A 72089-nucleotide genomic window follows, 5' to 3' on the forward strand; every position below is an offset into this window, starting at 1 on the left:
GAGTGACACATCTACAATATTTAACATATCTACAACAACCGCCACCGATATTAACTCGTGAAAGAAATAATTTTATTCATTTTTGCAGCGGCAACATTATATCAAACTCGACTAAATTATTAAGTAAGTACAAGGTATTACTAAGTCAGTTTTACTACGTCATCTATGTATTTTTTATCACAAAAAGATCGAAAATAAGTGTAAGAATGACTACCTAAAAGGTGTCATAGAACCTCGTGATAGATTTACCTATCTTTCAGTAACAACATATTAATAAATAAAAAAACTACTGCTAACTGAATATTAATTATATTATATTTAAAAATTTAAATTAATATTTTCCGCACGCAATAATATGGTGGCCTATGTTTAGTATGTAAAATATTGAGTGGTAAGAAAAGGAATAGAAATATGAACAAACAGAGTCCGATAAGGTAAGGGAAGAACATCTTGAACATTAAACAAGGGAATGGAGGAAAGTTTGTGGATCGTACACAGCGCTGGGCACAAACGTCAACTGATTTACCAATCACGCGATCGACACGTCACTCTCCCGCCGCCCCCCCCCTTCCTACCCCACCCAGTGACATCTAAAAATCGCTTCTGCGCAGGCAAGGATATTTGTTCAAGATGTTTGCCGGTATCTATATACATATGATTAAAAAAACTATTTGTAAATGGGCTTATGCTGCGACAAAGACCGCCTCGATGCCGTTTTTCCGACTAATAATTAATTTATAAGTAATTTACGCGGATAAGGCCGCAGGGACCAGCTCGCGAGTGCATTCAGTTTTGTTACATACTACTTACATTTTTTAATCTCGCCTCACATGTTTGAAATGATATTCTTAGTTGTTATTTGTTTTATATTATCTTAATTATAGTTTAGCATACGTGATCCTTATCAGATACTAAAAAGACACTGACTAAATGCGAAATGAAATTATTACTGACGCATTTGTATCTTGGACAAAATTAGATGACATTTTAGCCTTGGCAATTTAGACTTTAAACTTATATTTATAAAGTTTCATTTACTATAAACACAGTATGTTGTAGACAGTTTATGTAGTGTAAATAATAAATGGAGTTTACAGAGTTAATGTAAGCAAGGTTGAAATTTTGTAAATAAAATCTTGACTAGATAGCGATTGTAGTATTCTTAGAATTGAAATAATACATTGAGAGTGCTCAAAGGATGAATGTTATTAAAAATGGACACAGAATTCTTGAGATTTAAATTTGAAGACAGCCATGATGGTGTTATTACTAAAACAAGTAAGTATTCCAAACTTCTAATATTACTCGTGTATATTACATTTAACTTCTACCGTTTTATAGGAATCGAAATATATTAAGTTTCATAATTTAAAGTAATAATGATGGATATAATATTCAAAATGGTATTAAGAATCATCCATCACTGAAAAAGAATTTAAATCCACTAATCAATTACTAACAAATATATAATGATCATTCTGGTAGAGTTTAAAATTGAATATTGAAGTTTACGGGTTCTATTTCGGATAGCCTATAAGGTAGTTTCACATATTCGAAATTGAAGCACCGCGTATTATTTGTATTCCTACTTTGTGAAAACGACGCGTTTTGCACTATATGTAAACGCGTGTGTTTTGTAACATAACTCACATGTGACATAATTTAATAATTTTGTCACGGTATAGTTTTATTTTGCTTATTTTTTACATAACAAAATGGACACTTAGATACATTTACACGAGTTTCGAGTAACGCGATATTTTTCGCTTATTCGATACAACATGTGCTAACATGTTTATAAATTTTACAGAATTCAAAATTGGCATACGACATATACAAATTATTTATATGTTCATGTGTTCGGTTGTTATGGGTGCGATGAGAGGAAGTACTGGAGTGGGTATATTAGCTATATCCGATATGGATCATAATAGTTCCTATATTGAGGTAATTACAAACTTAATTTTTCAGGGCTGGTAACGTTAAAAAGTTTGAAATAATTATCTAACGATATTATAGAACTTTATTTTCATAATATCATACAAGTTATCAGTCATCAGTCATATGTTTTACCCCAAAAACATTTTTCATCTACATTGTGTACATCTTTTATTTATCTTATAATGTTAATTCAAAATCCTTTTGTAACCCAAAATATATATTTAAAGTAGACCCTGTTGGGCGCCATGTTATGGGTTTTTAACATTAAATGAAACGAATTAGGACATATTAGGACATTTATAAAAGAACTTCAAACAAGTAAGCTAGAAAAATACAAAACTGAAATATATTAAACTATATCTTATAATTATCCTCACTAAATAAATGTGGGCGCCAGGAGGATGTTTTTTATCATAGAAAACCTATTATATGTGGTAACGTTAAATTTGTTAATTTATTATTCAATAATGAACATCTAATTTGAGGGCATTTCCCAAAGCTAAAATGGAAGAAAACATTTCATATAGCTTCACAACAAAATAAAAACAAATATTAAAATAGTAATTAGAAAAAACATACCCCTCAACACAGTTATATCCGAAATTATACATCACACAAAATACAATTTATGTCTTTAAAGCGTCGAATACACGGCAATCACCGCCCGTATCTATCGTTTTGTCCCTACCCTCATCCTATTATAATATTATGTGTGCAAATTACGATTTTTGTGCTACGTAACAATGATTACAAAGAAAAATCCACAATACAACTAATTAAGTTTTTGTAACATAAATTTAAGCAAATGAAAAGATTAAGCGTATTACAGATGCATAATTGGAGTCAACGAATCCAAGGAATAATATTATCGTCATACTTTTTCGGTTACGCTCTTTTTCTGATACCAGCTGAGGTTTATTTGGCCCAATTTGGAGAGAAATTAGTTTTGACGGCTGTCTTACTTATAAATGGATCTATGTCTGCTGCAATGCCTACGATTGTTAATAAGGTACTGATTTAAATTATTAATCATCAACCCTCTTTATCTATTTAATTAACTATGAAAAATGAAAAAAAAACAACCTCCTTCAGACAATACTGTACTTTCGGTCTGGAACGGGGCGGTTAGTATGTACGATTAAAGTATCTTAAAGATACACTTTCTTAGTATAACTACTGGAGTAGACTATAATTTGTTATCAAATTTTTGCCACCGACCATTCACCCCTAAGGTCTATTTTTAGAAATAAACGAACAATCTTCCTATTTTCGTTAATTTAATGAATGAAACAGGAACGATCGTCTAATGTTACTTTGGTTATGAATTTAACTTTGGCAGCTTTAATCTAATCGGCTTAATTAATTTCAAATCAATTTCGACACCGAGTTTCGAACTTTGAACAAAGTAATAAAATAATTCTGGAATGTGCCGGGTGATTCGTTTTTCTTCAACAAATCTGTTGTTTGTACTTGAGTTATGTTTTGAATTTGCAGTACTCGATTTAAAGTTTTCTTAGGCTTTTCAAAATTTTTTCATCATCTTGAAATAGTAACAATAATGTTGTACTGTGTGTACTTGTTTATATATTTTATTTGTATGGTTATTAATTACTAACGGCCTTTACGCATTTTGCATGTATTTTTTGTTATTCTATGATAATAATAAGAAGCACTATAATAATGTTTTTTCTTAATATTTTCGGTTAAGCAGTTTTTTACTTAATTCGTTATAAACGTTAAAAAACAATCCTTTCCAACAGGAAATAATAAACATATTATTTATATATATATATATATATATATATATATATATATATATATATATATATGTCAATATATATTTAATTGTGTAATTAAATGTATATATCAACTTTAGTACTAACTAAATGGTAATAATATAAAAATAAAGTAACGATTATTATCAGTATATCCTAAAAATAATTACCATAAAAATCGAAATAGACAGAAAATACCTTGCTCATAATTATTATTGGGAATAGATGAAACAATAGAAGGGATTTAGTTAAACCATTCTTTAGAACTCCTATTATTTTATTTAACAGACGCTTTTGGTTAAGTAACCAAGCGGCAACCTTACGATACCAACTATTTGTTTCCATCCAATATTATTGTTATACTAACTAAGTAGTACTATACTGTTACACAAACACTTTTCTTTTTTTCAAAATTATTTTTAAAACTTCTTTCACACACTTTAACTTGTTCATATATTTATCCGTGTTCCTTATCAAATTACAATATCGAATGAGATGTTAATGAAACTAGCTTTCCGGTGATCGCCTTGCATAAACTGGATATGGAGCCGTCGGTCATATTCCAGACACTTCAGAAGCCAGAATTTGTAGAAACCCCATTAGAAAGCATGAAGATTCCCGCTAAGACTCTGTCGTGTAATATAAAACAAGACCTGAAGCTCGGTGCTTATCGTCGAAATATAGGACATGCTTTAAATTAATCTTTACAATTAAAGAGAGTGTATTCATCAAAACGCCTTCTGTCGCGATACGCAGGTGAAAAGTACAGAAATATCCTCTTTAACGATGAAAAAATTTTCACGATTGAAGACCACTACAATAAGCAAAATGATAAAGTGTACGCTCACAGTTCTAAAGAAGCTGCTCAAATAGTCGGAAAGGTACGAAATGGTCATCATCCTGCGTTAGTGTTGGTTTGGTGGGGCGTGTCTTATCAAGGAGTCACAAAACTATATTTTTGTGAAAAAGGAGTGAAAACTTCAGCCAAAGTGTATCAAGATACAGTCTTGGATCGTGTGGAACCTCTCAACAATACACTTTTTAAAGATTTACTGTGGACTTTCCAGCAGGATTCTGCACCTGTTCACAGGGCACGAACTCAACGTTCCGGACCGGCCCAGACCTCAACTCTTTAAATTATGGCCAGTTTTAGAGCACATGGCTCCACGTTGTGTCTCTTTAAAACTCCTTGGTGCAAGCGGTGGTGTTCCCTTGGAAACAGTGCATAAATCCATTGATACAACAGATTATAGGCCTGTATAAAAGCCATTTCGAATAGAATATTTGTTTATTTTTTGCTGAGACTTTGATAAATATGTTTTTATAAATTTTAATAATATTACATTACTTCATTTAAAAAATGCATTTTCATTTGAAACAGAACTTATGGCTGGACCAGGTACAGCTGTAATCTTCTGTTATAAAGATCTGTAAATAACATAAAACTTATAACATAAATATTATCAATATAGATAAAATATATGTCCAAATTTATATTTCAGGGTGGATGGATTGCAACGTGCAACGCCCAATTTCTAATGGGAATGACTCAAGCTTGTATTACGCCAGTGAACCAGAAGTTAATCACAAATTGGTTACCACCACATGAGAGGTCCACTTTTAACTGTATAGTTCAAGGAGGTAATTGAATATTTATGTCTTAGCATCAAATTGATTGGAACTCTGAATAGTTCCCTAAATAAATGTCAAAGTAAAATACAAAAAGAGCGCTAAGTGTTACACTTAAAGGGTTTAAGTAGGTAGAATTAGTGCCCGAGTGCTATATCCTAATACTTAATCAAGAGATATATTAGGTAGTTACATATGAAATTGGCGTTTTGTATGGGAGGAACAAAAAAATCTCATGTTTTTAAATATAATATATTTAATTAATCAAAGTATGAACCATTGTTTTCTATGCACTTTTGCCATCTCATAGGTAGTTCATTGATCCCTTTACTAAAAAAACCAGTCGGACGGGAATCAATAAAATCTGTGAAGGCGATTTGGACTGCCCCATCAGAGTTAAATTTTTTCTCTTGCAAGAAGTTGGAAGGGAACATACTCCGTACTCCCCGGAGCAAGGTCCGGGGAGTACGGAGGATGTCTTAGACATTCCAATTGAAGCTTTTCTAATTTGGTAGCCGTCTGTTGTGCAGTGTGTGGTCTAGCATTGTCGTGAAGTAGGAGTGGCGTGGAGTGATTGACCAGCCTAGGCTGTTTAGCCGCTAGCTTTTCCATCATGGTTTGCAATTGCTGACAATAGACATCAGCCGTAATAGTCTGGCCAGATTTGAGAAAACTGCAATGACCAATACCGGCACTAGTCCACCAAAAGCTTACAAGTAAGGGGTTAATTTTCGCTTGGGGCAAGATTTGGCTGGCTGGCCAGGATCCAACCATTGCGCTGAGCGCTTCCGATTATCGTAAAGAATCCATTTTTCATCACAGGTAATGATTCGGTTTAAAATACCTTCATTATTGTGCCGGTTCGGTAATGTAACGCAGCAGTCAACGCGTGTTTGCCGGTTTGCTTCAGTCTTCAGTTCGTGAGGTACCCACCTTTCAAGCTTTTTAATCTTCCCAATTTGCTTCAAGTGAATTAAAACAGTTTTATCACTAACACCACAGCCTGTAGCTAACTCGGACGTGGTTTTCGATGGATCCGCTTCCACAATAGCCTTTAATACTTCATTATCAACTTGGGCCTCAGGCCGTCCACGGGGCTTGTCTACAGGTCGAAATTTCCAGAACGAAAACGTTGGAACCAAAAACGAACTGTGTTTTCTTTTGCAACATGACCGCCATACACATCATTCACCCTTCGAGTCATTTCTGCAGCACTAGTGCCACGGCGGAACTCGGACTCATAAATAATGCGATACTTTAAGTTTTCCATTTTGTAAAATGAGTGACGCAAACAGAAAAAAACAAATAAATGACGGTCATCGAAGCACCGGTTGCATGCATTGGTTAGGAATTTCAAATTCAAATTTGAGGATGAGGAGGAGGTATTTGAGGTCAAAGTGGCCAGTATGACAAAACGCCAATTTCATATGTAAGGACCTAATATTTATAATGCATGTACGGGTAATTTAATAAATAATGTTCTAAGTCCTGTGACCTTTAGTGGAATGCAGACGAATTTGGGTTCCAACCAAGTTGGGTTACTCTTGAACAGTGATGGTATACTCTACTGCTCAGTTTTAATGGTTAATATTTATTTTAAAATAATTGTGAAATTATTTAATCTACACAAAAATTGTATAAGGAGTACTATTTTTTGTGCTTTACCGCAACCACTAACGATGTGTCGCAGTAGTCGTGTCGGAAGCAAAGTTTTTCCAACATAATTATCAAAGAAAACTCTTCCGTAATAAATCTAAAGGTAATAAAATTGGAAGGCTATTGCCGGTCCAAATTAAGATTCCAGCATATTCATTCTCAACATTCTACAGATATGAATTCGTCACTATTTGCAGGTCTCATGTTAGGCATCATTATAGGCCTGCCAATATCGGGATTAATATCCGAGGCCAGACTGGGTTGGGAGCTGGTTTTCTATTCCCAAGCAATGATGACGTTCTCCATGGCTGTTATTTGGGGCCTTCTTACCGCCAGCAGACCAAATAAACATAAGGCTGTTGGTGATTGGGAAAGCGATTTTATTAAAGAAACTTCAAAATTTTATCGTAAGGTATATTTCTGTTCTAGTCGAGATTAAATTTAGTCTAATTCGTTGTAGCCCTAAGTTAGGCACGTGGTGTTTAAACGCACCCGTAATTTGGATGAGTACCTATAGCTCTCCGACCCATAAATATAATGGTTATAGAGCAGATATTGCATTTTTGCCGAATTGCCATTGAAGCAGTTTTCCAGGTTGGATCAGCGGTGTAGACCATTAAAATTTATATTTTTTTACCCCAACTGGAGACCTTAAGATCTGCATTCGAACATTTATGTTGAACGTCATGAAAATATTATTCATTGAAAAATAGTCAACTACGATAAATATTTATCAATCCTATTTTATGAACATTATTCGATTTGTAAGTTATTTTTAGTTTGTATATAATGTATAATGAGACACACATTATAAACTTACAGAAAACTCTAAAGAACCCTTGGCGGCGTGTATTGAGAACGCGACAATTTTGGGCCATCGCCGTCTCCCACGCTGTATCCAACGCCATCTTTATATTCTTTCTCGTCAACATTCCTGCTTATTTGAAGAGTTTTCAACTGCCCTTGTACGAGGTTAGTTTAAATCCCACGCTATGCTTATCTTATCAGAAAAATGGTAAACGGTGTGACTGTTAACTGTTGGATTTTTTTATATCCTGACTTACCTGGACATCACTCATAAGCGATAAGACCGCCCGTTGCTACGTAAATTTATTGTCGAATTATGTGTTTATTAATATAGTCTTACGGAATAATGAAAAATTATACATTATTATCCCCCGACAAAATCTTAAAGTTTTGTCAGTTGATGTCCAAATGGGTAAGAGTAGTAGAGTATGGATAGTTTATCTCTTGCGAGCGAATCAGCGAAAGTATAGATTATGTATGTTACGAAAAAGATATAAATTTAGTTACACGAGAGTACGTAGGCACGCGTGTTATGAATACTGTTTTGTGCGGATTCTACCTCTAAGCTTTGAAAATTGATGGCCGCTATAGCCGCTACGACATATGATTAATTTCAATTACAAACATGTGACCTCGCGTTTTGACCTCATTCCATTTTTTTTAAATTATATTACAGGCAACGTTTCAAGTAATGCTGGCTTTTGCATCGTTATGTCTGGTGTACATTTTAACGGCCCCTTCTTTGGACTGGGCTTATCGCATTGGGATCGTAGACCACTTTTTCGATATCAGATACCTTAGAAAACTTGTCAACGGATTAGGTGAGTTGCTATTTTCGTTCTAAATTTGATTTCGAGCTATTATGTATAATGTTTATCCTTTTTCGTGACCGTCTGCGTAATTGATTAAAGCAATTATGGAAATTTGTTATAAGAAGAGATAATATTCACTAAAATACTGCCTTATTACTGCAATAAATATAAGCCTATGTAACTCAGGAATAATGTAGCATTCTAAGCATGTTGTTTAAGAAGTTCTTAATAAAAACATGAACCATACAATATTTGTATAGATAATAAGTTACAAAATAATTATAATTTACTTTTGAACTGCTTCATTAAATTTGATAAAACGTGGGTAACACTGAAAATGTTTAGAACTGGCCAGTTAGAAACATTGCTAATGAAAACTTTTTTGAATTTCAATTTTAGAACTCTTTGGTAATCTAATGTAGTATATTGTATTCAATTGTCATTTGTTTTTGCGAATTAGCGGCAAATCTAAAACTCTTGTGACACTTTCGGTAAAAAAAAAAGAAAATTTTCGGTCAAGGATTTATTATGAGTTTGATTGTGAGCTTACTCCACAACAAAGCTATGATAGGCTACGATTAGCATTTCTTAATGAAGCCCCATCTCGTGCCACTATTTACATTTTAACGAGTTTAAGCGTGGACGTAGAAATCTCAATGATGAGCCGCGTGAGGTACATTCTTTAACAGCGACTTCTGAAGCAGATAAGAGAGTGACCTATCAGCAGATACGGGCAAGCCTAGGGGCATTGAACTTGACTCATAAGTCAAGTTCAAAAAATAGTACACGAACATTCAGAACGATGCGTCAGGAAACTTTGTACCAGATTCCCCATACTTTAAACGCCGACCAGAAATACCTTCGCATGCAATGGTGTCACAAATGTTAGATAAGTTCAACGGCGGTGACTCAAATGCTGTATTTGACATCGTCACAGGTGATGAAAGCTGGATATATTGCTACGAATCCGAAACCAAAAGTAAATCAGCTCAGTCGGTTTGCTTTCGAGGATCGGCCAACTAAGGTACTTTACCTTAAGTACCTTAATAAGGAAGAAGTCAAGGAAAAAAGATGATTGCCTCATTCTTTGGTCGGAAAGGTCATTTCACAACAGTTGTTATAAAAGATGGAAGGACAGTTACTGCAGACTGGTATATCAATCGCTGTTTGCCTGTTGTCTTGGAAAAAAATCGACAGCAGCGCCCTCGAAGCAGGATCCTCCTTCACAACGACAATGCTTCAGCGCACTCCGCAAAACGGACTGTTGAATTTGACTTTCAAGGCAGGTGTCGAGATATTGAGTTATCCGCCATACAGTCCTGACCTGGTGCCCTGCGATTTCATTTATTCCCAAGAACTACAGATAAAATTCTAGGTATTCGCTTTACGACCCCTGAAGACGCGGTGAAAGAGACCCTTAAAGGAAGAATGAACCCACTGCTTTTCTCAGTCGTTCCATCGAATGCGACGATGTGTAGAGAGGAACGGAGATTACTTCGAAAAACAAAAAAGTATTGGCAATTTTCTACATTAAGCTGTTTTTCATTTTCTAAACATTTCCAGTGTTACCTAGGTATGGTAGATAAGCTTGTCTAAATTATACACAGAGGAAGTCGTTAGCATCAACTACTTACTATAAAAGTACATCATTTTATTTCTACCAAGTAATTGTATGCATAAAATTATCCAGTTAATTAATTATACCTCAGAGTGAGTTGCGGCTATCCGCAGGAGTGTTGATTACACTGAGGGAAAATTTACACGTTTTCATAATAAAGTTTGCACTTTAATGCAAATGCTACAGGCCTGGGTCGCACTACGTTTACGATGAAATGTGTTTTTCATTTATCTCTAATATTCTATATATCTCGCTATAAAAACTTAATTATTTTACTTAGCCATAACCGAATGAATTTTGTGTTTCAACTTGTTAATTAGGTTTAAATTAAGTTTTTTTTTTAATTTGAGCGTTTTAATTCTAAAAAAATAGGAAAAATTATAGTCTGCCAAGGTATTAAATCTAACGGACTATATTTAATTGAATCTACTAAAACTATATTTCAAATACTTAGCTATAAAGAAATTAGTTTCATTATAATTATATAATTTTATTAGACCTTTGAATTTTCCAGGTATGATAGGTTTGGTCACGGGCTTAATACTATTATCAAATTTCATTCCGGGAAATCAATGGACTGTATTTCTTATGATGATTACCTTGAGCTCACTTAGTCTACAGTATTCTGGATTTCTTGTAAGTTAAATTAAATGATTAGCAACTCCGAAAATTAAATTAGTGGCGCTACAATCTTCTAGATTGGGACCTCAGGTTTCTGTATCTGCGTTTTTCATGACATTTGGTTTTTCTAAAGCCCGATTCACACATCAGTGAAGCCACAGTTCCGTCAACGTATCCTCTTAGTTCAGTATCAGTAATATAGAATTGCGTCAGTCATTCCATTCACACACATTACTCAGTTTACGGAGCTTCAGTGAAAACGTGTCCGTCGTCAAGTGACGTGATTATGGCTCTGTTTAATACTACGGATCTAGCAATGATAGCTGTTGCTTTAGACGAAGAGCAGCATCAAAAAAAAATGGGTGCATAAAGCATGGCAATTAAGAGAGACGGAAGGAAAATTCAAAAATAAAAGAAAATACCCAAAACCCTATTTTCACGAACCAATTCTATCAATCGCTCGTCCTCCATTTTGATTTCAATAACATGGCGGCAGTGATCCGACAAAAAATATCGTTGTCAACATTGACACAGAGCACTGCGTCGTCACTGACACTGACAATAGGGGATGCGTTCATAGATAATGTATAAAAGAATATTTCGCACTGTCTGATACTGTGTCGGATCTGTGGCTTCACTGATATGTCTGAATCGGGCTTAGTAGGCTAGTCACGCCGTCACTGTCTACTTCTTGGGTTTACTCTCAGGCATTAGAGTTGCGCGCTAAAACCTACTAGGCCATCACAATATTTATTTTTATAATTAAGAAATTTATAAGTAAGTAGACACATTGGACACTTCCTTATGTTAAAAATCCGTTTTAGAATATATTAGGTTTAAATTTAATTAATTCTTCTTCTTATATTGTCTTAGTAAGGACACATGCAAAAAAAATATATATATTTAAATTATGACTTAAGATATGAAAGTGAAGTTCCATGTATGAGGATATATTTTTTCAGGAAAACCATAAAGATATGAGCCAGAACTTTTCGGGAACATTACTAGTTATGACGAGCACTGTCGCAGGCGTTGTTGGTGCATTTGTGCCATTGATGACTGGGATGATTGTTGTCGATGTAGTAAGTATTTGAATTTAGAACCCGTTTCCGCGCCAATATTTAAATAGCGCGTAATGCTTCTTTTTTGTTTAATAATTTATTTATTTCTCCCATATAACATTTACAACAATAAATAAGATCACAGTTGAGAAGGTATTAGTAGACTGGTTGAGGTTTTAAATAACGTTAAATTTGTTATTGCTATAGTCTGTCTATTTTAAAAATATAATCGTTGATGTTCATAATTCGAAAATTACGATATATAACTTTTATTAACTTCTTTGTTCAGAAATCCTTAAATTATGAATTGTACTTATTATGGAGCTTACAGAAATATTTTACACTAGTCCGAATTATTTAAAATTATCTCAATACGGTAAAAGGTCTTTATAAGAAATAACACCAGTTCTTAAATGGAATATTTAAACGATTTGATAATATTTTTCAAAGACTTTGAAGAAGCACTTATCTGAGACTAAGCTATTTGTAGAAACATCGAGACTGAAATGTTTACAGTTTCGTATTGTGCCTTTGGGCGATGTAGGAGGATGTTCGCTGCTAATTTTCCTCTCCAATGCCTTGGAATTTAAATTAGTATAGCTGGTTGGTCAGTGGCAAAGTATAGAACGTTTTTAAATTTCTAAAGTTTTTTTGCTGTCGGATGGTTCTTATAAATTCTAACGGAAAAAAATAATAAAAAACGCTCCAAAGTCTAAGATATTCGAATTTATATCCGTTACAGGAGTATTTTTTAAAGTAAGGTCCCCTACATCGGCCTATCGGGCACGCAGTCAGTCAGATATATGACCGAGTAGCTAGGTAGCAGAAGAATGTCGAAGTCTCCCCTTTCTTAAAAAAGGACATTATCTACTTAGAGGGTTGGCGTCTCACGCCAGGCCCGGGGCAACTATCTGGAAACATAGTCATGATATTTATGGGCAAGTCGGAGCCCGCTGACCGGCGCCACCCGCGTTACCTCTCGTGCTATTATTATTCAGTGACATGTTTGACAATCTTGCCGCAGAAATTTTCCTAAGCAACATGTCGGATAGCCCATCCCGGGATACCCTCATGCCAGTCTCGAGCTCCAGATCGCACCTGGCCCTTTCAAATGTTGCACAGTCAACAAGGAGTTTATTTACATTAAGTGTCAGTACTTCTATAACACCTTTTGAACTATAAAATGTGAAAGGTTTTGTTTCCAAAGCACTTTGAAATTACTCCGTTATTTCATTACACGTAAAAGCCTTAACTTTTATTAATAATAATCTACCACAAAACTTGGGCGAGGTTGAAATTCCGGCGCTTTGAGTTAAAAAAGCTCTTCATTCCCTAATTAAAATGCTTACGATGAAGTTATAAATTATTTAGAAGTGCGTGAGTTTATAAACTTTTTAATTTTATCTTTCTAAATATAATAAGAGTGAAGGTTAAGTTTCACTTGTTATTTGTTATGAGTGGTATTATGTTTATTTAAAAAAATAAAAGTCTTTAACAAAATTTAAGCATTATAACCTCAGTTTTCGTATTAAAAGGGTCTCAGCTTCATCTCTCTACGACAGTCCGGTTTTCTAACGATGTTTGTACCTTCGCGTATGACTATGTGTTTAATGACATATAAGTAATAAATCCATTGGTACTCAGCAGATATTTAAAGGCAACCTCTCTGGTAATCGACAAATGAAAAGCCGCCGGCGCGGCAAATAATAATAATAGCCAAACATAGATTAGGATAAAAAACCCCCTTCACCGGAGTAGGCGAGGACCTTTACTGCGTTCTTCGCTCACTCCAGTGAATTTCCGTTCTGCCCTGCAAACAATTGACCACCCCGCGACGGCCCAAGCCGAGGTTCGAGTCTCACAGGAGACGTCCTTGCGCTAGCCGTGAGAAAAACGGCCACTCAGACCTACGCTCGCCAAAACAGCCCGAGCTGAGCTCTAAAGGCCCTGAAGGCCAACAGCGTTTTTACAACAAAAAATAAGAATCTTACACTTAACACATGCCTAAGTAGTAAATTCAATTTTTTACAAATATTTTTTTTCCATGTTCTGTCATTAGAACTATTAAAATCGTGATTTCAACTAAAAATATCTCCAATCGTTACTTTGGATGGAACTTACAAGGAAAACCTAATTGTGCCAGCTTAGTTCAAAATTAATTTACCTAATGGCACCTTATCTCCTGTTTGTAACGCGACGGTATTAACTTTCCTTTGTGTTTCAGACGGATCAAACATGTTGGAAAATAATGTACTTTATTTTGTCTGCTCTTGTCATTGTGTCTGGCGTCTTTTACACCGCCTTTGGCGAAAGCGACCGCCAGTTTTGGGATGACGGTCCGAGAATTAAATATGCATACACTAATGGTAATCTAGTGTTATTATTCTTAAATTCTCTAGCTGGTTCAAAAGCCTTAATGATTAGAAAACAAATCCATTAGAAGACGCACTTATCCGTTGTGCTCAATTCCAACGCTGCAATGTTTATAATCTTGATAAAACATATATATTTAATGTAACAGTAGATGAACCTACACTAAATACTTTCGTGTAGTTTCATCTAAAGTTTATGAAAAAATTGTGTGAAAAGTGTTATATTTTTAATATAGTAATAATAATAATCCAGCGGCGTATACAGGATCTGACATATGTCGTAGATTTAAGACCAAAGCTGTATGCCATGGATGCATGTGTTATTTGTGCACTTAAATAAATAATAAATCAATGGCGCTACAACCCTTAGGTCTGGGCCTCAGATTTCTATATCTATTTCATGGTCATTTGTTAATCTAATAGGCAAGTAGGTGATCAGCCTTCCGTGCCTGACGCGGGCCATCGACTTTCTAAGGCAAACCGGTTTCCTCATGATCTGTTCCTTCACCGTTCGGGCTAATGTTAAATGCGCACATAGAAAGACAGTCTATTGGTCCATGCCCAACCGGGGATCGAATCTACGAACTCTGGGATCAGAGTTGCACGCTTAAGCCACGAGGACAACACTGCTCTGCAAGTTTGGATGATAATAAAATTATATTTTTTCAGAGACTACTTTAGAGTTAGATGAATTTGAATCAACGATATGAATATGGGCAAGCGGATAGATGATAGATACCAATTATTTTTTACTTTTAAAAATAAAATAAAGCTAAGGAGATATTTTATTTTATTTCATATAATCATTTAACTAGGTTTTATATTTATAATATAAAGACTTTACACTTTTATACATTTCTAGTATTATATTTTGTAGTATTTGGTATATTTGTGTCACAGACTAGGACATATCAGGAATTTATGATAGATAGGTTCGAAAGTGTTGACGGGAGTGAAGTTCGTGAACAAATATGCGACGACAATTTACATCAAACTTGTACCAACACCTACTTCACTGCGATGACGTCACCCTGAAACTCGCTAACAAAGTTATTCCGACCGCTAAGGATATACTACCACCAGAAAAAGACTACTGAGGTGAGTCTGAATCAGCAGGACGTGAATAACCACACCAACAGCAGGTGCTTCGACGGACCTGGCCGATGTTCCCAATAGAAGGGAAGCGGATAATCGAAGATCCTCTCTTTAGGTTCGAGGAAGAGCAGCACTTTCTTTGCCCCACAAACTCATATTCCTACATAAACGATTAATGAAAGATTTATTTATTTATTTATTTCCTATTTTTACAGTAACTTAATACTAATGCAATATAAAATTAAACTAAAAACATAATTTAAACATAACATGTGAAAACTAAAAATCTAAACCACTTTATAACTAATTATAAATAATGCAATTCTTGTGAATTCAGCCAGTGTGCAAATAAAAACATCTGTCTCACAAGCAATAACATTTAGGGTGCGCAAGACACGCGTAAATGGTGCTTCTCTAAGTAAGTTCGTACGCGAAATACCATAGGCACTGCCAGCAATTGCGATCGCTTACCACGCCGAGAGTGATTATTTGGCACACGCAGCCTCAGTCTCTCCAACATTTCCGCATTATATATTTTGCCTCGAAGGACCTTAAAAAAATATAATGTGATAGTAAGGTCCCTCCTTACCTCTAACTTGTTGTATCCCACCATACCCAAGACAAACAAAGTTGGATACATAAATGGGTAACGTGGGTACACTCCATACAACCTCATGTAAATGTTGATTGATAAATTGATAAATCTAACGGGCCGCGAATTTTTTTCTAATTTTCGATGACAGTTGAAAATGAAATATACTCCATAGTAATCCCAACCCACACATAGTATCAAACACTAATAAGTAGAATGTAAACGGCGATCCAGACAAATTGGTAATTCAGCCCCGTATTTAGAATGTGAATTCTCCGCGATTATTCAGTCTAGGTCTGAAGATAAACCTTTGTAATGGTACCTCAATTTATCAATGTTTCATAACAGTGTCGGTTTATGGTATTTAAAATTTTTATATTAAATATAAGTTGAAATGAAGAAGCATGGTGACCTACTTGCCTATATATAAGCTTTGAAATATTTTATAAAACAATGAAATGCGGTTATGTTATCAATTAATGCTAACAGTAGGATTATTGGCGTTATTTTAAAGTAATCTTTAAAAATATCTGACCATATAAATCTAAATAGACAATACATTTTTAAAGGAAATTTTCGATGGTACTTTCCTCTATGACGCAGAATTGCTATACCTTCGTATACAGATAATAGAGTAACAATAACCGCGTCAGTCTCTTAAAAATGAAGACCTAAATTAATTTTAACAAAAGATGTAAAAACATGTTTAATTTATCCATATAATAAAGTAATAATTCATCTACTACTGTGCCTAAAAACCCCCCTTTTAAACCCAGGGTTGTGTCCTGTTGTGCACAGTTAATCATCCAAATCACTAACATCGAGACTGAACAGTAAGTATGACTACCGTATTTGTAAAGCGGATTTTTATTTCATTGAATGATTCCGGGCCAAAATTATCAACGGTTCTAGTACTGGACTTATTAATGCTTAAAACTAGATGATCAAATCCACGTAGGTAAAACGTTGTAAAAAATGACTTTTCAGTTAGGACCTAAAGCTAATATAATTCTAACACTTGGAAGCCTAAAATCTTTGTAATATATCTCTGGTAATCTTGTAGGTCAATATTTTGTTAGCTTATCCTTAAGTCTTGATAAACGTGCTCTGGACAACCCTCATAAATCTAGTGGGAACGAGGTATCAAAGAAAAATTGGTTGGCTTAGGTCAAAGAGGCAGGTAACTTAATATAACGTAATGTTTCTGAGGAAATATTCAAATAGAACTTAAAATTTCTTTTTTTAACGTAGTCCTCGCGTAAAACAAAGATCGTATTATGAAGATATTTATTTTTTTATACATACCTATAGATAGACTACAAAAACCTGTACTTTTCTCCAATAACCCATTATTTGGACGTATAATCTGGGCATATTCAAAATTCGAGCGTACTCCACCCTCAAAGGCCGGCAACGCACCCACTAAAAATGGGTGTCTATCGGCTGCGATATAAGTTAAATTGCTAAGTCCGTCAGGTTTGCATCATCAAACATCTGGAAATTTTAGCCCCATAATTCATTAAAAAATAAATTGGCACACTCTCACTTTAGTAGAAATAGAAATAAAGATTATTATTATTATATTATTATAGTACTCTTTCGTCTCATTTCCTCAATCTGTGTTAACGCTGAGGTGAAAAGTGATAGATGACTAATTATATTAATTAGACCAATTTATCTTTTATAATTTCCCATATTCTGTTAACTTGTAATAATCATATTGACGCTCAATTCAAACATTAAGCTAAGAGTTTTTCTACAGTTAATATTAGTTATTTTTATAAAATAAACAAAATTTATTTTTCGATATAACCGCTGAAAGCTATAGCAACACTGTTTCATTACGAAAACAATTGTGTTCATTACAAACAAGTGTAAAATTTTCGTGCAAAAATGAAAAGAGAACCAATGAACAAATTGTTCCGACACGGAATAAAAGGGTATGTTTTAATAAAAACAGGGTCTGTAATTGAGCGGATATTTGCAATACTGTCTGGAAATATTTATATTAAAACGTATATTTGCGAACGAATTGCTGATTTATATGTACCTAATTTATTTATGAAATAAATATGATATTAAATTGCCGCAGGTTGATAATTTTTAAGATAATTAGGTGATCAACCTTTTTGTATCATACATTGTTATGGTGAGTAAACTTATTAAACTTGACAAATGACAGTTATATTTAGCAGTCTCGGCTCACAAATTTACCCTAGTTTTGACGTAAGACATGCCGTATTCTCACGCTGTTTGCATAAAGAATTAAAAATCTATTATCGGTGATTATTTAAAAAAAAACTCGTAGCTCGTAGTTCTATTTGCTTTTAACCCTGCCACATTCATCTCTCTCTTATCCTGACGAACCCTTACGAATAGTTCGTAAAATTGAGGTTTTTGCATAAAAACTTCGGCAGCACTCAGTGGCCTATTGTAGTAACTAGAAATTGTACAGCAAATTAATGCGATTTTGTTATGGATAAATTTTATTATTATTTAGTTCTTAAAAACTGACTTTATCATATTGATGTAAGGAATTTATGAGTAGGTGCCAAGGCTATTGCTTTAGACAGTATAATAGGACTCGTTTAGTGTCTATAGAGAAGTCTATATAGAAACGTTAAAGTACAAATTAGAATAATTTTACATCCTTGTAACTGTACACATGGTGCAGTTACGAAGGCAAAACCGCAAGCAAAAGTTAGTTCGACCAGCTGCTGTGGTGTCCAGTTGCATTTAATTTTATTTCGTCTAAACTTAATTTTCAACTTAAACAAAGTTGAAAGTTGATCTACGCATATATTTACATATACGTTATATTTAATATAATATATAAGTAAATTATATTATAACTCAGTTAGATTTACTAAGCAATGTTGCTTGTCCACAATTAGGAGCGTTTAAACTTTTTTTTTGCATATCATAACTGCTTTCACAGCAGTTCCTTCGGGTTTTGTTTCGACGAGTTTCCAAACCTGCAATACATTAATAGATTTTGTAGACTAAGGAAGGTGTTGATTTTCTTCCGATTAAAAACGAGAATCCTAGAGAAGTTGTAATATATCTTTAACGGCTTTAATAACTTACCGCGTTTCAAATGTCGCTACAGTTTTTCAGTTTATCAGTCTATCTACAGTTTATCAGAATATCATTGGCATTCATGCCCATTCATTCATTCATTCATTCTGTGTTTCTAACATCGGTTTATAATAATATAAGAGGTACTTCAGTGCAATATAATAACCGTTTTAAGGACACTTATTTTATTATGTATGTATGATTTTAAACATAAAGCCAAATCGCGCACGCAGTTTCTATATATAATATATATATATACATATACATATGTCCGTAGTGCTGATTTCACCAGAGGTCAATTACAAATCTCTACATTCAAGTTGAGATTGCTATTGCTATTGGGAGTTCTGAAATACCGACGGTAACTAGAAATTCGGTGTCACTGATTTGGATATTTAATTTACTATGTTGAATGTATTAGGCAACTGACATGGAATTGTATTATAGGAAAGTTGTATAGTGGAACTATCAGGAAATTTGCCAATAAAGAGAAATTCATTGAACCCAAGAAATAATTCCAAGATATACTTCTAAGGAATCCTCATTGGGCCGTCAGTTATTGGGTCGAAGTTAGAATTGTACAAATGGTTTAATATACCAAGATATTGGCTTTGATGTTTTAATTATAACCAACCATCGACACTACGTCGAGATCAGGAATGAAGCTCAAATACATGGAAAGGTTCTATTAATTGCGCTTATAAACATTTTTACGATGGTTATTCGAATTTTAACACACATTTAAAATCTATCTACATTTTGTGTTTGAAGTTCCGAAACCCAATGCATATCTACTTTTATGTGTCAGTTTTAATGATAAAACTAACTATTGCTCCCAATTACTTAAATAGTCTGTAATATGTATTAATGTACTTACCCATTTAAGGTCTTCAAACAAAACCATTTAATTTAAAGCTCAAGCCATCGAAAGTTAGTAACAAGTGCCTATGTCTCAGAAGCCTCACAAACTAACAAAATTTAATCAAAACCGACTTTGTGAGAGCCCCTCGACATCTAACTTATTTCTAATGAAGCTCTGTATAAGTTGAGCTACGAAGCTGATAAATGCCCTTGTTCGGTGGACTACACATATGCTTGGTTATCATTTCCGTTATTTTTCATAACATAGGAGTAATAATTTCAAGTTCTTAGAATATATAATGACTACATAACTAGAGCAGTACATTGAATGAATCTCCGTTTCGAAACAATATTTTACATCTCAAATTTCTGTATTTGTTTTATGATATTTTTTTTCTAATAGTCTTCTGTGCTGGACACCGTCGACTTTTTCTAAGGTTTCCGTTGTCGTACGGTTAGAGACTACTTCTGAGGTTTGTTTGTAGTCGCTAAAGCCTAGTGGCTTTTTAACACTGCTCCTTTTCCAGATATGTAGCTTACATTATTATAAATTTTAGAATACTTAGTCCTAGTTTAATTCAGAATATCATATACAGCTTTTTTTAATGGAATAAATTTGTTCCGTTTCCCGAAAGGGCCTTACAGCCCAGCTCGTGCTATGTTAACTCGGCCGGAATGGGCGCTTATACAGATGAGAAGCGGAGCTGGTATTTAATTGTATTAAGTATACGTAACAGTGTAGGTAACAGGTATGGTGAGTATCACGTGTGAATTTGATATCTAACGATCCAAATAAAGTAAGCGAGCAGGTAGTTATAAAATAAAAATATGTTTATTTTTTTATTAGTGCATAAGTAAAAGATAAATTTTTTTTCAATAGCAATAACAATACAAATTTAACTTCTTACAACAAAGTTTTTACAATACCAAACCGCATTACGCAAGCGTAACGAGCCTCAGTGCTTGAGCAAGTACGTGGGTGGACGGTTACTAATTAACATCCTTCGACCTGGGTCTTCTTTTACTTTATGTTTTCTTCTTTTTTAAGTTATTCTAATGTAAATGAAGTCTTATTATTACTTTTGTTGTCATTATATCAACGGCAACGAATAAAATATTAAAAGCTCTTGACTTTATCTTGACGTAACAGCAATTACATAAAATAATTGTAATTCATTTATTCACATTTGTTGAATTTAATGTGTTTAAACACATTTGAATTTGGAAACTGTCATTTTTTTATGATTGTTCATTGAGCTTCTCATTTTGGCGCTAATACATTGTATAAATAATATACATGTTCCAAATTCAAAATTATTAAAACGCTAAAAAAGAAAAGATTTTATGTAACAGTATTTATGGCCAGACTAGATATTCACTTTTGCCATCTTATGGGAAGGGAATCAATAAAATCTTTGAAGGCGGTTTGACGGCCCCACCATTTATCCAAATTTCGAAAAGAAATGGTAATCTGTTGGAGCGAGGTCTAGGGAGTACGTTGGATGTCGTAGACATTCAAATTGAAGCTCCTCTAATTTGGTAGCAACTGTTGTGCAGTGGCTTTGAGCGATTAACCAGCCTTGGTTGATTAGTAGCTAGCTTTTCCATCATGGTTTGCAGTGGCTGAAAATAGACATTTGCCATAATCGTCTGACCAGATTTCATAAAGTTATAGTGAACGACCCCGGCACTAGTTCACCAAACGCTCACAAGTAACGTTTTCGGAGTCAAGTTTCGCTGGGGCACGATTTGGCTAGGTTGGCTGCGTACAGCCATTGCAATCAGCGCATTCACTTTCCATAGAAGGTAATCATTTGATTTAAAACCCCTTCATTATTGTACCGGTTGAGTACTGTAACAGTCGACGCGCTTTTGTCGATTCCTTCACTCAATTTGTGAGGTAGGTACCACCTTTCAAGTTTTTTCACTTTCCCAGTTTTATCACTGACACTGCAGCCTGCAGCTAACTCAGACGTAGTTAACGATACATCCACAATGGCCTTCAGTTCATTGTGAACAACTATGGTCTCCGTCCGATCTGCAGGTTGAAATTTCCAGAACAAAAATGTTGGAACCAAAAACGCACTGTGTTTTTCTTTTGTGACACCGCCACTATTGTTAGCTTCTAATATTTATTTAATTAAATTCTGAACATTTTTATGAAAAATATTCTTAAGAATCTTGCTACAAGTGGGCATGTGCATAGTTATTCATTTGACTCGTTCGGTTGTTTACGAATTGTTATGAATGCTCGAAGTGGGATGGTCGAGTCGGAGGCGGGAGTTGTGATTATAAAAGAGGTTGTGACACATGCGCTCGGGCTTTTTTTCTTTGTACCAGTTTGAAGTTATAGAGTTCACGTAAAATCAGTCAAGTAAATTATAGTGAATTAAGTCATCATTGAAGTGTTTAATTTCCTACCCTAAGAACTAGATCAATTACCACTAACAAGTCAGAAGAGCGGGATGTCATATCCTTGGTGTATAGGACCTAAAAGTCGGCACAGAAGGGTAATCACTTACTTGTCTACTAAGAAAAACTTAAGATACATATACAGTCCAGATAAAGTAAGACTTGAGCCTGGTTTAAGCCGAGGCAACAACGTGTGATAGTGCTGCATACTACACATTGTGGCATGCAGCACCTTGTGGCATGTTACAAATAGAAAGCATTTGCGGAATATGTGGCATATGGCAGCCTATTTTACTCCGAGGCAACATCGTGCCTGGATATTTGAACGAAAACAGATTGACTTTCATCATCGCTATATATATATCTCGGCTCATGTTGAATAGCCAGTTCTACTGTTGTTGGCTCTGATACCAGTATTGTAGGTTGATTACCATATGGAAACTGAATATTAGTATTAAAATCAATATCTGGTGTCAATAGTGTTCTTGGTATTGATGATATTCATGCCTCATGTGTTTTAAATATTACATTATTAATCATATGTTTGACATATATCTGAGATTTAGCTGAAAGCTTTCTGAGTTCATTGCCAACATGTTCTCCATATGTACTGCAATGAACCCTTTTTATAGAACTTTTCATAACGTTGTATCCTTCTTCAGCCCTTCTTCCATTTTCTGTTTGAGATACTGTTTTTAAAGACTTTTTTTGTTGACGAGGGAGTGCTCGGTGGCTGCATGTAGTGCTAGGTGGCATATCTGCTTCAATTTTTTTAGATAAATTTCCTCGTAGACTCGTAAATGGATGCTGTGTTGTCATGCCGCACGGTTCTTGAGCGACATTTTAAACTATATAGCATGCGGCCTTGTGGCATGCTGCAATGCCGCAATGCCGCAATGCCGCACAGTGTTGCCCAGGTGTAATATAGACTTTAGAGGTTGAAGTGCGACTGTTTTATTTAGTGGACATATTATGATTACTATTCTATTAACTATTTTCTCGTCTATTTTATTAATCAGTTATATTTATAGAGAAGTAGTTTTGTATGGCTAACTGCTGTATAAAACGGAATAATTATTGTTACAGAATCAAACTCATGCACACACAGGATGCGTTATGTTAAACATGCGACAAATGTTCGTGTAAGATAAACATGTGTATTCTATAAGGCTAATATTAGTTTTAACTAAGGCTAGAGAAATATGAATAAAAAAATATTTAATAGTTCTGTTATCACTAAACAAACATTTTAAACATTTTACGTAATTTTACTTTTAAACGGAGTAATATTTTCGGAGTTATATTGTACAGTCGAGTTTGGGAATAATAACTCAGTCAAAAAAAGAGTCATCTGGTTTTAATGGGCTTTACCATGAAGTTTTAGCTGAGATAAAAAGTAACTTAAAACTGAAATATGAAACACATGTTAGATGAATTAATGGACTAAGATAACACAAACTAATATTTGTTGTTTCCGAGGTCGCTATTACCTGTTATTCTGTATTGGATTATATCTCCTATAACTCTAGTAAAAACACAGTTTCGACAACTCTTTCCAAATCTCTGCTATAATGCTCTAAAACACAGCTCTTTTCTATTTAAGTAAAAATCACTTCTTCATTTAACACAACGTTAATAAGAAAATGAATTAAAATAAAATGCTTTATAATTTTGATTAATACTTCATTAACTGCCAATACTCAAATAAAGAGTGTAGAACGGTGGAGAAGAACTGTAAATAAGCGGTCTTTTAAATTGCAAAAGCTTTTAGGAAAAGTAAAGCAGTGCATCATGCTTCTCGTCGCCTCTTTAAGCAATTTTTGTAATAATAAACATGAACCTAATAAACATAAACTTTAGCTACCTCCCGCTACATTATCCTGAAATATCCTATTTACCTTATTTCTCCTATCTTAGCTTACCCTGTAATTATCCAAATCTATAAAATTTTCCGTATATGTATTTTATGATATATCGTTTATTAAAACCTTAACATTCAAATATACAATATTTAAAAAAATCTTAACCTACATAGTAATAAAAAAATAAAAAGAAAGTTAAAACAAATTTAAAAAGTTTGGTCCCTGTTGTAGTGTACTTTTAAACATTTACTCGCTATATTGCGATAATTCGTTTAGCGAGAAAAGCACCAGCTCTGGGGTCATTGGTACTATCTACCAGAAGCTAACAGCCTTTTAGTAACATATTATTAGTTTATGGTATCTTCACTTTTTTCTCCTTCTCTGTTATTGTTCTTTTAACAAGTTACCTGAAAGAGGCCATTTATATTTGTTAGTTCAGTATTTTTTTTAAAGTAAACTATAAATACATAAATCGAAATATTTTGCAAGTCGTTATAAACGAACTTAAAACTATAACCAAATACTTCTTAATGATTGTGTTGTAAAGAGTGTGTGTATAGAATGAATAAATTGATTTCCAAAATATTTTTAAAATGAATGCAATGTCTGTTTAAAGCCGAGACAGGCCGCTCAATATTATTATGATAACTAAACATTTCGGATCTAATACGGAGCTTAAACGAACAATGCCACATATTCAATGAATGATTTTATCCTAAGATACCTATGATATTAGGGCTGTCGCTATGCGTTTATTTTTATCAAACCATTATAACGTTTACTTCATATGGACACATAAAAACATTAAACCCTAAATAGGGAACTTCAAACAGCGATGCATGGTTCATCTTCATTATTCAAATTCATCGGATGATGCCATAATAGGATCATTATGGCAGCTATAATTAATTAACAAATAAGTGTCGTGAAATGACACTTCACTTCAAGCACAAGATCGCAACGAACATTTTTCTTCTTCCGTAACATTGTTATCAAGAACAAACAGTATTGAGTTCAAAAAATATTGTATTAGTTTATAGTGTTAAACTGCATTAGTCGTAAGCGTATTAAACTAAGTATATTTGTGGTTTCCCGGATTAATAAATCATTAATTTGTAAATGGAAGAACTTGACAACCCTATTAATAATTCTATGTTTGAATTACTGTTTGCATTTGTAAATTAATTTGTATTCAAATTGACTACCAAATTAAAATGATTCTTGTGGTACTATCGTATTGAAGGAATTATTGAGTACGATATTGAATACAATACAATTTTTTTTTCAATAGTCTTATCATTATAGGTAAGGTGCGCTTCCATACAAACTACCCGCCGGGCTAGTCATTTGGATTTTCCTTTTTTTATGACTGAGGTGCAATGCATCTGCGCGTCGCTTACCCCCGAAAGTAGCAGGGGTAAGTGGGAATTGGCCCACACCAGAATCTCTGCTTAAGAGAACGAGTGAAGACTTCAGAGACTGGGTGAGTAATACCCACTAAAATCACCTCTGGAACTATGGAATTATAGCGCAATTTTAAATAGATTTTCTAATACTGTAAAGAGTGTTTAAAAACTCCTATACACATTTAGTCCCAATACTGAGGATTTTAAGTGCCACGCAAGCACAAGCGCTGCACACAAACAAACATAAACACATTTTAAGTAATCAGTAAAACAATTAGGAAATATCTACAACCTTTTTTATACATTATGCAATTTGTAAGCTCAAATAAATAAACCATTACATCTCTCAATAAATCCTGCATCAGGCACAGAACTCAGTAACGGTTCTGGCTGTTAATTATAAATGATATACTTAAGCTTAAATCAACACACGAAATGGGTATCCTGTATTTTCTCGAAGTGGATATTACGTCAGATATAATTATGAGAATTATTTAATCTGTCGAAACGTAAATTCGCTTCGAATCCAGTAATGAAGCCAGTAATGACAAAAATATATAATAACTGTAACAATGATAATAATAATTCTATTACAATTAATGAAATTCAGTAATAATCTTAGTAGTAAGGTAAAATAAAATAATTGTATTATTTTGTATTCATGTATTTGATAATAAAAGCCTTTTGTTAAACTTTATCTAATTTAACTTTATTTAACCAATCTCTGTAAAGTTGCATATAGTAGATCATTTTCCGAAAAATAAGGTCATAAAGACGTTTCACTTCTTACGTGTGTTCACTAGTACACGCACACATTTTTTTACGGTCGGTACGAATGAGTTACTAATTCCAGAAAGAAGCTTTGTTATATGCCGGATACTACAAGATATACCACAGGATGTTATATTATCCGGAATTCATATATTATTAGCTATTAGCTAATTGGGTGCCACTCAGTGAGCTCTGGAATCTAACTATGTTGATACAGGTAGTCTTCATTGTAAATGTTAATGCAGGGAAAAGCTCTCCTAATGGCTGTAATCCCTTACGTTGACCGAGTGCGTATATTTGTATATATAAGATGTGTTATATATATATATATATCATATTGGTGATAATATTATGCACACGGTAGATAGATACATTGATGCATATCTAATATTGAAGGAAAACAATATATTATATTTAATATTGCTAGTATTTTGGCCAATAATGTTAATTTGATACATACATGCTTTATTGACCCAACTAATGTAGCATACAACAACAAATTAAGTACTAAGTTGAATAACCAAATAGAAATTTGTAAAAGTAACAATTACAGCTTAAGGATTAGGTACTGTAAGTGTGTAGTAGTTTTTTTGTTTACAGACGCTTTGGCTGTCCTTGGACCTTCTTGACAGTATGGTAAGCTCTGTCCTTCTAACCATATTTAAGACGACCCGAAATGATCATTAAATCATTATGAAAACAGAAAAAATACGTTATTAGTAATCTAAATTCAATATTGACATACCGTATGCGGACAAATTTTGTATATATCTACGAACATTCTTGTTAATCCACGGCTCTGTCATCGAATTTGCCTACGTTACATGTACCTATAAATTCGAGCTCAATACAGGTTACAAAATTTTGTGCGCACAACGTACAAGTAGTACGGTAAAAATATATAATTTTTATGCCAGCTAAAGTACCGTGGAAAGCAATTTTCACTTCAACGCACGTTTTGAGTGCAATCATAACTCATGTCTGGATTGCTGTAGCCTTCACTTTCTTTATGCAAGTGCCGACCATGTATATTCAAAGTTAATGTACTTAAGGAGTATTCCTCTAAGTACTAATTTTAATTAGATCATCATTACCAACGCCTCTTATTATCCAACTTTTTATTAATTTTGGGTAGAAAACTTTATCATGATTTTTAAGTTTTACCTTTAAGGTTATATTTTATATCGGCAACTCATCTAGCATTTCACAATTTTGTGCATTTATCAATCACTCGATGTAGGCAATTCATATTCTTAAAATCGTAAGGTAGTAATTATACATATAATTTTAATTATTAAGAGTATTTGGTATAAAACATGAGATGTATTTATTTGCATAACTTATTTAGTAAAAATAAGTTATTAATTAATCAGTGTCCTCACATCTCCGCTCTATGTATCGGTTGTTATCTTGTGCATATTCTTTGAACATTTCTTCTAAGTTCTCTGATAAAGGACTGTAGGAAAGGTAAGTAAACTAGGTAACTCAATAGTTAATAAATAAAAATCCCAGACTGATGGGCGTTTTGGAGTTAGTTGAATAACTGTCTACCTAAGATTAACGTCTTCGGCCGTTTGAAGTTTTAATGAATGATCGTTAACAATGGGCGGTGTAATGTGCCGCACATTTAAACTATAGTCATTATGCACATGCTAGATGGATGATGAAAATACTGCTGGTTTATCATAATAGCTTAGTAGTAAGATTAAGAAAAAATTTAGATTAAATTACGAATTTCCTATTCGTATTTTTTTCTTAATCCTACAACTTACAGCTAATAAGCATTTAAGTGTAAACTTTATCAAACGTTGACACAGGAACCCAAGCCTCCAAGTTAAAAGCATTACATAAGAATTATGTAACAATAAAGAGATTAAGTAAGACATTCAATGCCAAATTGTATTCACTTTATCCCAAAAAATAAACTCCCTAAACGGTCCAACTTCCCTAGTGAGTGAGAGAAATTCTGTTTTAAGACGCAGAATATTCGCCTTTGTGTTTCGTGAGCAGTGTTGGCCTAGTGGCTTCAGCGTGCGACTCTCATCCCTGAGGTCGTAACTTCGATCCCCTGCTGTGCACCAATGGATTTTCTTTCTATGTGCGCATTTTACAATAGGTCGAACGGTGATGGAAAACATCATGAGGAAACCGGCTTGCCTTAGAAACAAAAAGTCGACGGCGTGCGTCAGGCACAGAAGGCTTATCACCTACTTGCCTATTCGATTAACAAATGATCATGAAACAGATGCAGAAATCTGTATCCTCTATCCTCTCTCCCTGTATCCTCAGTTCATCTGCAGCTCTAGGTAGTGGTCATGTGAGAGCGTGGCTGCAGCAGGTCACAGCGTGGATGATTCGGACTGGCTGGCGTTCCGCTAAAAACCGAGCTCGGAAGGGCTCGGAACTCGAGTTGGAAGCTCTAAAGTGGCAGCCCCACTATAAGACTAGGGCACAGCGGGTTGCTTGCCTGAAAAAAGAACAACGATTCAAGGAACCTAAACAGTGAGAAACCGGACCGATCTTTTACCGACGACCTTTGGTATTTAATCACGGACGCGAATTGCTTTTTGGAAAAAAAATACCGATATTCAATAAATGAAGTATATACTACTACTACGCAAGCTGTGTAAAATAGAAGTAGATTACTTAGAAAAGCGAAATTTCTTTTGTAAGAACTATCTACGTATAAATGATGTCCTCATTAAAGCATAAATTTTATTGGAACATAAATAACATTAAATTAAACGTGCCATACAATAACTTGTATTGTGTAAAATGATAACATTATTCACTTTATACAATATTAAGGAAATTATATCAGCTTATGTGTTCATTGATAATTTTATTTGACTAGTTATAAAGATGAATTGGCACAGATGCGGAAATTTTTATTAAAACTTTAATAGTAGCTAGTTATATTATATTTAAAACAATGAGAATAATTTTAATTTTGAAAAAATATTTTTATTTCTAATTGTATTCTTTTATATAACAAAAAATATAACGAACTACTTCTTCATGACTGGTTTAGCTGTTAACAACTTAAATCCTGTGTCCTCGGGAAATAAGTTCCCGGTCCATTTCCTTTCACGCCTTGTAGGAAACTACTATTTAAATATAAAACTGTGTTTAAATCAAAAAGTAACCAAATACACCTTTTAAGTTTACGCACAACCGACCAAATGGGCGGTTAAGTGCGAAAACTGAGTCCACAATACTTTATTTCTTTTACGACTACCTAGTTGCTGTTCTGGTGTTGGTTTTCATCCATATATTATTTTTTATTACATGTGTGGATCTACATTATCTACTCTTTGACACTGTCTCGATCTAAAGAGCACATCTTAAATAATAGCATAAGTATCAGACATTAAATAACAGTGACATAGCGAGAATTCGATATAACTATTTATACATACAACGATGACGCTCGAGGAGTATAAAATAGTGCCTACAAAAGAGGTACTGGAAAATGGTCCAGGTACGTGTTCATTTCCCTATATTTAATTTTAAAGACTAAACCAAAGGAATTCAATTCTCAATAATCTTTTTATGCTTTACCAATAAACAGTATTCGTGAGTAGTAACAAGAGTCACTTAGAAGTCCATAACTCTAAGGATAGGATTCAGGGCTTAGTGCTAAGTAGAAAACTGCTGTGTAGAAAAAACAATTCAATTATTGTCTTATGTAATTGATTCTTTTTCCCATTTGATTTGTACAGAAATAAATTTATTAGAGAGTAATTTCATATTATACAAAAAAAAGGAGTCTAAATAACAGTATTTTTTAATTAACAGTAGAAGTAAGTAATACTACAAGTAAGAAGACATTGTTTGATATACCTATAGGGCTACTTGGTAAAGCTGATACCAATCAAATGATTATTTCAACTATCTGGTACTTTATACGAAAGTCATATTCCAATAGTTTTGACGGCATCTTACGTTGAAACCTATTTGAGATGCATTCTCATAATTACATATTTAGCTCTGACGTCGTTTATTGAAATAACGTGGTACGAAGACGTAATATTGTAATCAGAATTATTAACGTAGTTATGGGGTAAATCTGCTAAACTACATCGATTGTTATCACATTAAATAATAAATAAATTATTTTTATAAAACATTCTAGCTTTACCGTAATATGTGATAAGTGATTTTCAGAACATAAAAAAACAAATGTTAAAAATTTCCTCTATTAATTAAAATTTTAAGATTGTAAACCTTTCTTCGCGAGAATAAATAAAATACAAATCCGTTTATAACATGTGTCTGTATTCCTTTTGGCATAGATCTCCCCAGCTCTCTCCAATGAGCCCTATATTTGGCAACATTATTCCAGTATAGCCTCAAGTTTAGGCTTATGTCATCCTGCATCGGGGTATAAGCGTCCCTATTTTTGGTCCCACAGAGTTATCCGTTTGTTCCATTTATCAATGATTTGCATCTCAGCACGTGACCTATCCATCTTCAAGTAGGCGATACGAGCTAGTATATCTGTAACTTTTGATTTTATTTTAATATCAAAGTTTTTGACTTTGTAACTTAAGCTTATTCCAAGCATACTCCTTTCCACTGATCTTTGACACTTCGCAAGTGTGTGACTGTCTGTCAGTCACCAAGTTTTATAACTATACTTTATGCAGAAAAACTACAAAAAAGTGTATGTACATTTTATGCGGTCCACGAGTTAGCATTCTGTTTTGCCAATTTCTTCAATCCCAAAGAATATAAGTTTATTTTTGCGCTATTCTTTTTCGATTCATTCTAGTTAGTTCAATTATTTTGGATTTAAGTATCTTGTTTTCATCAATGTTTTAATTTTCTTATCTTGTGCCTTGATGTCGTTTTGGGTTCCTGTGACTGTTTTAATCATCGTTTGTTGGTTTAACTTTTCCTTGAGCTTTAACTTTCGCTTTGTTAACGATACAATAGATCGGGACTGTATCTTTTGATATGTTGGTCTAACAATCTGGTTTTATAATTGTTTTATTTGAGCCGTTTTTTTAATACAGGAAAATAATACATTTTATAGAGATCACTTGCCGTACATGTTGTCAATTTATTATAAATAATTCCATACAAATACTTTTTTTATTACAGAAAAGAAATCGGTCCCACCCGTGTATGGTTATGGAGTGCGACATGTTCAAGCTTTCTTTATCTTTGTCACATACGCACTGGCCTACCTTGCGCGTGCTCATTTGGGTGTCACTGTAGTAGCAATGACCGATGAAATTAGGAACATTAAAGAAAATACTACTATAGCAAATGGAACGGATTTCACTTTTAACAGTGCATTAAATAGCAGCGTAACTGAGGAGAGTGTATGGAATATTTATAGAGTAAGTGGTTTACTCCTTATTCATAAAAAATCAAACATTCTTTTATATGCGTTTTTGTATAATGTTCTAGTAAAAGCACTCACAGACACATTACCACTTTAATCGGCCTCAGGTTTCATTTGTTGTTTTGTTCTATTTTTTAATAAAACACATGATGTCGATTTTTGATCTGAAACATGCCAGTTTCCTTAAGATGTTTATTGCATGAGCCAATGGTTAAATCTATAGGTGCATAGGTTAAAGTAAATTGCTCGACTTCAGGGTTAAGTGTAGAAAGCTGATCTGCCTACAACATGAAAATAATGCATCACAAAGAGAAGAATACATTAGTTAAAACAATGTTGTTAATTATTTAATTAAACTAATTTAATATTTTTTAATTGTGACATGTCTTAAATAATAGTATAATAACGTTTTCATTACAAGTATGTCGTCTATGTTGAGGAACATTATGATGAATGTTGCATAGTTATGCGCCTTGTAATCTTCTCTCTAAATTAATTTGTAAGCCATAGTTATGCAAACTCTACATTAGTGCATTTCCATACTAATACAAATACTGAGTTAACGTAACAATACACATTGCATTCACATATTAACAATGGCTAGCAAATAATAGCGGTGGGTTATGTGAGACTTCCGACCAAAACTCGTTCTACTCGAAACACGGTATCAGCCAATTTTTTTATTTTTCATTTCTGGCTGTTTTGCAAAAACCTTCCATCAGACGTCGTCATTTGCACCAAGGATCGCCGTTACGTCACACTTTTAGTACATCAATTTATGTTAACAAACATAATAGTGATACCTAAGTATTATCTATTTCTATACATTACCTACATAAAATAAAATAAATACAAAAAGATTACCTAATAAAGTATATTATACGGCATACGTTAATTATAGATTAGTAATTTTGAAATACCTTTGGTGTCGTATTAATGAAATTCTAATTTGATACCAAATTAAAATTATTATTGTTCTCATTCCTGTCGTTAGTGAATTAAGTAGTATAGAAATTGTCATCTTAAATAAATACTTCAGAATTTTCTGTTGTCCTAATAAATATGTTTACCAAATATTCTTCTGGCTTCCATAACTGTACTGCTCATATTACAGACGTACCAATGGCCAAAATCGACGCAGGAAATGGTGCTGTCTTCATTTTTCTTGGGCTATGCCGTTATGACATTTGCAAGTGGGATAATTTGTCAGAAATGGGGTGGTAAGATACCACTACAAATTGCTATGTTTGTTAATGGAATATTATCGATACTATCGCCATGGATTGTTGCTTGGGTAAGTAAATTTTGAATTGTTGATTTAATTTAAAAAAAAATGTACTCAGTAGGTTAATTCGTAAACTATAAGACTATCATTCTTTTGTCGAAAATTTAATCTATTGGGAATTACGCTCAGATGATCTAATTTATTAACGACGTAAATTGCATCGCTGATGTGTACACCTGTACCTGTACTAAAAGTTTTTTACTGTATTGAACCCTAACATAATAAAAATAAGGAAATTAATGGTGCTACAACTTTCTTAGGTCTGGGCCTCAGATTTCTGTATCTGTTTCATGATCTTTTGTTAATATTATCTTCATCCTTCGTGCGAATGCTAAATGCACACATAGAAAGAAAGTCCATTGGTGCACAGCCGGGGATCGAATCTCAGGGATGAGAGTTGCACACTAAAACCACTAGGCCAACGCTGCTCTAACATAAATAATTGTATGCAATCTCACAGCGCTCGCGCCCCTAGTGCTTGCGCAGTATAAAGAATGGTCATACATAAATTTAGTTTAACTAATAAAATGTTTGATTTACTTAAATAATATTATTATTTCAGGGTGGCTGGAAGGCACTATCAGTCTGCCGCATACTGCAAGGACTATCGCAAGGTGGTATGCTTCCAGGCATACACACGTTATTAGCTAATTGGGTACCAATAAGTGAGCGTGGTAGTTTAAGCAGCTACGTTTATACAGGTATAATAAGTTTATACATTAATAAATTGCATAGTATGTTTTGAAATACTAACACAAACGTCTAACGTAGCTGTATTCAGGAGTTGTTATATTTAAGATTAAACGACCTTAACTTTAGGAATCTGTTAACTTTTGTCGGCTTCCTTAAATCAAAAATTTATTAATCAAGCTGATATCTGATGGTCAAGGGACGTTTCAAGTAACTGGTGATGCTCTAGATAAACATTTCTTGAGCCTCATCTAAGTTACGTAAACGAGTTTGAGACGGATGTAATTTTCAAACACGCATTTCAGCGGCTCGCCTTTTGGCGGCTAAATTTCATTTTGTTTTTTTGATCCCATTTATAAAAATATTACATAAAATTATTTAGGAATTTATAGGTAGGGAGGGAAGAATTTCGTTTCGTGAACGACTTATAAATGTCGGAAATTTCTAATTTGCGCTCTCGGAAATTTTTGTCTTATTACATAAATTCTTTTGACTATTTAGAATATTATTATTTAAGCAGAATAATTAGTTCGACCAAAATTTAGGTTCAGGATTAGGTACAGTATTGGGCTTCCAAATCAGTGGTCTCCTGGCATCCAGTCGCTTTGGCTGGCCGTCAACCTTCTGGACCATAGGTGTGCTCTGTCTGCTTGGGTTCACTCTTATGACTATATTCAGTTCTGCTACTCCATATGATCATAAAACCATAACGGAGGCAGAAAAGACGTATATCATTGGTGACTCCGGAGAAGGAACGCACACTGTAAGTACTGTATCAAAGACTTCTTGGATTACAGATATATAAGTTGGTGGCTCACTTATTTAGGACAAATAAGTCTGATTGAATACAGAATAATAAGAATTGTATTTAACAGTTAATGTAATTTTCTTAAATTCAATAGGAAAGAACAGTCTTTCGTATATAAATTAATTTATGAAAATAATCATAACTCATATGCACAGTAATATCTTCCTATATTTTGTTAGATGAATCAAAAGTTTGGCTTTCGAACGTATTGTCGGGTATTTACGATGCATACTACACCTTATACCAATGACACAATGCTTTACGGTAATATTATAACAAGAAAGCAAGTTCATAAAATTTCTGAAACTTTAATTTTTGACATGTGCGAAAGAGATAAAACATATTTTGTTTCACGCTAAACGTTGCGCCTACGCCGAACGACTTAATTGGCAATAGCAAAAATTCTGTAACTTAGTAGTTTCTGAGACCTGAGGTCCCTGTTCAGACTTCAGAATTCAATGTGCTTCCTTGGCTGGTGTTCGTTGGACGCAATTTTGACGCGTGTGCCGCTCTTATTGTTAGTGATTTGATTGTGATGTTTAGATTATTAGTTAGAAAATTATTCTAAATTTCAATGATGACAAGACAAATAACGCATGAAAGTACTTTTAAGTTTGTGAATTATGCGAAATATTAGACGCCTCCATCTATTAAATTTAAGATGTTTTGCTTATGAAAGCTACATTACATATTTGAAGGTTACATTCAATACAATAGGTACACAACAACGCCCATAAACATGTTTAAGTTGAAAATCGTCATACGGTTCATGGCATATAAAAACAGTGAGTGAAAAAAACGAATGTATACGAATTAAAACATATGTGGGCATTCCTTGTACATGTTACTAACACTGCAACATTCCAGAATCAACGCAATAAGCAGTTAAATGTCAGTTAGGTCGTAACAAATTTTTGTTCCTATGAACTAATTAAACTCTGCATCTATTAAGCTTTTTTGATAAAATTGTATGAGATTACGTTGCATAGTTCCCTTTTCATCTTGTATAAAATTGGGCCTAATGATAGACTAATAGTCTACATGTTTTTTTATTAGCACATTTCTTTTTCAGCAACCTACAATACCATGGAAAGCGATTTTCACATCAACACCTGTTTGGAGTGCAATCATAACTCATATTGGGGTTGCTGTTGGCTATACTTTCTTCTTCATGCAAGTGCCGACTTATATGCATGCGATACTTAAAGTAAATGTTAAAAACGTAAGTATTGTCCTTTTAAGATATGTAGTTAAATATAAATGGTAAATTCCCTCCGCCATTTCCAATAGAGAGTGCTAGCTTTGAACATTTGGAAAGTTTATAAATTCCAAATAACTGGAAAATTTATATTTTAAACCTGATACCTTCTCGCGTAATTGAAATTCAGTACTGTACATATTTTTGCAGTATCACCCTCATCGATTTTTAATGTTAGTGTAAGATCAATATTGTGTTTAATTTTTCAGAGTGGTCTTCTTTCATCTTTACCTTATGTATCATTTGTTATCTGTTGCATCTTCTTTGGATATTTTTCTGACGTTCTTGTAAATAAAAATATTCTGACAATGAAAAATGTTAGAAGACTTAGTAACTCTGTGGGTGAGTAAAATATTAACTGTTTTTGAGGTAGCAGGACGTATCTTTTTACTACTTGCAATTAAATATATTATTATAATTTTGTAATTCTTTAAGTAAAGATTAATTGCCTTCATAGTAAACCTTTGGAGTGAGGATATGAATTGACGGAGGTATATACATTTTTGACATTCAGAAGTCACCGTTATCGACTTTGAATTCGACTTTGAATTAATATTAAGGTTATTAAGGTTAATACCTTAAAATGTATATAAACCGCTTTCTATACGAGTATATCTATAATCGAAAGTGTATATATTGATAAATGTCAAAATTCAATTTGTCGAATTCAAAGATATTTCAAGAACGACCTATTAATCGGTTATTAAAAAAATTGTATCATTCATTTCTTGGATTAAAATATCTGTCACTAGTACTAAAAATTGGATCGGGATTGAGTATAGAAAGCGGCCGTTAATCACGACTTTTTGTCATACAGACAAAAAATATAATTTCCCCAAAGTTACCAATTAATGTTCTTCAATAGTATTATTACATAAAATAAGCATATTATTTAAATTATTTAGTTTAATTATTCCATGGAAAGTCCATCGCTTGGGTTTGGAATCATAGCAAGTAACGTGCCTAAAGGGCAACATTAACATCTTAGGTAGGTTGTATACCCTCGAAAAATGAAGGAACCCCATATAAATCCCATAAAAAGAAGTATTTCTTTTAACCCAGGAACTCTGGGCCCAGGACTATGTATAGTATTAGTGTCGTATACTGAAAACGTGACATTAGCCGTAATCTGTTTTGTGGCGGGTCTTGGAGCGCAGTCTGCCATGCATACGGGTTGGGTGGTAAGTATATACAAATATTGTGAGTATATGAATTAGTATTAGTATATACCAAGTTCATTAGAGAAGGCTCAGAGTTACAATCTCACCTTAAGTTGCTAATACATATAGCACATTAAGCAGTGCTTTAACTTTATATTTAAAAAGGCACTTAGTTATTTGACGCGTGTACAATGGGCTAATCACATCGGACTCTGAGTAATGGAATAGTCTGCCTTATTGCCAATACTTATGCATTATTTCACGCTGATGTCTGTTGTAATTGCTAATCTCAATAGACGTAAGCTCCAGTGGTCCGATCAGTTTAAAAAAATAGTATATTTATGAATTATGTATGTATGAAATAATTTATAATGAGATTTAATTCATTTCTCATAAAGTTTTACTCAATATAGGTATATTAATATTGATTCAGACAATATTTTTAATACAATATTTTCCGATATGACACCTTAGTGTATATTTCAGGTTAACTACATCGATCTATCGCCTAATTATAGTGGTGCACTAATGGCTATCGGAAATGGTTTAGCCAACTTTTGTGTCTTAGTACTACCAATACTGGTTTCTAATATTGTCAAAGACGTGGTAAGTCAATATTAATAAAGTGTCGCTACAATTTCGTATGGATTGGTGTTGGTATCTGTCGTATACTATACATATACTTTTTTTGTTTACCTATTTGTTACTATTTCATGTAAGGAATCATATTTAAATCCCTTAGTTTTTTTGGTGTTATTGGTTTTTTATTTATAATATTTAAGTAATAATAAAATAATAGTGATAAAAGATTTGTTATCTATATATATATTATATTTCTTCGCTCGTATATGTATTTCTATATAAATCAGTCAGACGCTAATTAACATACACACCAGAACCAATGTCATACATTGATTTTATATACTTTTCTATTACCTAGATAATCCAGATTTTAACTTAATTCTACAACCAAAAGCTATTACTTACCCAATTTTTATGATTAAGTCAAGATTAATTGGCACTACTTTCTTTATGCAATTTACCCGAATTTCAGACCAATCAAATTCAGTGGAGAATTACGATGTTTTTAATAGGAAGCGTAATGATCCTTGGGAACATCATATTTGTCATCTTCCTATCGACTGATGTACAACCCTGGAACGAAAGAGGATATACAGGTAATTTATGTTCAGTCTACAACAGATGAACTTCCTGTCGCGATTCAAGCGATGATTGATTATATAGCTAATTGGAGTAAAGATTTCGGCCTCAAAATCCGTCTTGCCAAGAGCCAAGTCATCACCGTCGGAAGCCCTTTCTTTTTTAACTTTGCTCAGCGCCCTGGCGTTAACCTTGACGGTGTGGCCTTAACTCTCCAAACCAAACGCTGTCTAAACGGGTCATCCCGTAAAGGAAATCAGCCGCAAATTATTATATATTTCTTATATCCTTCCTATCGGAATCACGGATCACAGTATCATAGTCACGGGTTTTTATATCGTTACAAATATTTTGGCCAAGTCATGAAGCCAGTGTATTTTCGATTTAAATGATTCGTTAATTGACCAAATGTATGATTTGACTGAAGAGTCTAATATATACATACATATATATATATATATATATATATATATATATATAATACTAATATTTTGTACTTACTTAGGCGAATTACATTGAAACTTTATTTTACACACATTACAAGTGAACTTAGTAAATATTATTAACTGCAAAAGGGTCAGTGAATAAATAAAATCTATTTCCACGTTTATCCCTCGCTACCTCACATCAATTTCAATATATTCGCGACTTTTCCAAATTCCATTGAGATTATCGTTAATATAAAAATAATAAATATAAGTTACGCGTGTCAAAAGTAGGACTATATGGGAGGTTTATTAACAGTTTCATATCAACGCAAAATGCTGCCAAGAACAACTAATATTGACGTAGTCGGAAAGTCACAAGCCGATATCGAATCTAAGACTTCCACGTTACGAAATACTCATCGTAATTATCAAAGTTGCTATGTGCTTACCTATAACCATGATTTTTAGAGTTATCTTAAACTAACGGTGTGGTAAAATGCCGTACCATTGCTTTTAGACGTTAAGGAAACAATAGTCAGTCTAGTAATACTCGAAATTCGGATCGGATTAAAACAGCGATGCTTTACACATTAGATTTTGTTTTAATTGATTTTGTTCATCAACCTCTTAACACTTGCCTTTTACATGTGGCTCGCTTTAGACGGGTTTCATTATCATGCTAGTCTGCAAAATTCATGTTGTCGGTAGAAATTCGTCTTTCTCTGGGTATTACCATTTTACTTAGAATATATTAGTTACTTACTCAGTGGGCGTAAGTTCGTACATAGCAATTAATATAACTTAAAATAATTTCTTTGCATTTAAAATCTTAAACTTCAGTGCCGGGAACTTGCTTATAGTGGTAAACATTTGTAATATTTGTCCGCTTCTGTCTTCGTTAAACAGGTAAAATATATATATATATATACATATTTTTTTTTAAAATTTTTTTGTATGTTTCAGATTCTAAAGATAACAAACTGAAGAACGAAAAGGAAGTACTCAAAAGTAACTCATAATGTTTAGGGGAAATACCTCCAAGGATTGATATTAATATGAAAATATGTATCTGTATTGTAAAAATAAAATGATTTTTAATAATTTATGTTGATATATGAAACGTACTCTATAGAGTGTATATTAATATTGTTTATTATATTAATTAATTATAAGTTTCTTCGCTCGTACTGATAAGTTATGGAAATGCTTATAAACTAATACACCTGATCATTTGTGTAAACTATTCATGCGTTATTGAAATGAATCTTTAGAGAATGGAACATGAATACCATACAACAAGAGACTAATTAAATTATTTACAATCTTGAGATTCCAATACTTCAAAACAAATATAATTTAAAAATTTCTACCTGCAGCAGCGTACCAGATAATTAATTTAATTATTAATTTGTATTTGAAGACAAATATTACGAATTTATAATAGATTTTATAACCGTAGAATTATTCTAGCGTAGTACTTAGTAGCAATAGAATATTTCGTTCATTACACTATTCTAATGACTTAATTAATATTATAGTGAGATTTCTAAGTTTCGTCACACCGTTTAACTAGTAGTGCGTTGTGCGGTGTTTTTTTTATAAAAACGTCGCTTTAGCAGTGACGTTTGAAATATTTAAAATACAGTCACATTTAAAACAAGTAAATGTAACTTAAAGATTATCTAATTGAGGCAATAATTTCATTTTATTTAATAACCTTTAATAGCTTTTTAAAATAACGGTTAACCCAACAATCATGCAACTGAGTAACAGGAAAAATCAAACTTTGCATAAAATATAATCTGACTTTCTTTTTGAATAAAGACGCTTTCTTAAAACAAGCCTCTTTTCCTGAAATAAATATTTGTGGGGATTTGCGAGCCAAGAGCGAGTTCTATGCAAATTTAAATACATAGCCAGTTAGAGTTAAGATTTATTTAATTTCCTTTATGTTTATGCAATATTTGCATTAGGCTTATTATTTATACTCTACATGCATAAATCTATTTATTAAGCAATATTTGAAGGTCAACATTATAAGCGACGTCGTGGCACTTTTGATTAGTGAATAATAAGCCGCGCGTAATGTTGCGCGACAAGTGATGCATTTCAAATATTGCTAAACGAATCAATACATTTTTCTAAATAAATGAATTCAAACTATTCGTTGAGATTGAAAGAAAAATTGAGAGAAAAAGAATACAGTTGAAGTTTATGCTTATACGTATATACCCTTGCCTAAATATACGAGTAGACACTTCATATAGCAATTAATGGCAGGTAACTGATAAAACTTGGTACATTCCTTTTCTAAGAACATAAAGGCTTATCCATTTGAAGTAATACCTAGCCTAATGTATGAATGTTGCGATTTGTTTCACTTCTAAGGTTGAACCTTGTAGACATTTTTACGAAGCCATGCTTTAATACAAAAAAATCTTATTTTTTATGATCCGAAGATAAGGGTGAAATTGTAATTTACAAAAGTAAATGTTGAAATTTGTAATAAATTACTGCTATTAGTAATTATGTGTGATTTTATTACCTATACTATAAGAAGATATTCCCTATAAAACAACGAATAGTAGCTATACCATAGCATGATATATTAAAAATGTATTGTGGATCACTATAATTGTAAACCTGCGGTCGTCCTACTAAAATTTTCAAGTGAGATCTTTTAGTTTTGGTTCTATTGAGTCTCCTCCTCGACCCTTGCGCTGTCGCAATCACAACACTACAGCCGCTACTATTATAGGTGATCAGGTGTAGTCGAAATTTGAGTCTCAAACATGGGATTGTAAAACAAAAGACATATCGATGGCGTATTTTGTTGAAATGTGATTGGTATGCCTGGCAGGGATGTGAATACACGATCTCAGTGTGTACAATCTCACGCTTAACCACTAGGAAAACCGCGTCTTCGTTAATACATGGTGGTGTAAAAATTACTTGGGCAATTTATGATAGAACTGCTAGTTTCTGTCTCGTATATTAAATACTTATTTGTAAAGTGCCCAGTTGAGTTGAAAGAGTAAAATAAGAAATGTGTTCAAAGGAGGCTTCAGGTAATTTATACCTATATACGCATAAATTAGTATATTTGATGTGTGTATATTATATTTATTCATCATCCTCTTGTGCACTCAAATACTTTTATTTCATCATATTCATATTTAAATATTTTATATAATTACAAGGTTATTGGAAGATAAAGGCTATTTGCTTACACATTTACATTGGCATATCTATTTTGTTTATCCTGTATGCGATATCAATTTTTTTTGAATGGATTCAAAATTAGCTTAAAAATAAGGCCGTATATATTTTAAATTTAAATTATTTAACAATAAAATCACGCATTTGGTTTATTAGTTATGTGAGATTTTATCAGAATATTTATGTAAGAGTTATGTAAGGTTTAAATCAGTACCTTTCCTAAACGTAGGACGCACGGTGCGGTAGCTTATTTGATCAAGATAGCATTATCATATAAATAGACGTAAGTACCATTTAATAACATCAAATAAGATATAATTATCATTCATTTAATAAAACGAGCGATGGAAAAGAATGATAATAACGACAAAACTAATTTGGAAGTTCAAAAAATGGAAATTTCGGTAACCAAAGAATTCAAAGGTAAATTATTTAAAATATTTCTTAACTGTTTTCATTCGAATTTAATCAGTTTCAGTTTCTGCGATATTTAATCTGATAATTAATCTTACTAATTTTTATTATAGAATTTGCGGGACTTTATTTTTATATAAATTCTAACATTTCAGCTATACTTGATTCGACTTTATGTCGCTTGCGTGGTGTGTTAGAGCTTTAGTAGTAACTATACAATTTTAGTTAGTATCTTTAACTACTGAGGAAATTCCTTGTCGCAACCAAGCTAAAGATAAAGGTAATTAAAATCGAAGCAAACGCGAATACATCATTTGCGTCTTATTTTGGAATCACGAGTTCTGATATTGCACCTCAGTTTGTTTTATTAACGATATCATTAAATTATGAAGGACCGAACAAGCCGGATAATATGTACGCGCATTAGATATTTATATGTTTAATAATATATCCCAATATTGGTAAACGATCGAGTTATGTAGTCAATATTTTTTTTTTGTTTATCATCTATAATTTGAAATCCAAAAACCACAATGCCTGTCGAGTTGGAGAAGGATAATAATGGACCAAAAAATACTTCTAGTTACAGGTTGGGGTTACCGACACCAGCAATGTGTGATATTATTTTTAACATTAACAATAGCATATAGTATGCGAGCATGTATGGGAGTAGCATTGGTAGCGATGACAGATGTAAAGGAATCTCAAATAAATGAGGCTGTAATTAATGAAACAATCACTAACTCAACTGACTCAAACGAAGAATCTAAACTACTTCATAGTTTGTTACTGATACCACCGGTAAGTGAACAGCCTAAAAATTAAATTAGGAATAAATACGTTAATAGTTTTTCTTGTAAAATATGAATTTCTACCTCTTGCGCGGGATCTGTTATGTGTGTAAAGTCATTTCACATTGAAATTCATAAAGTAAAATTGAGTTTCTTGGCGTATTAATTGCATTTCTTTTTAAATTGTTTCCAGTATCCCCGATTCAAGTGGCCTAAGAAAACTCAAGACGCAGTAATATCCTCATTTTTTTGGGGTTATATGTTGACACAGATCCCTGCAGGACAAATTGCTCATTTCTTTGGTGCCAAATACATGTTATTTGGCGCATTGCTTATTAACTGTTTCGTGTCATTTTGTTTTCCTTGGGCGGCTTTTTATGTAAGTAAAGACCATCAGCTGTTAAGTAATAGTTCGTTATGATGCACACCAAGATTTTATACTTAAGAGGTTTAAAATAAGTACAGTTTCATAAGTTGAACCTTATAAGTAAAGGGGTCAATGTAATGTAGGATACTAAGAGCATAATAGAAGAGAATTTACGCTAAAGGCGGGCGTGGTCACAGATCGATGACAATCGAAACTCCTTGTGATACAAAACATCGTGACATTAACTTTTTACCTGTGTGATAAGATAATGATTATTTTATCTAAATTCTGTTTGGAAAGTGATACATATTTTTATTATTAACAAGTATCTTTAGTCCATGATATTTTTTTGATGTGTAGTCGCGTCCGATTTGTGTGTTTCCTTATAACATTTCACATTAATTAATATAAAAATAAACAGTATAATTTATAATCTTTATTTTCTTTCAAAAAACCTTTTGACCTCGTAAAATATGGGATTTGTATTTCGATTAGATTAATGAATGCTAAGAGTTTTTAGAGTAACATAAACGGTATTTATATGCTTTCTGAATTCTTGTTTTTGTTTTCTTTATGCTACTATTTGCATTTCTGGAGAACCATCTGAGATGATGTTTGTTTATCACTTATTTTTCAGGGCGGATGGGTCGTAACAGCGTTATGCAGGTTTCTTCAAGGGTTGAGCCAAGCATGTATCATGCCTGGTCTTCACACGTTCTTTGGAAAATGGGCTCCGTTAGAAGAGAGGGGACGATTAGCCGGATTTGCTTTTGGAGGTAGGAAAAATATTTTATAATAAAGTAAAAAAAAGAAATATTTAACTTTTAATAGAGCCAGGTGGCATTGGGCCATATGGAATTATGGATTAGCGCAACATAATGTTAATAAAAATATGGTTATGTTATGTTATAGTGTGAGAAATTAAATCATCTCATCACAATATATTAAGATCAGTGTTGGCTTCTGGCTCCCTCTTGGCCTACTCTCATCTCTGGTTCAATCACCAGCTTGATGGACCGGTCTATATTTGCATCTAAAACTAGCTCGTACCATGAGGGAAAATAGCGGTAGGACACTGGTATGTCTCGGAGCCAAAAAGTCGACGGCGTGTCACATGCACAAAGGCTGATCACCCACTTGCCTATTTGATAAAACAAATGGTCACGAAACAGATACAGAAGTTTGCGGCATGTCATTGTTCACTTCTTTCCCGTCGGGTTTACTTAATAAAATAAAAAAAGTATTAATTTATTTTCCAGGTCAAGCAATCGGAACGGTTTTAGGACTACCGATAACTGGATTCATAGCATCATCGTCCCTGGGCTGGCCTGGTATATTTAGGTTTTACGGTGTCATTTCTGGTATAGTAGCTATTTTTTTCTGGTGGCTCGCAGCGGATTCACCAGGTAAACATCCGAAGATCTCAGTTGAAGAACGCACTTACATTGAGGAAGCTCTCAGTCAAAAACCTGAAGACAGAAACGTATGTTTAACAGAAATCTATATATTCATAAATGCATTGCTATGCAGTTCTAGCTGAAGAATACTTTTTATTTTCTGATTTTTTAGAAATTTGTGTTTCATAGCAGTAGTATGAGGTCCGATTTTTGGTCAGTTTAAAATTAAATTAATTGTATTAAGTTTTGACACAAATATTTGTACTTGATACGAAATTGTCCGGATCATCTAGTTTGTAACTCAGAAGAACATCTTTTGCAAGTGACACGGATACGAATATGTAGGTCTCTTCACTCCATCATGCGTCTGTTTCTGCTACATAGCCAGATACCTACTTCAACCACCTCGGACTGTATTTTTTTTAAATATATAAACATATTTCAGAAAGTACGTGCTGTGCCATGGAAAAGTATTTTAACATGTCGTGGGATGTATGCTATTATCATGGCGCATATAGGAAGTGCGTGGGGACAGTTGACGTTATACTCAGAAGTTCCAGCCTTCATGGACAAAGTCATGGGTGTCAACATAAAAGCGGTTAGGTCTATTAATCACACCTACATTATCTTCTATTAATATTCCACATGTATAGTTGATTTTAAATGTCTTGCTGATTTACATCCGTATTCCAGGTTATTACACTTTATTACGTATATAAACTATCTCGTTATTTATAAAAAAATAAATGTCTAATTGTATTCTATTAAATAATGCACTCTTTGATCTCAATCCGTCAAGTTATGTTTATGCTCTGATGAAAATAGACAGATGAAACCGAAGTTAAAACGGTGACATCAAATCAATCCAGACTAATCTATTATGAGTAAGGTCTAGGTGATAAGATTTCCTATGCAGATTTTAAAAATAATTTATATTGTTGCAGAATGGGCTTCTCACAGCCCTTCCGTTCCTTTGCATGTGGTTCGCTAACTTTTTCTTCAGTTGGCTGACGGATATGCTCATTGTTAAGAAGATATTAAATGTCACATACACAAGAAAATTAGCTAATAGTTTAGGTGAGTTGATATTAATATCCCGTGCCTTACTATCCCTATATATCATATTTATGTTTAAAAAATGGCTTTATATTGGATTCATTATTTACACTTAGAAGAATCACCTACTTGCCTACAAGATTAACAAATGATAATGAAACAGATACATAAATCTTAGGCCCAGACCTAAACAGGTTGTAGCGCCATTATTAATTGTTTACACTAAGTAGATATGTTTTCCTGTTTTCGTTCTTATCCGGCACCTGGTCGATTTTGAGTCACGATCATCGTAGTTAATTATCATCCTATGTTCATCAGAAACAATGTCGAATTTTGCAAATCATTAAAGTAGTTTTCGAGTCTATTCCCTGCAAAAAAACAGAGAAATCTATCCCCTGTATAATAGTAGTGTACCTCACGACTTTAGGGTAGGTTAACAATCACACGCTTAACTGGCTAGGCTAAAACTTTTGATTAGTGAAGTATCATTAAGCATTATATGACTAACAATTTCTGGTTTTGTAGGGATATTGCTTAGTTCTTGTTCAATCGAGGTTTGATGGAGACAATACAAATGAAATATTTTAGGATTATATGATTTTTCAGGAAGTATTCCCGCAGCCATTGGGTTAATTATCCTAGCTTACGTACCGAAGAATATATATGTGGTGGAGACTCTTTTGATTTTCATCTGTTGTTTCAAAAGTGCAGCTGGTTTAGGTTATCATGTAAGTTTTTAAAGCAGCATTAAGCTAAACGTGCTCCCAACTGAACAAACGTTGAACACTTCACTTAATCGGTTATATCGCTACCATAACGGCATTGCATAGAGTTTTGATGTGCAGTGTTCTCTGGCCTTGGCTATAAGGAAATAGTAATAAGTTAAACTAATAATTAAATTATTAATTTAAATAATTTTATTATTTTTCTAAATTTGTGTTTAAGCAATGTAGTTCAAATTTAATTACTTTTTAATATCCCTTTTTTGTACTATAACTTAATTTCGTAAAATAATATAGGGACATCGTGGTTTTAATATTTGTTTATATATACGTGTGAGTACTTATGTCACGCGTTTATTCTACGTTTGTAGAAAAAAAACACAATAGAAAAAAGATATTTAATACATTAAAAGTTTTATTATAACGCATTATCTAATAGAATAAAGTTTATTTAAATGTCACAAAATAAAATGTTGACTATAGCTAACTTCAGGGTGTCGGTTTTTTGTGACGGTGATCGCGCGCATCGAAAAAGTTTACACTCATCGTTTCTCCCTAACTTGTCAAAAGAAGTATAACTTCAAAAATAATAACTGTTTTAGGTAAACCACATTGATATTTCAAGCAATTACGCTGGCACTATGATGAGTCTCAGCAACTTCGGATCCAATTTGGTAGGCTCTCTAGCCCCTCTCGTAGCAGGCTACATACTCACGGACGTGGTAAGATCATACTATTAATCATATTTTCAATCATAGTTTATAGCTTTATTTTATTACATAAAGAATATAAATACATATATGACATAAGACATTAACAGTAAGTAATTAAAAAAGAAAAAGTTCACGAAAGAAAATCACTTTTTTGTCTATCCATCTGGCACAAGGACAGAAACTAATAGTTTAAATACAAAATTTTCCAAAATAATTATCTCATTGTTTTTATTTACGTCAAAATAAATTTAGATACCGTACAAAGTGGGATGACCTAGTCTCATCCGTATAAGACAGAAATCCCGCCTTCGATTTCTGGTAGACTATTTGGATGAACGGTACGGCCCAAAAGGCTTGCCATACAATGATCAACAGAGGTTTAGGATTAAACAGAGACTTGACTTGTCCTTCAAGAAAAGCATGCCAATTCTCAAAATGTATGGACATTATTATTATATTAATATATAATAAATACATTATATTAATTAAATTAATGCCCGTTTACCTAATGTTCTATAAAAAAGGCAGAAATATGCTATCAGTTTACAACATTTAATTCTAGTATCTTTTGCTTCTACCAACGAAGTCATGAGAAATTATTATAAAATAAGACTAATGCTATGTATATACTTTTATAAGTACACACATTAAGATACTAAAGTCCCATTTTAACTGAAGTGGTCAACATCATTAATCAAAATAATCGAAAATGAACGATTGATTCTAGTTTTGTTTATTTACGAGTAAATTTACAAACTCAAATACCTCCAATTTAGTTCGCGTCGAAATACAATCTTCGTTCTTTGTTATCTTTAAAACGTTCCAATGACGCTCCAATTTCTCCTTCAATATTTAATGAAGTTTTTATATCGTTTTCTTGCATTATTCGTGGCTTCGGTATATTCAACTTGTATTGTTTTAATGAGTGCAAGGAGATATTACAAAAATGTGTTAGTACTTTGCCTAAAGCTAGATATAAAGACTTTTATCCAGACATTACTGTGCAACAAATATTTTAATATGTTCACTTGGTATATTAAAAAAGGCACGTTTTCACCATACAAACATCGTTAAATTATACTATTCGCACAATTATTTTAAGACAGCGTACTAAGTTTTTATGTATTAATACATTAAATTAATCGCATTGCTAAATCTCTGTACATGTTCAGCTCAGCGTAAGACAATTTGATAGAAAAGATGAAAAGGGTGCTTAAATTTTTAACGAAAGTGATTAAAAACGGCTTGATTGATTTTATGTATTATAAAGATTTTTTTATATATATATTTATGCTTACTGAGTTGTGGTTTTTGCCATTTTCATATGGCATTCAAAAAACATATAGCGCTTCATTTTCACCCTTCCCTAACTAACCCCCATTTATTTAATTGCAGCTTTTACCGGGTCAACTAATGATAAAAAACTAAACTCTAATCATGCATCACCTTTTACCTTCACATTAGATGTAATAAAAATTTCCTACAGAAATGAAATATTTATTTTCTATTGCAGACGGATGAACTGTTGTGGAGGAAAATCTTTTTTGTAGCAGCTGGATTCTACTTATTCACGAATCTATTTTATGTAATTCTTGGAACTGGAGAGAAGGCAGATTGGAATGACCCTCCTAGCGAGAAAGATACTGAGAATCCTCAAGAAACCGAGGCCATGCTTAACTCAAACGGTAAAGTAGAGAAGAAATTGACTTCCTAATTCTTATAGCAATGTTATTAGTATAAGTATTATAAGTAGAATACGATTTACGCTAAAACTCTGTTGTTTTAATTATAAACCCGAATCAATTTGTTATCTATGATTGTTGAAAACCTCTCGAAACGTCAAGCATATAATTTTTAATGTCCTTTTTAATTATATTACAGACATTATTCTTTAGATTTTCAATTGATTATCATTATTTGTTTAAAACAAAAGAATACTATATAAGTTAAATCAAAAATTTATATTCATTCAATAAACAATGTACATTTTAAGAAATTACAGTGACGAGAACGTATGATTCGTGCGTTCGAATCACGGCTGCACCAATGGACTTTTCGTTTTATGTGTACATTTAACACTCCATCGTATGGTGAAGGAAAACGGCAAAGCCTAAACCCAAAAACGGCGTATGTCACCGTGAATATAGCTAATTACCTACATTACTATATAGTACTTTTATCAATAATACTGTGATATTATTAATAAAAGTACTCGTATAATAACGTCTCATAAGTTAATACTGGCTTTAAAAGATCATTTTTTGAGTACGTGTTTGATTTTAATATGCCACATACATGACACCGTAATGTAAAATACAGAAAACGATAAATAAGGATACGAAATTTCATTTAGGCTAAAAGGGTCGACCATTGATACAAAAATATAAAGTACTTAAGTAAATTCAATAATTACACGCGTAAATATTTAATTAAAAATCGATTGATTAGCTAGATAGATGATGCTAAGATGATAGATGCTAAGGATATATTATTATACCTCTTTATTAACAGTTGTAGTAACTCTTTATTAATCTTGTATGGTATGAATAAATTTAGAAGCAAATATAAATCTACTTGTAAAGACACCTTAGCCCCGTCTCATCCGTCTAGGTCAAAATCTGGTGCGGATACAAAACCGGCGGAAAATAAACGGCTAAAATATAAGAGTATTTCCACCAACTTTAATTTAGTTCCCTCAGGAATAGACTCTTAGGTCGTGAGGTTCAAGCGCACAGGCGCTAATATAAGATTAAAGTTGGCGCCTGGTAAATAGTACCGGTGACTCCAGAGCTGGTGTTTTCCTCGCAATAAAAAAGTACAATGCCAGGGACCAAACTTTTTCAATTTATCTTAGTTTACCATTTATCCATTTTTATTATTATTATTTATATTTAGAAATTATTGTAAATACTCTATAATTGGTTTTCGATCGTTCTATAAAAACAAAAATACATCTTTAGCAAAATATATTTTAGTTATAACGATATGCCTAACAAAAATTATAGGAAATAATTATACTACAATATAGTATTTATTAATTTATTTTCTTATCACAAATGTAAAAACGGTTAACTCTTTAGAGCGATAGTTTCATCTTCAGTACGCGGATCATCTAAAAAATAAAATCTGTTAGTTATTTAGATTTTCATATTTGTTAATAACAAATTCTACGTTTATGATATGATATGATGAAACAGTAAATGTTTTGTTTGGTAAGGCTCACTATTTATGAAAGATAAAAAAGAAGACTCTGAAGAAGAAGAAATGAGTAACTCGTGCCCTATCAACACATTATTAGCGACATATGAAGCAATATTCACAGATAACTTTTAGACGTTTAACATAATACTTTTTTGATTTACAGAAGACATTCTTAGATACTAGATCATTTTGTATACCTTGAAGGCAGAGTATGCTTTGTGAGTTATTGGATTTTCCTATAACTTTTATTTATTACAAATTTAGACTAACCTTTGCACTTTTCTTCATTCCATGGCTGTACTTCAGTTGATATAAGTATAACAAATATAATGTTGCCAAAAAGATTGATTGCAGCCATTAAATACATCATAATTCTCCATTGTATCTGATTTGTCTAAAACAACATTTCTATCTTATTTAAGGTTTAAATCTTAAATAAAATAAAATCATCAGTTTTATACAGGCAATCTATAAATACATATTACCAAAAACCCATATATAGAGATCTAAAAAACACTGGATACCGTCACTGATACCGGCTTTATTGTTTTTTTTGGTTTATCTTAAGATTGGAGTTGTCTGTAACTCCTAATAGTGATAGCGATCTCGACTTCGATATGACATTTTGTGCTGACGGATCCCAGGGTTTGGGACGAACGACTATTGAGAGAAATGTATCGAAATTGCATTCAAAAATGTCGGAATCGGTAGTCGGAGTGCTGGCGCTCTTCATAACAACATCATAGGAGACGGTCAAAATGTCTCGTTACAGTTTATTTACCCAGACACAAACTACAGTTCTCCCAAAGTTATAATGCCCATGCCCATAGCAATCTTCGCCATTATTCGGCAACGGTCGTATTTCCCGCGCGAGAGACGCTATCTATATAGAGTGGTAAAGTAGATTTACTTCATGCATAATTTAGTAGAACTATGAATTGTGTGCAAAAAAAGGTAACTGATTTATCAGTAACGATATTTGATTCGATAATTCAGCGCCAAAATGTATAGACAGACTGACCTTGGCCGCCCCCGACCGCATGAATTGTATAAACATGATATTGACTCCAATTTCTAAATACATAATTTCAATTTAATAATTTTTGATGAGGGTGATCCCAATTTTTTTTTCTCGGCCGATCTTCACATTTATTTGTTGAGTCATTGTTGAGATTTACTCGGATTACGTTAGACATATTTTTATTTTAATATATATTATAATTGATAATAGTTACGTCCACTATTCAGAATTTTTTAGTGAGTGTTTAGTGCGTTTTTGAGAACTATCGTGAGGCAAGGTATTAGCATCAGTTTAACCTCTCTTTGTTCCCAAACTAATAGAATCTCTCCAAATCCTTACGGCTGATAATATCATGTGCCTTTCTTCCTGGTAAGAAGATGTTGTAACGAAGTATGTACTCAGGGCTTATTATTCTAGTATAAGATCGTGTAACAACGGCCACCGAACCGTTCTTTGTGGTACACGCATTGTTGAGGGTTCTTACAATTCAATGATTCGGGTGTTTTCGGGAATACAACCACTGGCGAAGACCTGTATGCGCATTATTAATTTGGAAGTACTGTAAAATGTATTGCATAAAGTTATATTCTTTCAATATGGGCCTATAATTTAATTTTATGTGACTCTATAATGGTATGATATATAATTGACAAGTTTTAGAATACTTACGACATCCTTGACGATATTTGTGACCATTACAGGCAATATTAGGACACACATTAAATTCGCTGACCCATTTCCAATGGCCATTAGAATTCCACTGTAGTTCGGTGATAGATCTATGTAGTTCACCTGAAAAACTAAATTATGTTTCTGGTGTGGTTCAGTATTAGGTATTTATTAAGTATAAAATACCTTGCAATTAATTTTACATTTATACTGCGTATAGTATGTCATGTAAGTGCGTTCTATTTTGTGCGCCGATGCCAATATATATTTTATTATTAAGACATTTAATGTGTCAAATGAAGCATGGCGTGATTAAAAGGAGTGGCGGAGTTTCGTGCCAGTTCTTGTCGAGAGTGAAACATTTCTATTTGAAAATTTGGTGTAAATGTAAAGTTTGATCTTTGTTTTTGACGTTTATAAGTGCACATAGTTACCAAACGAATACATAAAGTTTATTTGATTTGTCTCCCTACTTATAAACACTAGTATATTTAATTACCAATAATTAAACAAACTTACCAGCCACCCGGAATGCATAGTAGCTTGGACACCTATAGCTATGACAAACAATAGAACGGCCACAGTCACTGACTTAGTGTAGGATACAAAGCACAACGCTATAGCTGGTACGATAGAAGCTAGAAAGAAATTACTATATGTTTATAGTGGACCATATAACATCAGTTAATACACTTTATGGCTTTGTTCACATATAATTGTTGTTGTAGCAAATTTATACACTACAATATATATATATACATATATATATATATAAAACATATATATAAAATTCTCGTGTCACTATGTTTGTAATTAAACTCCTCCGAAACGGCTAGACCGATTTTCGTGAAATTTTGTATGCACTACGGCTAGTTCCGCGAATCGGACAAAATCAATAATTAATTTGATCCCCCTAAATGTTAAGGGTGGTCCATAATTACCCTTAAACTTTTGTTTTTATTTTTTTATGATACAAAAATACATACAACCCTTAATTTTCACCCGTCTACAATCAATATTATAAGTTTTTAATAGGGGTTGACCCCTATTAAAAACTTATGACTTGAAGTCTGAGGTTACGCATATATTACCTATATGTGTTGTATTAACTTATATGGAAAATACTGTGCAGCCTGAAGCCATAAAACCAAATAAAAATATAAGGTAATACGAAACTAACGGTACATTTTGGGAAAACTAAATATCGAGAGCGCATTTGGGACTAGACGGAAGCATTTTTCATTCAGAAGAATTCATTATTCAAATATAATACGTGTAACTATACCAGCTTAGAGCTATCAAAACCTGAAATTATCTTAAAACGAAGTTATCGTGAAGGGTACACATTTACATACAAAACTTTGGTACAGAAGTTAGTAGTAATTCTTACCTACAGAATTTGCGAGCCGTCTTGCATTTTTAACTGTTATAACCTTTTTATTTATCAAAAGATCTGATAAGTTTCCGGATACAATACACATTATAATAACGCCAAGGAATGGTAGAGACGATAATATACCACTCTGAAATGACAATCGTGATTTTTAATATATAATAATATATAATTAAGTTTATCAAAAGAATTGAGGCCAATAAGAATTCTTGTAAACAGATATTTTCTTTCTCTAAAACTCGACGATTTCGGCGACTTAAATAATACTCTTTAGCTGATTTTAATATGTACTTAACTTTTGCCGTGTCTCGCTGACTACGACTATAAAGCATTCGAAACATCAATTTAAATGAATCATATAATAAATTATAGTGTGAAACAGTACTAAATTATACACAGTAATAAATAAACAGTAATAAATTATAGAATGCACGATGGGATAACTTAAACTGCCCCTTCCATTAGGTAGAAAGTACTTACATTTTTTATATTAACTTTCAAGATCGCATACATATATGTTGGCATTTGCATATATAAGAATGTATAACATAATATATTGCATATGTGGCTTAAAATCGCCGCTAAAACAGGTGTTGATGTAAGTATCGCTTTCCATGGAACTTTGGGTTGCTGAAAATGCAAACAGCGTTAAAAGACATAAGCATTTGTGTTGGCCTAGTGGGTTTAGCGTTCCATTTTCCTGAGGCTGTACACCAATCTGTCTATCTGAGCATTTATCACACACACTTCCGGTAAAAAAACATCGTGAGGGGTTTCGTCACGTTTAAATTCTTCATGCCCAAAAAGTCGACAGTTTTTGAGAGTCATGCCAGCCATCAGTCAGACATCCTGATCGGTCTGGACATCAGACCTACAAGGTTGTAGCGCCACTGATTGATTAAAGATTCGTTAAAGTACTTGATAATAAGGCTTTTATTTCAATTGTTTTGGTTTAATATTAACAAGTTCAGCAGCTATGTAAAATAATTGTATCTCAAAACTTAACAATTAAAGTTTCATAGACTTTTACAAGATGGCGGTTGTGCGATATTTTGCCTTCCGACTGTGCTAGGCGCAGATACATTTTCAAGTACACGGACAGTAGCTAAATAATATTTAGCGCTAAGTCTCGACTTGGAATCAAACCTTAGGTCTTTTTTATATTAAATTGACTTACAGTGTGAGTTCCATAACCAGATCCACCAATAATATAGTTTCGCTCTTCTTCTGAAATGCTTTTGTGCTGCAGTGGAGTGGCAGCTCCAAATAAGGTTATAAGAGTGAACCCAAGCAGGCAGAGCACACCTATAGTCCAGAAGGTTGAAGGCCAGCCATAGCTACTGTAAGCCAGAAGACCACTGAACTGGAAACCCATTACTGTACCCAATCCTGAACCTAAAAGTATTTTAGAACCACTTTTCAACAAATAGCCTATGGAAGAAAATTCATTTGTCAACTCATTTGTTTCTATTACAGATTAGATCTATATTCAATGACGATAAAAAAAATATGTGATGGTTTGAATTATATTTACCATTTACTTTGACTTTATATTATTGTATATATTATGTATACATATAATTGTATTTCGTTGGTTATGAAATTAGAATAAATTAAACCAAATATGAGGTACTTCCGAACCAATACCAAGATGTCTTAGGATTCTTAACCAAAAGAGCGTACTTGTGAGCCTTCTGGCCATATGAGTGGGCAACGGTGGCACTTAACTGTTTTATATATATATATATATTTTTGTGTTAAATTCATATTATCTAATGTAATTTTAATTATATGAATAATAAATAAATTTACCCATATAAGAATAGCTGCTAAGTCTGGCTCGCTCATTTAGTGGAACCCAGTTTGCCAAAAGCGTATGAATGCCGGGCATCATACCACCTTGGGAAAAACCTTGTAATATTCGACATATTGATAACGCTTTCCAACCACCCTGTTACAACAATACCAATCATAATAATTTAAATTTTATGTTTGTAAGAAAGATAAGCAAAAGTTTTAAATACAATTCTTCCTATCTATCGTTCCATATTTCGATAAGTAATATTTATAATTTGTAATGAAAAGTAAGTATAGGTTCTCTTATAACTTAGAAGTAAAAACACATACCCAGGCGACCACCCACGGCGATAATAGAGACACAATGCCATTCACAAACATGGAGATTTGTATAGGAATTTTACCTCCCCACTTTTGACAAATTATACCACTAACATACGTCATAATTGAGTACCCAAGGAAAAACGAGGATAGAACTACTTCTTGTGTCGATTTTGGCCATTGGTAAGTCTAAAAAAATTTAGGAATATTTAATATTAATAAGTCTCACGTTTTTTTAAGAAAATAAACTGGTCGCCATTTAAAAGTGCGCAAAACGACAAATTCAAAACAGATAATTCTAAAATTGTAATAGTTACGCTATTTCAATGTAACAGAGTAATTAAATATTCGTTAACGATATAAACTGTGTTGTAATATTTAAATTTCGCGCCTAATGCTCCATAGACTTGAGTTGTCTTTATGTCAAGTCTGTTCCTTGTTTGTCTTTGCCCTTCTCTCTACACTGTGAACTTTACTAGCCGATGTAATGTTTTTTTAAAGCTTAACAAATCCAATAATATAGGAATATAGGAAAATTAATTTACATCTAAGTACCTCAAGGCTAAGTTTATCGTGTCGCATCTTCATGCTTTATTAAGAGTTTTAAAAAGGATTTTTGAGAAAATAATAGATAGAAGCTGTTTTTTAGTTTTCATCCCTATTTAGTATTATGAAAACGTCTCCTTGCTATTATTATAATTCAGCTTTCTTTTATACTTTTTTAATATGTTCTGTATCTTTAAATGTACTTATTTAAGTACAAGGTTAGCTAAGCAATTAGAAACGAATTTAGCCTTATTTCGTAAATATTTTGAATGTAAATGTATTTAAATTATGATAATTAGTAATTATCTTATTGTCAAAAGTATGTCGGACATATTTTTAGATATATACTTACTCTATAAATTGATTCCTCCGATTTTATCATTATATGGTCTAATGTTGTATTTCCTTCATTAGTGTCAGAACCTACAGTTTCAATTTTATTAGTCATAGATACAATAGTAGCACCTAAATGTCCTCTAGCCAAGAATGCTAGTGTGTGTGTGGTAAAAATTACGAGAGCTTGAACATGTCGAACTCCGAACCCATATTTTGATGGAATCACTCTCTCATCTGCGAAAAATAATTTAGCATTAGTTTAATTACTTACTTATTCATGGTACATTACCGCGCCATGCTTTGCGCGGATACAAAATGGCGCCACGCTTTTCTTGACAGATGGCTCTCTGTACTGACATTTGAGATTCCTGCGGCTGTTTTCGTGTATTTATTTGAATTTAATTAAGATTTACTTTATCGTAAAGATTGCAATACAAATTGTAATTGTATTATCAGACTGACTTGAAATAATTTTTTTATGAAAACATAAACACGCTTTCGCTAGTGGGTTTTAATCAGTAATATCATTATGTTGGTATTCTACAAGGCACGACAAACTTAATCGAGCACCTAACAATTTTTGGGTAGCACGAACTCAATACAAAACATTTATTGATACTTCGATATTTCAGGTCTCTTACAGACTCTAAAAAAAAATACCTGTCGAAACCGGTTTTAATTGAATTTTGTTCTTTAAAAACTACAATTTTAATAATTCGTTTTTAAATAAAACACAGACGTTCTAACTTTAATGCAACGACTATAGCATTATACTACTCAAGGACTTTTAATTTAAAACGTAATAAAATATATGTTTTTGTATGTGGTACTTAATATTATATAACCTATATAAAATAGTATCAGCATATATTATCAGGATTCAAAAAGGGCATCTTTTATAATTATTACTAGAAAATTACATATAGAAATGATTACAACATCTAATGTTGTATTGAATTGCAGCTAACGTTATTATAAATATTTTTTTATTACTTAATCCGACTTTATTGCTAACCGGCATGAACCTGTATATAAAATTTATTTTGTGAATTGAAGGAGTTCCTATCAATACACGTTACGTTAAAAAAAAAAGAAATTGTACCGACCTTTATGTTGACTGGGCAATTAAAATCAACATTCGGCCATAAGGTCTGGGACAAGGAGATTTTTATGGAAAATAAAGATCAGGCTTTTACAGAAATAGAAACCAAGATAGCCTAAGATTTAGCTATTGTATTAGTTGACTTGGAGACACCGGCTATAACGAGAAACTTAAAAAGGTTTTAATATAACAATGAATCCTAAGATTACGAATAGAAATGTACATACCGCAACAAATTTCTGTAGTTTGAACTTCTGTATATTCTTCAGTCATATTTTCGTAATAACACTATGTCTTAAATATTTTATATCAAATTCTTAAGCCTTTAAGACCTTAGATATGTTATAGGTTTGTTAAAATACTTAAACGCGTCTAATCATTTCTACATGTAAACAAACACTGAACTTATTTAGGAATTCGCGTCGGGTAATTAAAATAAATTTTATTTCATTCTTATGGTAATATTGTTGTTTTGTATATGAAGGGATCAATACACTTAAAAAATTTGTAGATACAAATGTATAAAATTGGTGATCTATCACAATCTTTCCGTCAGCCTAAGCTAGTCAACAAGGAACCTTTTTGTTATGTTTTTGGTGTTGATCTAGTGGCATCAGCGTGCAACACTCATCCTGGGGTTATAGGATCTATACCCGGCTGTACACCAAAGGACTAAAGGTCTATGCGCGCTAAAATTTGTTTGAACTTTGTAAAGAAAAAACATCGTGAGGAAACCGGCATGTCTCATATCCAACAATTAACGTACACGTGTCAGATAGAACACTGATCACCGACTTGTCGATAAAATAAAAGATGGTCGAAAAACTGTTGTAATCTAAGACCAAGATTGTAGGCGCAACTGGATTATTATTATATATTTTATTATTAACATATGAAATTATATGAAGTTATTTAAATTACACATCCTGTAAAAGAGAAATATTAATTGAATTTAGGATTTATTTAAAATTATTGTTATAAATTTATAACATCTTTTCATCCACAATCCGCGGGGAATATGTATTCACACAAGTGTCGTGAATACATATAAGGTTTTCTACTGAAATGTCGTTTACATACGTCCCAGGGACATTTGGAATTAAACTCGTATATCACTGTCCGCAAAATGAAAATACTTGGTGAAATAATATACATTTTCTAACACCTATCTACAATTGTAATTTTTGAAATATTTTATTTATTTATGACATTTATATAAGCGCGGTTTCATAGCGGCCGACTGGCATGATCCTTAGCACGATAAATTAACAATGAACAACTTGAGCAGCGAACTAAATGAAAACGTGAATTACACGTGAAACAGATAATTATATATGTATACGAAAAATTGGTACACTCTGCAACGAAAGTACTAGTTTCAGCGACTTTGATCAGCCTACGATATCTTTTATGTACTCTAGAAGCGGCTATTATATCAGCACAATAACTTGCAGTTTTAATTAAAATGTGGTAAGTACTTAAGTTATACGAGTATATTGCAGTGCATAAAGTCGAACTGAAATTGTACAAGTTCCTTAATATTGAAGCTATTCCCAAGCTTTAGTAATATTGTTAAATTAAGTGCATTAAAACCATATGGATGCTAAATTTAAAGGTGTTTTCATTACGTTATATTTATTTCAGATTCTATATTAGATAGAAAATACAATTTATTGCATTTTCGTAAGACTACATACGTTAAAATTTGTACATAAAATAAGTCACCGCTGCATCAAATGAGTAATAAGATATACCTACTAATAATATATATACGTATACGTACGTATACTTTTAATAATAGCCCGCCTTCGATAGATCTTGGCCTCTTGACATTGAAGTCTGACTCTAAAATTCAATTAATATAAAACCCCGTATATTAAATTGTATGTTTTGGCACGTTTCCTTAGACTGCTTACTTTACCGTACAAGCATGTATTAATGTGGATTCGAAACCGCAGCATCCGTGCGAAGAAACATGCATTAAAAAAACTTACTTGGATTAGCATGTGATCGTAGCAAACGCTGTTAAGCTGTTTATGTATTGTATTGACAGTGGAGAGGAACCTTAACATACCAAATTGCAGTATCCAAAACTACAGTTGAAGTTACATGAAGCTTGACTTAGCTAATGAAATAGGTTCATTAGTTTCTTAAGGGTAACTTTAACTTCGTTAAGGATGGTTTCCTGTTACTCTTATTTATAATTTCTAAAAACATAATGCTTGTTTTAAAATACGAGAAAAATATAGTTTTACAATCTCACTTTGACATTGCAATGTCATGTGCCAATACGATACTTATTTTTATTTTAAATGTTATCATTGAATATACTTTAAAACTAACCGACTAATATCATATTGGGATAATTATTATTATTATTATAACCCCTTTATTTCCATAATCAATAATAATATTTTAAACAAGTATATCATATGATGAATTATTACATAATCTGTACTGTATTACATATTATATTACTATTAATAATCCTTAAATTTAAATTCCAATCATTATTAATAATTTCAATGTATATACATTTTAAATGATAAATACATTAATCATAAATCATTATGGATAAAGGCATCTACGGGTAAAGGCTTCCTACTTTTGCTCCACCTTTGGTTGTCCAAAGCAAAACTTTGGTGATCCAGTTTTCACCAGTTTTTCTTTCTATATGATGGACATATGATTTACTGTTTTAATAAAAAAATATTAGTATAATAATATTAGAACATAAAAATTATGCATTAGTAAAGTAGTAGTAGTAGTAGCAAATTATCCAACGTACGTGACACTTACATACATATTTAAATGAATAAACAGTTCGCTAAATCATTACAAATCATAGGAGCCTCGAAAAACAGTTCAAAATTTATATAATATTTAATAGCCACTGCTGTCTATTCCGTGGTTTTACAATTTTACGTGTAAATAGTCATTTAATGAACGCTATTGGCGCCAAATGAATGGAGATGAACGGGCCATGTAATCCGAAAGCTTGAATTGAGACTTCGGCAAGACGAAAGACCTCTTGGTCGCGCATCGGTTAGGTGGACCGGCTACATCATGAAGCATGTAGGCTGGAAGTGAATGCAAAAGGCGAATCGCAAGTCAAGTTGGAGGAAAATCGAGAAACCTACGTCTAAAAATGAATAAATCCGCCAAAAATGACATTCATCACAATTTAATATTTGGAATATAGCTGTATTACTAATGTAAAATATTGTTACGAAGACGGGTCGACTGCAATGTTTCTAGATTTTTCCACTAGTTAGAGAACTTTTCATAAGGCTGTAATATGATTTCTTACCGTTTCAGGAGAGGGTCAATCACATATTAGAAAATTGTAATTTCCATAATGTTACCCTAGTTTTCAGGAAGCTGAAAAGCTTTTTTCAGTCGGTTTCATAACATGTGTAGTAGAGTGGTGCAGTTTTAAGGAGATCCGTTTTCAGGCCTAGGTATACCCCTTTGATGAAGGAATATTCTAGACGAAACTTTCTTGGTGTGAGACAAGGACGAAATGATACGAGAGAGAGAGAGCGAAGATCAGAACTTTCTCGAAACTAGACTGACACTCTAGAACGCCGTACGACAAGGACGGAGCAACGTACGAAAGAGACAAAGAGTGCGGACGTTCTAGAATTGTGCAATTGCTACTCAGTAGCAAGCCCGCCTAGAGAGGTCTCGAATATTGTTTAGAAATATTTCCAGGGATATATAAGCGAGCCGAAACGCGACTAGTCACCTTTAGTTTTGAATGCGATAACAAGAGAGAAAAACCGAAGCGATAAAGTGATTACAAGTGATAAAGTACAGTGTGAAGTGTGCATAAGTGAAGTAATAAGTGATTGATTTTGTGTGTTATATGCATCTCTGCAATTGGTGCCCATAAATACCTCATTGTTTTTTCAAGAAATAGAAGCTTAAATAAATCTACGGCATTTTCTATTCGATCCCCTAGCTCGTAACAATATTAAACGCCGACATTATCTAGATAGTCTTGCTTACTGATATTTTATAATATTCAATACTTTATTTAGGAAATTTTAAAGGAGGCCTGTGTTGATTTCGATCTTCATCGTAACAAAGTTTTTTTCCGGTTTGCGAAACCGGACTATATTTATAAATTAAGAAATATATTTTTTAATTTATAAATATAGTCTAAAGAAAAAACGGTGGAACCAATAACTGGTCAAAAGTGTCTTCCCATTAACGGGAATTTAGTAGAAACTAGAAACATTTCCATCTGTTTTACATCACTATCACCTAATATAATAATATAACAATATTAAAAAATAAGTTTTACCTTATTTTATTTAAAATGGAAATCAAAGTCAATAGATGAAACTTTGCTTCATAAAGTGAACACAATTAAGCATGTTTGCTCCATAATTTGTATGCTCCGACTTTGATGTTGTGATATAATGAACTATCGCAATACAGCCAAGAATTGCTGGTTAAATTACTTTGCAAACATTATAAATTTATTTATTATTTTATTACTATTTTTATGTACAGCTAACCTTTAGCTGTACATAAAAATAATCTCTGAGGATAAGTAATCATACGAATAAATAATTGTATCTATACTAATATTATTAAGAGGAAGATTTCTATGTTTGAAAAAAAAATACTGTACCGTTGCGATCATGTTAACCCAAGACCTACATTTATTAAGTATGAATATTTATATCACCTGTTACGCAGACTGACCCTGAGAAAGCAACTTTTGCAAAGTATTCAAGATATTGCTTAAGCTTCAACGATAAGTATACACGAGCATAAGGTTATGCATTCGATAGCGCCACAGCATCGTTTTGAAAAGATTTAACCTATATGTTGAGGATTTACAAAAATGCACAGTTTATTATATTTTATAATTATTTTGTTCTTCTTGTTCTTTTGTTTAGTCTAAATTATGAGAGTATTTAGAATTATTAATGATATTACATGTCGATGTCTCATGTGACATGGTACGAGAAACTCTTACCAGCCCTCTGCTAGTCCAAAGATTTCAAACCTAAACATGTACCAAAAAATAAATCTTGAGCACCGAAGTCTGTAAGTTGAGCTACCTTGCACACTGTTAACTAAACATTACATTTTCTCAGGTAATCATTACAATTTATAATTGAAATACAGTCAAAACCATTAACGACGACATTGTTTACAACATACCGGTTATATTGACCATAATCAAAGGTCCAGGCTAAATTCTATTGTATTACGTACTAACAACGTCCGAGGATGACTATCGGTTTTTACGACCAAATATGAGTAGTCCCTTCGATGTCGTTATAACAAATTTTGACTGTAATACAAAAAAGAAATGCAACAAAGTCGATATTCGCATGTTGGAAATTAACTTACTGCAGTAACATTAAATACCAGTTTTAGATATATTAAATTTTATCATCTCATTGTTTTGCCAGTTGACATAAAGATCGATTTAGTATTGGTCGTGCGCGTGCCATGATAAAAATTTGATAAAACAAAAATGGCTGTTAAATCAGAAGGCGAAAATCTTAGACCTCGTAAGTTGCTAAATCGTTTTTAAGGAGTTCTGTAACTACATTTTTGTCGACGTTACTTTCATTATCTATAAATTTAAAAGAACTTGTTTAGCGGCTTAAATAACTTAGGTATTTGAATGTTTGTTTGACATCATTATTAAATAATATTTTAAAGACAACTAAGAGCCAAGGAATAACCACACAAACAGCATTTACTTAATTACAATTGCCTGAGTGACTATTATATTAATTGATTAATTTGATTGATCGATTATTTATTTACGTTATTTATATACTGGTATTTTGTTGGTTTAAGTTTAATTAGGTTACTCAGGGATTACACCATTCTAATGGTGAAAGTTTGATATCAGTCCAGTAGTTTTTGAGTTTTTTCGTTACAAACATACAAATCGCTTATATTTACAGTACAACGAACTACAATATGCTTTATATTGAGTAAATTTTATTACACGATAGCAAATTGTTAAAAAAGTAATACTTTGTAATTAAAGCCTGTATTTAATTTTTGCAAGACTATTGGAAATTGTAAGAATTTAATAAATAAATTTCCTTTTGTTCTTATTTCCTCTTCAGATTGTTTAATTGAGGAAAATGTAAAATGAAGTATGAGGAACGATATCGATAACAAATAGTATTTATCGAATATTTAATAATATCGAATTATTTTCATTTCCTACTACTCCCACGTATTTGCTTTTATATAGCTTTTAGAATTCCTTGACTACATCTAAATAACTTTCAATTTAGTCATACAAACTTCAAAATAATGGCAAAGAAAAAATGTTGAGTTCTAGAACTCAATATTCTTTATTTAATTTCTATTTTTCTCGTAAATAAGTGGCTAGCCTTCTTCTGTAGATACAAGGTAGAATATATGTCATTTTCATTAGAATTTTTCCTTCCTTCGAGAATATGTTAATTGCGCCAATAGAAAGAAAAACACACAAACGCACAACCGGGATTCAAACACGACATCAGGGTTGAGAATCACCACGATCAATCACAAGACCTATAAGGTTAATAAGATTGTTTATAGTAATTTTACATTTAGGTAAAATTAAATAGAAATCGAACACAAAATCAATAATCATGTTTGTTTTATTCTCACTAGATGAACAAGATAGTTTGTGTCCTATATATAGGTATATAAAGCACAAAGTATTGTTCCATTAAGGGTTACCTAGAAAAAATCGCTTCTTAGCGATCAGGCCTACTGCCTCATTACTTATGTAACCTTTTTTTTATAAAAGGTAGTGAAGTAAAACGAAGTGTGAATAAACAAATATATTTCTTATTAACTGGCATTATGAGGAAAACGGCATGTCTTCCACACGGGTTCAGATTTAGTCGTCAGTAAGACTTTTAGATGCCAATTAAAATGCGTTTTTGACATGCGGAAATTCACTTAGCGCTTTCAGAAACGGAGAAGTAGTGCTAAGTCTGAACCGTACGTCAAAAATGTGTTTGATTGTTAAAAATGTGATTATATTTCTAATATCGGATTTTTTTAGGGGGTCTAGGTGTACGCCATGTTCAGACTTTCCTTTTATTCATGGCTATGCTGCTGGCATTCAGTATGCGTGTCAACATCAGTATGGCAATAGTTGATATGACCGATTCAAAAAATGCTACGGTAAGTTATGTTCTGTGGTATGGAAATACATCTGCACCATTGACAGGGCAAAGCTGATCAGCATCCTATTCTCGCAACGATTATTTTTCCATCCATATCCAACCAGTTCCTGTATCGAATATTGCTTTGAGCTAAACGATTGTCAAAAGAACTTTCCCTTACGACTAGTAGTAATACCCGGGCTTAAAATACCGCCTTTATTATGAATTTACGTTTACTGACAAATGTATATGTTTTTACTCAATGCAAAAAACAATATTTAATTATAAGAGAGTCAAACTATTTATAAAATTAGTTCAATATTAGTGTACAAAGTTTATAAACAAAACATGTTTATCTATGGTATAACGACGTTAACATATTAGATATCTATAGGTTAAGCGTGGAAAACTCAAAGGTTATCATTTTATAGTTATAAGTGGGGATTTTACGACCCCAAGTATTAATTGCAAAACTTCCATTGATAAATGAAAATATATTATTTTTTATCTTCATAGGCCAGACTTAATGCTTAAAGTTAAAATCTAAAATCATGTTTCGTCCCTAAAGTTAATAATGCTTTTGTGTCATTGGATTTGACATTTATATATTAAAAGTACATGAGATTATTTTTGTCTTAAAGACACATTACTGTGTTATTATATAAACAAAACAACACCTTGCGTAATGAAAATATTACCCCAACTCATGAGTTGGTAGTTCTGGGTAAAGGGACGGAGTTATTGGGTCTAGGGACGGTCTGGGCCGCCTTGCGCATATTTGTTGCACTTTTGTCATTATACAACCCCTAGGTTATATTAATATTAAATTAGTAGTGCTTGGTAGTCTCGCTGACTATAAAGGTATAGTAATTTAATATTGATATACTTACGTTATTGTGCAAAGCACATAAACATTAATTCATATTACAATTATTCACAGATAATCGAAAAATAATGAAACAATTTTACTAGTAGTCGTCAAAAAAACACCAGTAACAGTCAGTTCATTCTTACAAACAAAACCGGGTTATTTCATAGAGTTTACGATGATTTTATCAAATGGTCCCCTGCCTAAAAATATAAGATATAAGATAAGAGGTTTTCTCAAAAGCTGATATAATATCAAAACATCACTCAGATAATGTATGATAAAGTATATTATAAACATCACGTGGATTGGAAAAACAATTTTGAGATATTGGTATGACAGTGAATAGTAATTTATCTAAGGATGTGGAAATAGTAATCGCATGAAAAATTGCCCTTTACAATATGCGCTAACATTAGTCTGGTGGTTAAGCGTCCAATGGATTAAATTTATAGATATAAATAATTGAAAATATTCATTCGCCTCACAAAACCGTAATTACAACATCGAACCGTACAACAACTTCTTTATAGATGTACTATATAAATGGAATATCTAATACAATGGAAAACAAGTGTCTTTGATCTTGACACAATTGCTGTGTGACAGCTTTATTAAAGGCTATGCTGATCATTATCATTCCTGAACGTGCAGATAGTTAAGATTTGTGGGTAGGATGAAAGATTCAAACACGTACGTTAGCTAGAATAAATCCGTTTCTATTAAAAAGGTATTTACGTGGACTATTAGTTAACAAATATTAAAGCCTAATAGTTATAATTGCAAGATTTGGAATTGTAAACAGAGCTGTGATTGTGTTTGCTTCTGATCCTTTGATTACATTAACATTGTTGACTAATAACGGTATTGATGACTGACGAAGCATGCTCTGAAACTGGCTACACGTTCTTAATAGGTAAATGATGCACTTTATTACAAGCTTGCATGATACAAATACTATATCTGTAAACTCTAGTATAAAAATCATCTATGATAAAACTAAAGCCATAAAAAATATTAGAACTTAAACAAGTTACAACAACATATTTAATTATATATTTCCTCAAATGCAAGTGTTTATTTGTTAAAATATGAGTTAGTTTTAATAAAAACAAAACTTCGAATATTACAGAGCCTGATTAAGGATCGCCGTAAACCACCAAAATGAATGTCGTATTGGCAAGGAAAATAAAAAAAGAAACTCACATCTCGACTGGCTAAATTACTAATAAAAATCGCATTTTATTTCAAACATATACATGTACCATATTACTATTTCTTAATTTATCACCTTGAGAAGTATTATAAACCGAGTATTTTATGGAGGTATGAGACAAGTTGGCAATCCTCGTGCCGTCTAAAGGGGTCAGTTATTTGTTTATCAACTGGAGATTCTTATTGATAATGCATGCATGCATCCAGTCACAATCTAAGCTCACGCACATCCATCTTAATCCTACACAACCACACATGTGCACATTCTTATAACTCGTACCCCAAAAGCTGCAACTGCAACGCCTTAGAATTAGTTCATAACCATAAGTACCCGGGGCTTACAATAGATGACCGAATGTCCTGGAAAATGCACATTAATTCTGTCTGTGAAAGGCTAAGAGCGATACTTGCCAAATTCACTTTAATAAAAAATAAAATACCTCTTAAAACTCTGCTACTATTATACAAAGCACTAGCCGAACCCATTATAACATATGGACTTTCAAGCTATGGGAGAACATGCAAAACTTACCTAAATCAAAATATTTGCAATACAAATACGTATTTTAAAAACAATTGCTCCCATAAAATTAAAATCACAATATAAAGAGGACTACAGAAAGCTATTTGCATTTTTCAAAATTATTCCTATACACGAAAAAGTGTAACTAGGCTTATTAAATGAAAACTACTTTACAGAAAATTACCTCAAAACAATTAAAACTCACTATCACTATTCAACACGTAGAAAATTAAAAAACGAATTTCTATTACCCAAATACAATAACTTATATGAAGAAAAAAAACATTAGATTACATTATTCCAAATTTAATAAACTCTTACTAATATAACAAGAAACAATATTAAATTTAAATTTAAAAACTACTACATAAGTCAAACAATTATTAATTATGCATAACAAAAATTATGCTATATACGTCATTAAAACATATTCGGATATAGGAACTCATCCTGTATGTGAATGAGAATTCTCGACAAGAACAGGTTTCTTTTTGTTGGTGTGGGTGTTTAGATTTGTTTATGACGTTTTACGTGCAATTTTAAATCGTTTGAATGGTTTGATTGTTATAAATTTACAGTTTATATGTCACTGGCCTTAGTATATATATATATGTTAATGATTTAAATATGTTCGACATCCTGCTGGATAGAACAACTGTGTACAGTTTGTGTTTCCACCACACCAAGTTCCTTTATATTAAGAACACTTATACAATAAATAAATAAAATAAAAATAAATAAATGTGAAATTTGACATGCTAACTTGTTTTGCCCTTTTAACATAATTACAGATTCGACCCGGCTTTATATTGGTCTTCGCCGGTCTTATAACTCTAGAAGACAGTTTCTACATAACTTGAGTCTGATGTTGTTTTATACATAGTTTGACCTCGCTTTAGTGTTTTTTTTAAAGAGACTGTAAATATAGAAAGTAGCGTTTTTTATATAGATTAGATCAGTTAATAAATTGACCGTAAAAGCTTTATGGTTATATTATTCACATGCAAACTTATATTCTCTTTCAGTATTTCGAGTGGAGCTATAGTATCCAGTCTATGATCCTGTCATCATTCTTCTGGGGCTACGTGTTCCTGCAGATTCCTGGAGGTGAACTAGCGAGGAGATTTGGAGGGAAAGTGCTGATCACCATCTCTATTTCTGTGAACTCTCTGATCTCAGTGTTAATGCCAATTTTGGCCCAGATAGTAAGTTGTGACATATTTAGAGCATGCAATGAACAGTGTATGTAACAGTGTTCGTCTGAACTTTCAATTATGAAAGCAGGAGCTATTTAGCGTAGAATTAATTAATAATTATTTATATTATACAATCCTTCTTTTGTAAATAAATGTTATAAAATCATATAAGTTTCTTGAGGTAACCTACTAAATTTAAATATATAATACCGTTCCATGTTATAATTATTTACTTTCATAATTTCAGGGTGGATGGCAAATGGTCATTGTATGCAGAACCCTTCAAGGTTTGACTCAAGCTTTTGTTTATCCCTCTATGCATCATCTAGTCAGTCAATGGATACCAATAGAAGAGAAGGGGACATTGACTACAATTATTTATGCTGGTAACTATACTTGTATATATCATGCTATATATTATTAGAAAAATTGTTTTACGATCGCAAACTCTATTTTCATATTAGTATTTTGAATCGATCGGTACCAGTTTTTAATTTCCTTTCTAATGAACCAGTTTCGTCCTATTCGTTCCTAATTTTAAATGAAATAATAGTATTTTTAATTACCGATTTTAAATTTTAGGGGCTCAACTTGGTATCGCGCTACAACTTATGGCAGCAGGTTTCCTGGCAGAGGCTTGGGGTTGGCAGGCAATATTTTACACTAATGGAGCACTCGGAATCATTTGGACAATTATTTACTTATTTATCGGCGCTGGCAGACCTGAGGATTCAAAATATATATCTAAGGAAGAGTCTCTATACATTCGCACCTCTTTGGGAAGAGTGGAAGAACCAAAGGTAATCTTTATTTTTTAAATTATTAATTAAAATATTGTCTGCTAAGAGTAATCATTAATCATTGTAAAAGCGTAAAAAATATTGTATCAATGCAAAATTTTAAACTTTATATTATGTTCCGTTCAGCTGACTAAGTCAATGCTATTAAATTATCTTCCAGCGAGTAAAAACTCCTTGGTCCAAGATTGTTCTATGCTTACCGCTCTGGGCCGCTGTCATCGGGCACTGCGGACAAAACTGGGGTTTCTTTACCCTAATGACTGAAATGCCAACGTATATGGCCAAAGTCCTTGGCATGAATTTAACACAGGTATGTATATAACCAACTGTTTTAATAGTGGGAGACAACTAAAAAATTAGCCTTGGTCTCCGAAACTAGAGAACGCCAACTTTACGATAGCGCGCTACCGCTTGCCAAGCGAGAACTTGGAGCTCACCTAGTCTACATCATTTTTGTCGAGCAGATCTGTACATAACGCCTTTTTATTTTCAGAACGGAGTACTATCTTCGCTTCCATATCTAGCTATGTACGCACTAAGTTTTCCTATGGGAATTATGACTGATATCATAGTGAGGAAAAAATGGTTGAGTGTTTCCAATACAAGAAAACTGTCAAATACTATAGGTATACACTAGTATATATATAACCTGTGAATTGTCTAAGTTTGTAATTTTTTATGTCGTTTAGAAGGGTAAAAATGAAACAAATGAATGGGTTTTTTAAACCACTTAAATTAGGCAGTTTAACAACGTGTATGTCCAATAAAGTGCTGTGTTATATATATGACAAATCATTTTTTTCGATAGGTCTTTGGGGTCCCGCAGTAGCCCTGATTGGCTTATCTTATATCCCAGAAGGAAACTTGACATTAGCAGTAGTGATGCTTACAGTATCTGTGGGAGTCAATGCTGGAACCTATACGGGATACATGGTAAGACGATAAAATCATATAAAAATTAAATTTTCCAAAATGCGCGAATAAGTTAATAAAAGAACTATTTATTAAGTGTTACTAAAATCCTATGTTGATTATTTACAACAGATGATACATAAAAGGTAATATGTAGATATTACCATTTCTTTACTATAAGTATTATAATATATAGCGAGTAACTGTTGCCAGCATAAGGTAATTCTGCCACAGAGCCGGAAATGTCCAATCTTTTTATTATTATTTTTATGAGAGGTTAAGATTCTATTGTAAATATTATGTCAATAAGAAAATAATAATACTGACTTTTCAGCTGGTACTCAACGACTTGGCGCCAAACTTCAGTGCAAATCTTATGGGCATCTCAAATTTCTTTGCCAATATAATTTCAATCATTGCTCCACTTTTTTGTGGTGTCATCATTCAGGATGAGGTAATTTCATTTATGACAAAAAGATAAAAAATTGACACAAATAAAGTGTATAGACACTTTTCATCTATTTAATATTGACAAGCAGCTAAAATGCTTGCATTCACAGTATGTTTATAAGCACTAAATAATTAAATAAGTGGTGAGGTTCTTCAGGCCTTTAGGAGTTATTATTAATTCGAATTAAATTTCGAAAATTCTTCGAATCTTGTAAACATAGATCTCTAATAGTTACCACAGATAACTATAAAAGCCAGGGTTTTTACAGAGCCATGCATATCATTCATTACGGTTAATTTGGTGTGTAAATAACCAATTACATCAAATTAATTTTTAATTACATTGATTTATATAACAAAAGAAGCCCGTTATAGGGTTTGAGCCTCGGTTGTAAGCCGCTGTAACTATTCCATTCCAGAGAATGGAACTGTTCCATTTCTTTATAGAATAAGCTGTTTGTACATAATGTCACTTTCTTTTCAGTCGGACCCAACTGAATGGCGTAAAGTATTCTTCTTAGCATCAGCTGTTTACTTCTTTACCAATCTGTTCTTTATTTTATTCACAACATCTGAAAAACAACCTTGGAACGAACCAGAGGAAAATGATATTGGTAAGAGTACTTTTTATTAAAGCTTGTGATGTCTCGCATTTTCAACTGTTTGTTTTTCTCTCAGTTGCCTTCTTTTGTTATTTTTTCATTTTACGTTCACAAGATTGTGTTGAAAATTGGCACACAGCAGATTGACTCCCTCGTGTGTCTATTGCTATGCGCCGATGTTTCGAATGTATTTCGCTTTTCTGCTAGGTAGCAACTTGATTGGTTTTGTTTGATATTGTATATTGTAGGTATAATAAATAATATATTTTCTTAACTTGGCTCACATTATTTTGGTGGAGCAAATATTTATATTTGTGCATTATGTTACATATTTCAGCACTAGTTTCTAAACTATTTTTTTTATGCCTCTTAGTTTTTAAGCGCAAAAGAAATATCATGTATTTTTTTTCAGAAACCAAACCGGAAGTAAAAGAAAAATGAAGAAGCTACTAGTATTTTATATTGTATTTTGTACATGACTGAGTTGTTACAGGGAAGAAAAACGTTGTTATTATTTTAAGACATTAAGATTATATGGCATATGTTACTGTAAAATAAATACTGCAATTGTTTTAATTTAAGCCAAACTAATAATTAAAAATAATAAACAATTGTAAATATATTTATATAATGGTCTTGATTTTTCTTGGTGATATTATCTTCTTTTCAAAGCACTCTAGAAGCTTATTTATTCACTTGTATACATCTATTTTAGTTTTTTTTATTATACGTCTAGTATATCATAAACATTTTATAGTAAATCTGGGAAAAATATACAATTACATATAAAAAAAC

The 72089-nt window shown here is 32.6% G+C and overlaps 5 protein-coding genes across 10 annotated transcripts; 4 read left to right on the top strand and 1 right to left on the bottom strand.

Moving 5' to 3' along the window:
- The first annotated feature begins 1146 nt into the window (after positions 1-1146).
- LOC123710510 (putative inorganic phosphate cotransporter) lies at positions 1147-15073 on the top strand. The gene is made up of 11 exons (XM_045662510.1): positions 1147-1278; positions 1811-1947; positions 2771-2950; positions 5219-5357; positions 7199-7413; positions 7824-7973; positions 8485-8629; positions 10753-10874; positions 11822-11941; positions 14145-14286; positions 14962-15073. Exons 1-11 carry the CDS (start codon positions 1203-1205, stop codon positions 15000-15002), a joined length of 1467 nt encoding a protein of 488 aa, XP_045518466.1. The 5' UTR covers positions 1147-1202; the 3' UTR covers positions 15003-15073.
- A 14646-nt stretch (positions 15074-29719) lies between these two features.
- LOC123710508 (putative inorganic phosphate cotransporter) lies at positions 29720-40959 on the top strand. Its single transcript, XM_045662509.1, has 11 exons — positions 29720-29850; positions 31476-31717; positions 32837-33016; positions 33570-33708; positions 34243-34460; positions 35578-35727; positions 35973-36105; positions 36826-36944; positions 37410-37529; positions 37978-38101; positions 39476-40959. The coding sequence occupies exons 1-11, from the start codon at positions 29793-29795 to the stop codon at positions 39529-39531; spliced, it is 1539 nt and encodes a 512-aa protein (XP_045518465.1). The 5' UTR covers positions 29720-29792; the 3' UTR covers positions 39532-40959.
- Positions 40960-42029: 1070 nt separating this feature from the next.
- Positions 42030-48957, top strand: LOC123710507 (putative inorganic phosphate cotransporter). Of its 4 annotated transcripts, XM_045662508.1 has the most exons (11): positions 42063-42154; positions 42301-42425; positions 42729-42946; positions 43130-43315; positions 43941-44079; positions 44563-44786; positions 45146-45298; positions 45645-45777; positions 46363-46484; positions 47081-47200; positions 48705-48957. In XM_045662508.1, the coding sequence occupies exons 3-11, from the start codon at positions 42797-42799 to the stop codon at positions 48903-48905; spliced, it is 1428 nt and encodes a 475-aa protein (XP_045518464.1). In that variant the 5' UTR covers positions 42063-42154; positions 42301-42425; positions 42729-42796; the 3' UTR covers positions 48906-48957. The 4 variants fall into 4 exon arrangements, with proteins under 4 accessions (XP_045518461.1, XP_045518462.1, XP_045518464.1 ...); XM_045662505.1 differs by lacking the exon at positions 42301-42425 and having other exon boundaries at positions 42030-42154; XM_045662506.1 differs by lacking the exon at positions 42301-42425 and having other exon boundaries at positions 42030-42154; positions 42735-42946.
- A 1259-nt stretch (positions 48958-50216) lies between these two features.
- On the bottom strand, positions 50217-57957 carry LOC123710411 (putative inorganic phosphate cotransporter). Its single transcript, XM_045662278.1, has 11 exons — positions 57805-57957; positions 56492-56709; positions 55603-55782; positions 55288-55426; positions 54653-54870; positions 53956-54105; positions 53473-53605; positions 52602-52720; positions 52083-52205; positions 50663-50786; positions 50217-50303 (listed from the first exon to the last, which is right to left on the bottom strand). The coding sequence occupies exons 1-11, from the start codon at positions 57848-57850 to the stop codon at positions 50260-50262; spliced, it is 1494 nt and encodes a 497-aa protein (XP_045518234.1). The 5' UTR covers positions 57851-57957; the 3' UTR covers positions 50217-50259.
- A 5060-nt stretch (positions 57958-63017) lies between these two features.
- On the top strand, positions 63018-71914 carry LOC123710297 (putative inorganic phosphate cotransporter). Of its 3 annotated transcripts, none has more exons than XM_045662104.1 (11): positions 63019-63114; positions 64626-64747; positions 68360-68539; positions 68778-68916; positions 69113-69330; positions 69491-69640; positions 69824-69956; positions 70139-70263; positions 70577-70696; positions 71177-71306; positions 71707-71914. In XM_045662104.1, the coding sequence occupies exons 1-11, from the start codon at positions 63078-63080 to the stop codon at positions 71733-71735; spliced, it is 1383 nt and encodes a 460-aa protein (XP_045518060.1). In that variant the 5' UTR covers positions 63019-63077; the 3' UTR covers positions 71736-71914. The 3 variants fall into 3 exon arrangements, with proteins under 3 accessions (XP_045518062.1, XP_045518060.1, XP_045518061.1); XM_045662105.1 differs by lacking the exon at positions 63019-63114 and adding an exon at positions 63706-64130 and having other exon boundaries at positions 71707-71913; XM_045662106.1 differs by lacking the exon at positions 64626-64747 and having other exon boundaries at positions 63018-63114; positions 71707-71913.
- The last annotated feature ends 175 nt before the right edge of the window (positions 71915-72089 follow it).

Source organism: Pieris brassicae, chromosome 5 (genome assembly GCF_905147105.1).
Source record: "Pieris brassicae chromosome 5, ilPieBrab1.1, whole genome shotgun sequence".
NCBI classification, from domain to species: domain Eukaryota; kingdom Metazoa; phylum Arthropoda; class Insecta; order Lepidoptera; family Pieridae; genus Pieris; species Pieris brassicae.

Coding starts and splice junctions, on each gene's coding strand:
- LOC123710510 (XM_045662510.1), top strand. CDS start 1,203: ATGTTATTAAAAATGGACACAGAATTCTTGAGATTTAAATTTGAAGAC. Junction 1,279..1,810: donor TGGTGTTATTACTAAAACAA/GTAAGTATTCCA, acceptor TAAATTTTACAG/AATTCAAAATTGGCATACGA. Junction 1,948..2,770: donor ATAATAGTTCCTATATTGAG/GTAATTACAAAC, acceptor AGCGTATTACAG/ATGCATAATTGGAGTCAACG.
- LOC123710508 (XM_045662509.1), top strand. CDS start 29,793: ATGACGCTCGAGGAGTATAAAATAGTGCCTACAAAAGAGGTACTGGAA. Junction 36,106..36,825: donor AAGACTTAGTAACTCTGTGG/GTGAGTAAAATA, acceptor CTTTTAACCCAG/GAACTCTGGGCCCAGGACTA. Junction 36,945..37,409: donor CCATGCATACGGGTTGGGTG/GTAAGTATATAC, acceptor TGTATATTTCAG/GTTAACTACATCGATCTATC.
- LOC123710507 (XM_045662505.1), top strand. CDS start 42,076: ATGGAAAAGAATGATAATAACGACAAAACTAATTTGGAAGTTCAAAAA. Junction 42,947..43,129: donor GTTTGTTACTGATACCACCG/GTAAGTGAACAG, acceptor AATTGTTTCCAG/TATCCCCGATTCAAGTGGCC. Junction 45,778..46,362: donor AAAATTAGCTAATAGTTTAG/GTGAGTTGATAT, acceptor ATGATTTTTCAG/GAAGTATTCCCGCAGCCATT.
- LOC123710411 (XM_045662278.1), bottom strand. CDS start 57,850: ATGACTGAAGAATATACAGAAGTTCAAACTACAGAAATTTGTTGCG. Junction 54,106..54,652: donor CTGGTTATGGAACTCACACT/GTAAGTCAATTT, acceptor TTGCATTTTCAG/CAACCCAAAGTTCCATGGAA. Junction 52,721..53,472: donor ACGGCTCGCAAATTCTGTAG/GTAAGAATTACT, acceptor ATTTCTTTCTAG/CTTCTATCGTACCAGCTATA.
- LOC123710297 (XM_045662104.1), top strand. CDS start 63,078: ATGGCTGTTAAATCAGAAGGCGAAAATCTTAGACCTC. Junction 69,331..69,490: donor GAAGAGTGGAAGAACCAAAG/GTAATCTTTATT, acceptor ATTATCTTCCAG/CGAGTAAAAACTCCTTGGTC. Junction 70,264..70,576: donor GAACCTATACGGGATACATG/GTAAGACGATAA, acceptor CTGACTTTTCAG/CTGGTACTCAACGACTTGGC.